Genomic DNA, 67,824 nt, shown 5'->3' with positions numbered 1-67,824 from the left:
GTCAGGTAATACCTCACCAAGTTGTATGGTGTATGAGGCTGTCGTTGTGGCACAAACTTGCAATGAAATCTTCGATCGGGAGGTAACGTCCCAGGTCTTCTTAGATTTGATGTGGTAATGTCCTTGATGTTTACCTTTCGGGAGCATTATCGTCCGTTTTCTATACATATTTTACAGTCTAACACATTCACGCATTAAGTCAGCTGCTCTTCCCACCTTTCTTATCAACAGAAGGTCCATGCTCCGTGCTCAGACGTCAGTAGTCACTCCATTCATTGTCCTATGTATTCATGGGTAACGTCCTTGTCTTTTTCGCCAAGCAAGGCACAAAAGATAACGTCTTTGTTCACTTTTTGAAAGAACAATTGCAACACTGTTTTGGCCAGTTTACAGTTGATATATGTGTTCTAAAATCTCTCAAGCGTTGAATTGCTTCTAGGGGTACTACAATTAAGTGTTTCCTCAAGTCTACTAACGTGTTTTGGGGTGTTTTCGCATTTCATCATGAAGCCAACAGTTCAAAGGGTGGCATTCAAACTGAATACCCCTTCCCCTACAATACACAATAGCATGAGTATTTCTCTGTTATGAATTCGTTGTTCCTTGTTTCAGCTGATGGACTTCAGGTGTTATCACTGTGAAGCTAAATTTGACTCACTCCGCGCCACTAAAGAGCACCTTGAGTCAACGCATTCTGACAAACCACTCAAGTTCCGTCAGTTAACAATTGATCATGCTACAGGAAAACAAGTGCTAGTAAGCAAGTTATTCAAACATGAAACCGCAGGACCCAGAGAAAAAGAAGAAGAAGAAAAAGAAGAAGAAGAAGAAGAAGAAGACGAAGAAGAAAAAAAACAATTTCGAAAAAAAAACAAGGTCTGTTGTCACACTGGATCACCCTTCACGAAATTATTGCAAATGGCATATTGCCAATGGATAATATTGCGCTCTTTCTAGATGTTGTGACTTTCTATTCTACAAAGGAAACATGTGCAATGAGATACGCAAGTCAGACCAAAACGTTTTGGCAAACAGCTTACAAGCTTTTTGGTGGGAAGCTTCTCACATTTATGGGTGGCCCAAAAGGATTAGGTCAAGTTGTTGAAGGGTCTGCTGAATCTTCAGGTAGATGCCTCTCATCTGAGGCAAAGGTAAATTTCATTGTACCGTCACTTAAATGCTTGAAAAAATGATAAAACTATAACGAAAATAAGTTACACTAATCAGTTTAGCACCCAGTAACATTAAAATTAACTTCAAGCAACAAACAACATGAACATAAGTTTCTTAAAACCAATCTATCAGATGCCGTTGTAATAACTACACAACAGGAAAATGAAATAAAGAACAACTGAAAAACTTATAGGTGTATTGGCAAAACACTACATTACTTCAAGCAGCAAACAAAAGACAAAAGAAAACGAAATGATTTTGGCGTTTAAAAGGTGAACAGTATCTCTGAGCTTTACATCCAGGCGTGAAAGGAATTAGGTTACATGCCGGGACACGACTTCGAGTGACGGAACAGGCCCGACCGATACTTGTAGTGTTTTGGGCAAGTAAGACAGCGGAACATGCCCTTTGCGTCGTGGATGTGCCTGTGCTGTGCAAGCAAATCCTTGGTGGCAAAGGTTTTGTCACAGTCGACGCACATAAAGGAGGGTGGAACGTTTGCCCCTTTGCAAGACTTCTGGTGCCTTCTCATGCAATGTAGGCTTTGGAAAACCCTCTCGCAAGTTTGACAGTTGTGTGGTGCTTTATTGTCATGCCAATTGAGATGGGAATCCAGGTAAGTCTTTGCCATAAACCCCTTGCCACACACCTTGCAGAGGTATCTTGCACCTTTTCCAGCGCTGTGTACCAGTCTGGCGTGCTCATGCATGTGACTGGATGTTTTGAAGGTTTTGCCACAGGTGACACACAGCCGCGGGAGCTTTTTGTGAGGGGTGGAAGTGTGGGTCGGGTTTCCCGGATCCACAGGCGTCGGATCCACAGATGGACCAGGTGCAGTTGCTTCCACCACGACCTCCGAAACGTTTAAGACACTGCCATCTAGCGTTTCCACAGACAAATCCGCCATCTGAAACAAGCATCACCTCGCACACCATTAACATTTTGTTTGAATCAAACAAATGTAGGCTCAATCCCCCCTCCTAGTCTGCAAAAACAATGCACAACATTTTCATTGTTTTCTCTACTTTATCTTTTTTTTCAACTGACATCATGTGCATATCGCTGTTGGGAATTTAGAACAGATCAATCAACTGTAAACTGGCCAAAACAGTAATGCAATTGTTCTTGCCAAAAATGAACAAGGACGTTATCTTTTGTGCCTTGCTTGGCGAAAAAGACAAGGACGTTACCCATGAATACATAGGACAATGAATGGAGTGACTACTGACGTCTGAGCACGGAGCATGGACCTTCTGTTGATAAGAAAGGTGGGAAGAGCAGCTGACTTAATGCGTGAATGTGTTAGACTGTAAAATATGTATAGAAAACGGACGATAATGCTCCCGAAAGGTAAACATCAAGGACATTACCACATCAAATCTAAGAAGACCTGGGACGTTACCTTCCGATCGAAGATTTCATTGCAAGTTTGTGCCACAACGACAGCCTCAGACACCATACAACTTGGTGAGGTATTACCTGACATATGTCTACAACTGCATCGAAGGCTTACAGGGTGTAAAACAGAGTATACTTTGAGAAAAAAGCAGAAAACTTATCGCGTCGTGCCGCACCGGAAGTTTAGAAAAGGATCAAGGACCAGAACTCCAGTACCATAGCTAACAGGGTGTGATATAGCGCGTATTCCGTGGGTACAGTTCTAAGCGCTTGTCGAAGAGTTGTCAACACAGGACTAACAAAGAAACTAACATCTTCAGACGGACACGAACCCTATCACACACTAGCAAACCCTGGTAAACATACAACAAACAACTGTTTAACAACAATGTACACATCAATAGCTAGGTCCAAACAAAATAATATTAAGCACAAAGAAAACACCTCTCACAGAGCACAGCACAAGAATGTCTTTTGGGGCACAACACATCACGTCGAGCATGAAAGTCGCAGCCAGCTACGGGAAGAACTGAGTCTTCAACCTACTCTTGAACGCGTCAAGAGAGGAGCTCTGGCGAAGCTCAAGCGGCAGGGAGTTCCAGACGGAGGGGCCCGCGGAGGGAAATGCACGCTGACCAGCAGATGCGAGTTTCGAGCGAGGGATGTGGAGGCGGAGAGGGTCAGCAGCAGAACGAAGGGGACGGTCGGAGGGCTGGGTGTACAGGTCCAGGGAGGATTGAAGGTACTCGGGAGCAGAGTCGTTGAGACACTTGTAGACCAGAGTGGACAGTTTGTAGGAGATTCGGGTTTTGACAGGGAGCCAGTGCAAGGAGCAAAGTAGGGGGGTGATGTGGTCTCGCTTCGTCTTCCTCAACGTCAGCCTGGCAGCGGCGTTCTGGACTCGTTGTAGGCCATGAATGGATGAGGCGGGGAGGTCAGCCAGAAGGGAGTTGCAGTAATCCAGACGACTGAAGATGAGGGAGACAACCAGCTTGACACAGGCGTCGTGTGTGAGGTAGCGACGGATGGAGGCGATGCGTCGTAGGTGGAAAAAGCAGGTCTTGATGATGAAGGAGATGTGTGTCTGCATGGAGAGAGTGGAGTCGAGAAAGACGCCAAGGCTCTTGACAGCAGGGGAGAATGGAACAGTCGCGTCATCCAGCTGGAGGTCGGTCACTTGTGATCGCTTACCTGTTCTCTCTGTTGCTACGAAATGACGTCCCCTGTCTGCTAAACTAATATCGACAGAAAAGAGTAGCATGATTAAACAAATTCAAACAACCGGGTTTCAGTGCCCATGCCCTAAACAGACTATTGTTTTTGCCTAACGGATCCAATGCTCAATGAACAAAAGCACTGTCAGAACCCCTGAGCATTGATTTTAGTCTGTTTCTAGCCTCCAATTATCAATATTTAGTTATGCCAACTAAATGTTTCGATGTTTAGTAAGAAATAAAATAATTACCTGTTTAAAAACAATATTCACTGATGAGACCCAAAAGAAACAACGCGTGTAGTTTGCAGGAACTTCGCGCACTGCAATGCTCATCAATGATCCGTTTCAGTTCCGTTTCCGTCGTTGTCTCGGTTATGATAAGTTAGTAGAGACTGTGTTAATTTTTGTTCATAAGCTTTAGAGGAATTAGAAAGAAAGTCTGGAATGTGGACAGGGAGAAGGTTGGCGCCTATTACGCCTTCAGACGGGTCTATGTAGTCGGCTAGACGTTAAACAATTAAAAGAAACCCTCTATTATAGGCAAAATAGACACGAATCGAAGCTGAGGTGTGTCGCCGAGTTAGCATTAAAATGGCTGAGGTGCGTCGCCTAGCGCGGCTGAGGTGTGCAGCCGAAAAATCTTCGAGTGTCCCCACAGATTAAAGAAATATGACGCTCCTGCTATATTTTAAATCATATAATTTGACCCAGATGTCAAGGAATGACCACTGATTACATTAAAAGTGTGTTCATCTCTTGTCAGGTGCTTGAATTTCTATAGTAACTACGGAAAGTCATAATTTACTCAGAATACGCTTCAATAGGTGTAAATATTTGAAGTACAACGTTCACAAACACACTGAAAACATGAAACGGGTCGATCAGCAGATAAACTTACCCCTCAGGCGAAAGTGCAAACAATTTTTATGTTAAGATATGTCGTGTGTGTGAAATTATGGGTGTTTTTGTGGAGTAACTTACAGCGCTGGGTGAGAAAATTTGCTGAGGTGCGCATCCGAAAATTGGCTGAGGTGATTTCACAGTGCAGCCGGGTATACGGTGTGAAGTGTGAGGCTGTCGCTGTGTGGGATGTGGTCTCGCCATTTTACTCCCAGGATTCGCCGTGGGCAGCGCATTTGGAAGGTGTGGAGGCGGCGTTCATTGTGAATATATATATAAAGATCACTTGAGGTAAGCTTACCTATAGGCCTATGTACTTGATTTTTCGTATCTGCTTTCCAACACTTTCGTTCAAAGGCTTGTCTTTGTTTCACGAATTACATGTTTTTATTTGCGGACCATGACCTAATTCTTTTCAAATGAAGTAATTTTTTGTGAATGCATATTCATTTAGTCATTATAATATAAAGACTACTACATTTTATAGCCAAACCTTCCCTCTATCAAGCCTCACGCTGTACTGGGTGAAATTCAGCGGACACCTGTCGTTAGCAGTTGGAATGCGCTGGAAAGGTTTGGACTGTACAATAAAAAGCGATACATCTTGAACACACGGCCAGTACTGAAAGTGATACAGCTGGCTGTGGGACCTTGCGAGTGTATCTCTGCTGTTTGTTAGTTGTCATCATGAAGAAACCATTAGCAAGCCCCCAAAATTATTTCAATCGCAAAATCAGTGTTCTGACTTTGTTCTTTGTTCAATCTATTTCTAATAAGAACAAGAGGCGAAACCTTCAAGGCTCACGGAAGAAATCGACAAACAGTAACACAAACTCAACCACTCCGTCACACATACACACACACACACACACACAGTAAGCATTGGTGACACTGTGCAAGAAAGAGAGACACTAGATCTAGATCTGTCTGTCTCCATGTAGCCTACTTACAGACACGACTGCCAAATAGTCTCGGCCCGCTCAAACTAACAATGACCGAGACATTCCTTCGCGTGACGTCTAACCCTCTTACGCCATAATGTGACGTCTTCAAATGACGAAATGTTAAAGTTTCTACCACAGACATACACACGCACGCACGCACATACGCACATACGCACATACGCACGCACGCACAGACAGACAAAGTTACGATCGCATAGGCTACACTTCGTGAGCCAAAAAACACACAGTAAACACCAAGTTCCAAAAGACGTTCGGGCCACGCCCTTCTTCAGTGAAATGAATGTAAGCAAACAATGACGTAAAATTATTGATTAAAAAAAGACAAAATCGTCATGTAAAACGTCACAGCCAAACGTCATAAGTTTCGTTCTCTCTCTCTCTCTCTCTCTCTCTCTCTCTCTCTCTCTCTCTCTCTCTCTCTCTCTCTCTCTCTCTCTCTCTCTCTCTCTCTCTCTCTCCTCTCTCTCTCTCTCTCTCTCTCTCTCTCTCTCCCTTTCTCTCTCTCTCTCTCTATTTCGTTATCTCTCTCTCTCTATTTATCTCTCTCTCTCTCTCTCTATCTCTCTCTATCTATCACACACACACACACACACACACACACACACACACACACACACACACACACACACACACACACACACACACATATGCATTTTCATTTTTCATTTTCATTTTCATTTCAGGAAACAAACTGCATTTTTAGCACTTCCAAAAAGGGAAAGGTAGACATCCAAAGGCACAGGTAAGTGCCTATTGAATAATATATTTATTCAATCTATTTCGAGTGAACACAGAGCAATACCTGCGCCATTTTGGAATCAAAGGGGAACCTTCAAGTAAATGTACCAGAGGGTCTCAAATCATCTTCAAGTTGTTCATGCTTCACTGCCACTGAGCGAGTTTTAGCGTCAACTAAGGTGACTCGAGTCGAACCGGAGGTCGCAAAAACTCGGTCCGGTACGACTGGAGTGACGTCACCGGTTAACCAACTTTCAACCTTGCTTCCTGCGTAGGGTCTCTCCAGTTCCAAGATGGCTGCCAAGGCGAGGTGAGAAACTTCTGCAAATATTTTTTGACAAAGTTACGGATTGTGAGAAGACATTTGTTGTAAATCACTTAGCCTTTCAAAAATTAAGGATACTGGGTTGGATACTGTCTTGGTTTTAATGCATTTTATTTTAGCAGTGATGTTTATTTTGGGAAGAAATGAGGTCAACAGGAGTTTGGGTGCGATTTCGGCTCAAATGTACTTTAGCGCCCTGAACTTTTACCCGGCTGTTTTGCGCTCGATTTTCACGCTCACTTCTTCATTGACGTTCGAATCGATAGTTCGATGTTTTGGCATTACATTCACATCAACAATAAAACAGTACTGCTTGTTCATCATCGTCGTCCATCAACTCTCCACAACAGTAAATCCGTAACGCGCTTGTCGCCATCTTGTTGCAAGGGACGCGACTGGACACAACCCAACAGCGTTTCCGCGAAGAAAAAAACCAGACATGCGCAGTGACCCTACCGTAGCTCAACCCTGTTCCTCGCGAAAACTCGCTCATAGAGGAGCGTGCTCAGGACACACGCCTGGTTGACACGTGCCGGGGTGACGTTTTCATCTTTCGCCGTGTTGATATTACGCTTCTCGGCCTCGTTGATCTAGTATAAACTCTACACTGAACAAAAAAAACACCCTTCGATAGTACTGATGAGCGACCTTGTGTACCTTACATTCATGGGGCCAAATTTTTCCAACCAATTTGTTTTATTTTACTTAGAAATTTGATTCATCCTAAAATGTTTTGCCTCTTACTCAAGGGACGTAACCACTCAGTACACGTTTTCGAAGAATTCGATTTTGGGGGTGAAATCTGTTAAATGTTACCACCAATTTTCTTCACATGCAAGAAACTGACATGCTTTTCGTCCATGAATAATTTCACCTCTTAATTTTACCAGGAAACAACATTTCAGTCTTGAGTATATGTCGAGGGGGAAATATGTACACAGGCGAAAGATGAAATCGTGACACCGGGGCTGAGGCGCATGGGAAAGTTTTTTTTTTAAAACACACACAAAAGTTACTCAATGACACATGTCATTTATGCATTTACGGTTTTGAGATCTGAAAAACAAAGAGAAGAAATACAACAGATCTCTGAAAGACTACTGTACAGTATATCGAATGAGCTATCGCGGATCCAGCGCAGCATGTTCACATTTTTCGCGGGAATGTAGGTCAAGCATTAAAAATGCGAGCATGCGCACAAGATCTAGTTTAGCCATGCGCATGCGCTAAGACGTTGGTCGTCTGCAACTTCTGCCGTGGGGAAGCAAAATGCGACAAGAGTTCTTGCTGACCAAAAGCATCAAGTAAGGGTAAGTTTGTGTCTTTTATGCATTCTGTTTGATTGAAATAGTTTTATGAAAACGGTTGCCACCTGATTCAGCATTGATAGGCATCTGGCATGGCGCCGTTTAAATAGAAATTGGTAAGATCTCTGCGTTTTTCTGCGGACAGTTAGTCACATTTTGATGATCGATTCTGGAAAATCTCTAGAATGAAAATAATACATCAACTGTGATGTTTAGTTCCGTTGACTAGAAGGATGTGATTTTACTGCAGAATTCTTTCACAAAAACAAGCTTGCAAGCGAACTGCTCTGCCCTGATCTGTATGTTGCTTCAAACGTCGACATCGTAACTGAGTCTAACGACACAGAAATGTCGCGAAGTTTTTGTTGTCAGAGAATGAAAGTGTAGACAGAGACGGGAAAAACGCAGAAACAAGTCAGAATTTAGGAGTCATTGTCTGGAATGAGAGGTATTTCCGTGTTCATTTGGAATCGTTTGCAGTTACCTTGTCTGGGTCTCCCTCTCAAGATCATTGTCCCGTTAGGCCAAAAAAAAAGTTGTATGTTTCTGGTAACATGGCTACAAAAAATAGGGTAGGTAGGTAAGCTTAGGGATTTTTTTTTTGTTTTGTTTTTTTGTTGTCAGGGTAGAAAATAACTATACTAATACAGTGACGCAAAGAGACTGGACTTACTATACAAAGAGAAAGAAAACACATTAAAAAACAAATGAGACAAAAGGGATGCGGGGTTATCCCCCTTGTGTCGTCTGCCGTCTGTTACTTTCGTTTTGACGCTTTTTTTTTTATATTTAGTCAAGTTTTGACTAAATATTTTAACATCGAGGGGGAATCGAAACGAGGGTCGTGGTGTATGTGCGTGTGTGCGTGCGTGTGTGCGTGCGTGTGTGCGTGCGTGTGTGTGTGTGTGTGTGTGTGTGTAGAGCGATTCAGACTAAACTACTGGACCGATCTTTATGAAATTTGACATGAGAGTTCCTGGGTATGAAATCCCCGAACGTTTTTTTCATTTTTTGGATAAATGTCTTTGATGACGTCATATCCGGCTTTTCGTGAAAGTTGAGGCGGCACTGTCACGCCCTCATTTTTCAACCAAATTGGTTGAAATTTTGGTCAAGTAATCTTCGACGAAGCCCGGACTTCGGTATTGCATTTCAGCTTGGTGGCTTAAAAATTAATTAATGACTTTGGTCATTAAAAATCTGAAAATTGTAAAAAAAAAAAAAAAATTTATAAAACGATCCAAATTTACGTTTATCTTATTCTCCATCATTTGCTGATTCCAAAAACATATAAATATGTTATATTCGGATTAAAAACAAGCTCTGAAAATTAAATATATAAAAATTATTATCAAAATTTTGTTTTCGAAATCAATTTAAAAACACTTTCATCTTATTCCTTGTCGGTTCCTGATTCCAAAAATATATAGATATGATATGTTTGGATTAAAAACACGCTCAGAAAGTTAAAACGAAGAGAGGTACAGAAAAGCGTGCTATCCTTCTCAGCGCAACGAATACCCCGCTCTTCTTGTCAATTCCACGGGCACTGCCTTTGCCACGGGCGGTGGAGTGACGATGCTACGAGTATACGGTCTTGCTGCGTTGCGTTGCGTTCAGTTTCATTCTGTGAGTTCGACAGCTACTTGACTAAATATTGTGTTTTCGCCTTACGCGACTTGTTTCTTCTTTTGTTTTACAAATGCAATAAAAAAAAAGTCTAAGGTCGGCGGGAAAAAAAAGGTGGGATCGGGTGACCAGAAACATACAACTTTTTTTGTTTTTGTTGCCTTTATTCCTTCTCCACTCGTATCGAGTTGAACCGACGTATTGCTTTGTTTTATGTAGGAACTCAAGCATAAACCACATTCCAGTTTGAGGAAATACGACACCATAAGAATAATTTACAATGAATCCACTACACTTTGTGAGTATCAAAATCATTTTATTTGTGTTCTCTCTCTCTCTCTCTCTCTCTCTCTCTCTCTCTCTCTCTCTCTCTCTCTCTCTCTCTCTCTCTCTCTCTCTCTCTCTCTCTCTCTCTCTCTCTATCGCACACACACACACACACACACACACACACACACACACACACGCACACACACACACACACACTCACATATATGAATACTACATGGCTTGCTGTGTCGTACCAGATTTACACCGGCTAAAGCCGTCGTGAAACATCTACAGTCTCGTGTGCAAGAAAACTCTCTGTCACACGACTAGCTCGTAATAGCGGGTAATATATATATATTTACTTGAAATAGAAAAAATAGATTCAAGATTGAGTGCATCAAGTTGTATATTATTATCGAATTATTCCCTGAATTAAAAAATGTAACACAAATGTTGTGTTCAATCTGAAAAATACGCTCAATCATAACGAAACCCCTTGTGTTAAAATCCGGAACAGAATGTGTAACCTTCTAAAGGTGATCAAGATTTGAGGTACCAAGTGTGAAAAGGCATGAGCTTGTTATAACTTTCTTTATTTTACTGAGGTAGACCTAACTTACAATTGTTTTAAACCCTGACAGTGACACGACCATGAGGAAGTCGTAGGAAAGAAACTTGCATCAGGCCTGCATATTCTAACAGGTTGAGGGTCGTTAAAACCAACAACCAACCATTGTATTCAAAACACGAATTGGAATAGAAATGTACAGTGACGTGAATGTTGTCTCTATCTTTGTTTTATGAAGAAAAAAGAAGATTACGACAAGCTCAATCTACCAGAGTCTATTGAAGAGTTCTTCTCAAAGGAGCAGTATGAGACCATGTGTGATTTGGAGAAACTACGCTTCAAAAACATGAGGCTGAATTACCAGATGATGCTACGCTATGGTGAGTTATCTCTAGTGCAGCGATCTATTTTTCATTGATCTGAAGCAGCGATCTATTTTTCATTGATGTGAAGCGGCGATCTATTTTTCATTGATCTGAAGCAGCGATCTATTTTTCATTGATCTGAAGCAGCGATTTATTTTTCATTGATCTGAAGCAGCGATCTATTTTTCATTGATCTGAAGCAGCGATCTATTTTTCATTGATCTGAAGCAGCGATCTATTTTTCATTGATCTGAAGCAGCGATCTATTTTTCATTGGTCTGAAACAGCGATCTATTTTTCATTGATCTGAAGCAGCGATCTATTTTTGACTCACATGCGAAGCAAAAGTGAGTCTATGTACTCACCCGAGTCGTCCGTCCGTCCGTCCGTCCGTCCGTCCGGACGTCCGTCCGTCCGTCCGGACGTCCGTCCGGCCGTCCGGAAAACTTTAACGTTGGATATTTCTTGGACACTATTCAGTCTATTAGTACCAAATTTGGCAAGATGGTGTATGATGACAAGGCCCCAAAAAACATACATAGCATCTTGACCTTGCTTCAAGGTCAAGGTCGCAGGGGCCATAAATGTTGTCTAAAAAACAGCTATTTTTCACATTTTTCACATTTTCTCTGAAGTTTTTGAGATTGAATACCTCACCTATATATGATATATAGGGCAAAGTAAGCCCCATCTTTTGATACCAGTTTGGTTTACCTTGCTTCAAGGTCAAGGTCACAGGAGCTCTTCAAAGTTGGATTGTATACATATTTTGAAGTGACCTTGACCCTGAACTATGGAAGATAACTGTTTCAAACTTAAAAATTATGTGGGGCACATGTTATGCTTTCATCATGAGACAAATTTGGTCACATATGATCAAGGTCAAGGTCTCTTTGACCCTTATGAAATGTGACCAAAATAAGGTAGTGAACCACTAAAAGTGACCATATCTCATGGTAGAAAGAGCCAATAAGCACCATTGTACTTCCTATGTCTTGAATTAACAGCTTTGTGTTGCATGACCTTGGATGACCTTGACCTTGGGTCAAGGTCACATGTATTTTGGTAGGAAAAATGTGTAAAGCAGTTCTTAGTGTATGATGTCATTGCTAGGTTTAGGTCAAGCATGTGAGTCGTATGGGCTTTGCCCTTCTTGTTCATTGATCTGAAGCAGCGATCTATTTTTCATTGATCTGAAGCAGCGATCTATTTTTCATTGATCTGAAGCAGCGATCTATTTTTCATTGATCTGAAACAGCGATCTATTTTACATTGGTCTGAAGCAGCGATCTATTTTTCATTGATCTGAAGCAGCGATCTATTTTTCATTGATCTGAAGCAGCGATCTATTTTTACATTTAGTCAAGTTTTGACTAAAATAATGTTTTAACGTAGAGGGGGGAATCGAGACGAGGGTCGTGGTGTGTGTGTGTGTGTGAGTGTGTGTGTGTGTGTGTGTGTGTGTGTGTGTGTGTGTGTGTGTGTGTGTGTGTGTGTGTGTGTGTGTGTGTGTGTGGAGCGATTCAGACTAAACTACTGGACCGATCTTATGAAATTTTACATGAGAGTTCCTGGGTATGATATCCCCAGACGTTTTTTTTCTTCATATTTTTGATAAATGTCTTTAATGACGTCATATCCGGCTTTTCGTGAAAGTTGAGGCGGCACTGTCACGCTATCATTTTTCATCCAAATTGGTTGAAATTTTGGTCAAGTAATCTCCGACGAACCCGAACTTCGGTATTGCATTTCAGCTTGGTGGCTTAAAAATTAATTAATAACTTTGGTCATTAAAAATCTGACAATTGTAAAAAAAATATATTTCTTTTATAAAACGATCCAAATTTACGTTCATCTTATTCTCCATCATTTTCTGATTCCAAAAACATATAAATATGTTATATTTGGATTAAAAACAAGCTCTGAAAATTAAAAATATAAAAATTATCATCAAAATAAAATTTTCGAAATCAATTCAAAAACACTGTCATCTTATTCCTTATCGGTTCCTGATTCCAAAAAAACATATAGATATGATATGTTTGGATTAAAAACACGCTCAGAAAGTTAAAACGAAGAGAGGTACAGAAAAGCGTGCTATCATTCTGAGCGCAACTACTACCCCGCTCTTCTTGTCAATTTCACTGCCTTTGCCATGAGCGGTGGACTGACGATGCAACGAGTATACGGTCTTGCTGAAAAATTGCATTGCGTTCAGTTTCATTCTGTGAGTTCGACAGCTACTTGACTAAATGTTGTATTTTCGCCTTACGCGACTTGTTTATTGTTCTGAAGCAGCGATCTATTTTTCATTGATCCGAAGCAGCGAGTTACCGACAGCTAGTTGATATTCAAATGAAAATAACTGATACATTATCAGCTCAAGTTTAATGTCATTTGAAGAATTGTGGCAGTTTACAACTAACAGCTATCTATGAATCAAGACTCATAACGGTTTTTAATTTGTACAACACATTAACATTTACCGTTGTGCTTCAGGCTTGCCAGCGCAGAAACCTGACTTCATGAAACCTAACTGGGGAATAAGCAAAAGAGCGGTGAAGTCATCTGATTCTGAGTCTGACGACGATTGGCGTCCACGTGCTAAACGTAAGCCTGCTCACTGGATTTGCCATTGAGTTGTCCGAATTGTCACGCTTTGTTTAGTAATAGCTACAAGTAGTATCACTTTATCAGTTTCAAAGGGATGAAGGGTAAAGGTGGTTTAAACGCTTTCCATGGCTTGGGAGCGACACTGTGTTAGAGTACACAACTTCTCACTGGGACGGCCGTGTGAGAGCAATGCCCACCTTTATGTTTCTATCGTCCCCATCACACTGTCCACCTTTATGTTTCTATCGTCCCCATCGCACTGTTTTAGTTTGCTAAACTCCTTAGGTGCAGGTGAGTGGACGAAGGAACGCTGTTGAAAATCTGGTATTTGAAAAGGGGGTCTTAAAGGGAGGTCGAGTCTTCTATCGGGTAGGGTTGTTCAGGGAGGGGGGATAGGAGGTGGGGGGATAAGAAGGGAGGAAGTCCTCAATTGGGGGGTCTTATAAGGGAGGGTTCAATTGTAATGGGACGTAACGAAGGTGAGTTGTGTAAGCATTTTCTTTTCATGTATTTATTTTTATTATTGACAGGAACAAAACCGCAGTGTCCTCCTTTTCGTCCACCAAAACCAGCAGTGCAGACACCAGTGCCCAACGGAGACCCACTGCTATGCCAAACTCAGAAGGTACTGAATACAGATTCACGCATTAACATTCCGTAATGATGATACCAGCCTGATAGTAAAAAAAAGGTCAGTTGGACCTGGATTGAAAATGTATTTGGGTTCAAAACTAATACCCTGGCTTTATCCGCTTGGTAAGAAATCTGATAGTCAGAAGATGTCCTACATGTCAAACCTATGTGGTGGTGGCAAAGAGCCACGGGTGAGACCAATGCGTCAGATCAAAAATGAAAGCGCCAATGACCGAAGAACGGGGCCTGGGAAAAACACTGCTTAGTTCACATGCTGTAAAATTGTGTAACATCATAAGCCTTTTCAAAATAATCAAAGAATCGGTGTATTCTATCTAAGATTCCCGAATCATCTTTTGCACATGATTTTGGCTACCACCACGCCTACCCGCCCCCCCCCCCCCTTCCCCCCTCCACCCCCTTCCCCCCTCGACCCCCTTACTGTGGAGCCTCCGTGTGTGTGTGACGGGGGGTGGGGGGGCATAAGAAAGAGCGTTAAACTTTAGGCTACTAGAGAAAGGCCCCTTATAAGTTATGTGCATTTGGAACTTAGATAGATAGATGTAGTTATATCTGCCTTGTGATACTTTTGTATTATTTTGTCAGTTGTAAGTGGGATTGACGGGCGAAGTGGTCTGGTGGATAAGACTTCGGCCTCATAAACTGAAGGTCGAGTTCAAATCCCGGCCGCGGCCGCCTGGTGGGTCAAGGGTTGAGATTTGTCTGATCTCCCAGGTCAACTTCTGTGCAGACCTGCTAGTGCCTTATCTCCCTTCGTGTGTACACGCAAGCACAAGACCAAGTGCGCACGGAAAATATTCTGTAATCCATGTCAGAGTTTGGTGGGTTATAGAAACACGCATGCTACCCCCGAAATCGACGTATGCTGCCTGAATAGCGGGGTAAAAACGGCCATACACGTAAAAATCCACCCGTGCAAATAGATGTGTGAACGTGGGAGTTTTTGTCATGAACAAAGAAGAAGATGAAGTAAGTGTGGTTGTTGTTTTAGGAGACGGCCAGCGAGGAGAAGAAAACCAAAGGACAGAAAAGTGAAAAACCAAAAGAGGAGCCACATTGCTACAGCTTGAGGACAAGGAAAGAGACCAACTACATGAAGTTGGAAGTGCCGAATGACGATGAGTTCCTCTGTGAGTATGTCTCCGTAGTTTCTACAGCCATAGTCTGGTTATTAGTGCACATGGTTTTGTAAGGAAACTAAGGTCAGCAAACACATATAGCGTTTCTGATTTAGCTGATGACTTGGGATTATGCTGAGTTCACATAATGTATATCAAAACAGAATCTGTGATCTGCTCATATAACAAACGCTTTCGGTCAAACAAAGGTGTCAACCAAGCAGGAATTCTGCTGCGAGCGGCAGTGCGGCTTAATTCTCGGCGTTTCATTTGTTCAGTTTTTCTTAATTACCTGCATGGTCACCTTTCAACAATATATATATGAGGAACCAGAGAGCTGCGTTTAAACGGGTGTGCAAAAGAACGGTCCGACAAAAAATAACGTAGCAAGGGCAGATTTGAAATAGATCGTTTATATGTGTAGCACACTAGATGTCAGACACAGACTTGGTATTCATGCCAACAATTGACTTAGGTTGTTTCTGTTGTGACTCTTATCTAGCTAGACATGCCTCGTTAAAGTTTGAACTACTAATAGTAGCGGGCATTCGTTTGGGTAGCAGAGAGAAAACAATATAGTGACTTCTTCATACTGCGTGCATTTTTAGTGCTTGCAGCTGTAAATCTTATTTTTCTCCATAACTTAAAGGCACAGTAAGCCTCCGGTAAACCATCACAGATACTGTCAGGCTTTTACACACAGTACAAACACCCTTCCATTTGAACGCTCACCAAACGGGAACATCCTTGGTGCCCTACGTAAAGAGCGAGCAATTTTCAAAGAATTTATTTTTGCGTGGTTTATCTTACCCCTGAGCCATCGTGAACCCGTGTGATCCAGTTTCCCTTTTTCACAATGCAGTCGTCAGTTTGCAATTTGAATGCGGCCCGCTGTGAGCTTATCTGCAATAGCACGTTATTATGTACCTCTGACTTGTCATGAAACAAACGAATGTGGTTCATAAGAACTCGAGCGATGGCTTTTGACTGCCTATAAACCGTCGTCAGCTGCGAAAACCACGACCTTGCGTGACCCTGCTTATCCGGGCTTTTCTTTTTTCAAACTTTCAAAACTTCGAATTGTACTGATCTTGTCTTGATGAAAAAATTATTCTTTTATGATTTAAGAATGTTTGTGTAACAAGCTGTCAATTTATTATTTAGATTTTAAAAGTTAGGTCTAGCGCCAAAACCCACAACGGCTATTGCCAGTTGAAGGGAAGTAACTCATTTTTGACCTGAGTTCAGGATGGGTCCGATTGAGATGGTCTCAATCCGAAAAATTAATTCTTTGAAAATTGCTCGCTCTTTACGTAGGGCACCTAGGCTGTTCCCGTTCGGTGAGTGTTCAAATGGAAGGGTGTTTGTACTGTGTGTAAAAGCCTGACAGTATCTGTGATGGTTTACGGGAGGCGTACTGTGCCTTTAAGTTATGGAGAACAATAAGATTTACAGCTGCAAGCACTAAAAATGCACGCAGTATGAAGAAGTCACTATATTGTTTTCTCTCTGCTACCCAAACGAATGCCCGCTACTATTAGTAGTTCAAACTTTAACGAGGCATGTCTAGCTAGATAAGAGTCACAACAGAAACAACCTAAGTCAATTGTTGGCATGAATACCAAGGCACAGTACGCCTCCCGTAAACCATCACAGATACTGTCAGGCTTTTACACACAGTACAAACACCCTTCCATTTGAACGCTCACCAAACGGGAACATCCTAGGTACTAAAGAGCGAGCAATTTTTAAAGAATTAATTTTGCGGATTGTCTCAGAGACAATCGGACCGTGGTGCGTTTTGGCGCTAAACCTAACTTTTAAAATCTAAATAATAAATTGACAGCTTGTTACACAAACATTCTTAAATCATAAAAGAATTCTATTTTCATCAAGACAAGATCAGTACAATTCGAAGTTTTGAAAGTTTGAAAAAAAGAAAAGCCCGGAAGCAGGGTCACGCAAGATCGTGGTTCTCGTAGCAGACGACGGTTTATCGCCAGTTCCTCTGAACAGTCAAAAGCCATCGCTAGAGTTCTTCTGAACCACAGCCGTTTGTTTCGTGCATAGTCAGAGGTACATAATAACGTGCTATTACAGATAAGCTCACATCAAGTCGCATTCAAATTACTAACTGACGACTACATTGTGAAAAAGGGAAACTGGATCACACGGGTTCAAGATGGCTCAGGGGTAAGATAAACCACGCAAGAATTCTTTGAAAATTGCTCGCTCTTTACTGAGGGCACCGAGGATGTTCTCAAGCGGTGAGTGTTTAAATGAAAGGGTGTTTGTACTGTGTGTAAAAGCCAGACAGTATCTGTGATGGTTTACGGGAGGCTTACTGTGCCTTTAAGAGATCAGAAATGTTTTTAGAACAGCACAAAAATTGCAAAAGAATGTGGTCCTGAAATAATCTCCTAATCATTTTTCGTGCAGACTGTGAGGAATGCAACCAGGAACACGAAGGAGACTGTCCAGTACATGGACCTCTTCTCCACGTGGAAGACACACAAGTCAGTGTTCAGTTTATCGTTAAATTAAAGTTATTTCTTGATATACTCGCAGATATGAAAATCGTGTCATCGTCCGACAAACCTGTTCACACACTCGTTTGGAAGATCTGATGAATTCACCTTATCAAAAGTATGGATCACAACACAGAAAAGAACTGACTTAACATTAATGATGTGTCAATTACAGAAGAGAGCCTGTTAACACATTTGTTTGGAAGATGTGACGAATTCACCTGGCAGTTTCCAATCTCTGGAGTTTGCCAGTAAGGCTTCCTAGTATTTTCCCTACTGAGAGACCGCTCTTAAAGGAAAAGTCCAAGGTTTTTAAATATCCCCCAAAACTTGAAAATCGAATGCCAAATGTTACAAACATCTCTGGAAAAATATTTTAAAAATTGAAAAAAAATTGTTGTTGTTGTAGTTGCAGATTTAGTGTTGCGGGGCTAACCAAGACAAGTCGCCTGGGGTCAAGTAGTGGTCACGTGATTTTTGGTACACTGTGACGTTGGTACACTGTGACGTCACAAGTTATTGTGTTGATTCTACCACTAGTACCAGCTTGATTTTCACACAGAAAAGTCACCACTGTATGCCCGAAAAGAATGCCTCGGTGGAGGGCAGCCGCAAACAGCAACAACTCGTCAATGTTCCCAGGCATTTCATAGCACACTTTCCCTCACAAAACTCTGAGTCTCTTGTGGAAATGGAAGAGATGTGTGCAGCACAAGCGTGCAGATTTCAAAGTGTCGGGCACTTTCTGGACACAGATTTCGCAATTTTTCTGCAGCACAAAAGTTGGCGTTTCATCCCTGAAACAAATGTTTTGACCACTGGCAGTGTCTTCCCTTCATAAAAGTCCGGAAAGGGGAGTATTACGCGAGGCTGGTACAGTCGACGAGCCATCGAAACTCCGAGGCGACATACGAACAGCGGATTATCTCACAAGAAGGAATGCGTTGAAGGTCAGAGTACATGCTTCTATTTTCATGCATACACGTAAACATTGTTTTGCTGCGCAGCGAATACGAATTGGTGCAGAACAGTGTGTCTGGGTCCAGCTGATATTCGCTGGAGTACAGATGCGCCACAGGCTAGATCTACAAAGTTACAGAACGCATGGTCTGAGCTGAGCTAAGAGCAAGAGTAACAAGAAGAGCAAACGCTCGATCGAGTCACTTTCGCAGTTCTGAATATTATATGAGGCAGAATAATCCTATAAAGTTTGAATCAAATCCGATGAATAGTTTCAGAGATATGATATTTCAATTTTTTTCCTTCAAGACATACCTGTGACCTTGAAAAAGGTCAAAGGTCACCAAAGCAGACGTCAAAGTGTAGAGGTCACTGGGAGTCACGTTCACATAAAATTTGAGCCCGGTCACTTTTATAGTTTCCGAGAAAAGCCCAACGTTAAGTTGTGTGTTGCCGAACAGAAAAGGCTAGTTATCTCCCTTGTTTTTCTGATAACGTTCGTAAAAGGCTACAGATGTAAATACTTTGATGTAAAGAATAATCCTACAAAGTTTCAATCACATCCGATGAACTTTGTCAAAGATATAAAATGTCTAATTCTTCCTTTGACGCTGACCTGTGACCTTGAAAAAGGTCAAAGGTCAACGAAACCATCGTTAAAGTGTAGAGGTCATTGGAGGTCACGACTAAACAAAATATGAGCCCGATCGCTTTGATAGTTTCCGAGAAAAGTCCAACGTTAAGGTGGTGTCTACGGACGGCCGGCCAGACGGCCGGCCGGCCGGACAGACTAACACTGACCGATTACATAGAGTCACTTTTTCTCAAGTGACTCAAAAAGTAGTCAGGGTTGTGGACACGTAAGACAATGCGTGTGTCACGTTATCTATTCTATTCAGTCGCAAACTATCCCCTGATATCAATTCATAAAATTGGCAGCGTTTGCTGGAATCATGGCTTAATGCTATTTTTACCAGATCTAAACTTTTGGTGGATGTGCAACCGGTAAGATAAACAGACACCTGCATGCTAGAGACAAGAAGATTACGAATTGTGCAGGGAATTAATCTTTCTGCATTGACTGAGAGACGCAAAACCAGTCTAATTGCTACAACATGGATACACATCCAGACGACTTCCAGAGGGTGTCTAAATGTTCAATGTACTATATAGATCAGAAGCATACTTTCGAATTGATTTATACTCACACTCATTTTCTCTCTTCTTTTACTTCCAGACCTTTCATCATCATTCACGGCCACTGGTCAGAACAGGTCACTAGACACTGACACCGTGACCATTCGGCATTCCAGATTTCCCGGTTCTCCGTGATCACAACGCAACTGTTGACCAGTCCTGTTCCTACCGTCCAGAATCACCACAGGAGAAAACCAACGTGCCATTCATCGTAAGATTTTTGTTTTGTTTTGAAAATTAGTGCCTTATTCTAGCTTTGCAAAAAACGAGAAAGTGTCTTTGACAGATACCATCCAAATAATACATTATGAAAACAAGTACAAGTTCATTTCTACTCATGTTAATCGTTTATGCTTTCTGTGCTGAGCGACATATGGATTGAATTTCTTTTGTAACTCACCTCCCGTCAACCTGCAAAACTATATCTGTCGAAGTAGTTTCAAATAAAGTCAGTATGCTTCCGAATAAAAAATATAACAAGAAGGGCAAAGCCCATACGACTCCCATGCTTGACCTTGACCTTGACATGACCTTGACCTTCAAAAATAACTAAACCTAGCAATGACATCATACACTAAGAACTGCTTTACACATTTTTCCTACCAAAATACATGTGACCTTGACCCAAGGTCAAGGTCATCCAAGGTCATGCAACACAAAGCTGTTAATTCAAGACATAGGAAGTACAATGGTGCTTATTGGCTCTTTCTACCATGAGATATGGTCACTTTTAGTGGTTCACTACCTTATTTTGGTCACATTTCATAAGGGTCAAAGTGACCTTGACCTTGATCATATGTGACCAAATGTGTCTCATGATGAAAGCATAACATGTGCCCCACATAATTTTTAAGTTTGAAACAGTTATCTTCAATAGTTCAGGGTCAAGGTCACTTCAAAATATGTATACAATCCAACTTTGAAGAGCTCCTGTGACCTTGACCTTAAAGCAAGGTAAACCAAACTGGTATCAAAAGATGGGGCTTACTTTGCCCTATATATCATATATAGGTGAGGTATTCAATCTCAAAAACTTCAGAGAAAATAAGAAAAATGTGAAAAATAGCTGTTTTTTAGACAACATTTATGGCCCCTGCGACCTTGACCTTGAAGCAAGGTCAAGATGCTATGTATGTTTTTTGAGTCACTTGAGAAAAAGTGACTCTATGTAATCGGTCAGTGTTAGTCTGTCCGGCCGGCCGGCCGGCCGGCCGTCCGTCCGGCCGGCCGTCCGGCCGGCCGTCCGTAGACACCACCTTAACGTTGGACTTTTCTCGGAAACTATCAAAGCGATCCGGCTCATATTTTGTTTAGTCGTGACCTCCAATGACCTCTACACTTTAACGATGGTTTCATTGACCTTTGACCTTTTTCAAGGTCACAGGTCAGCGTCAAAGGAAAAATTAGACATTTTATATCTTTGACAAAGTTCATCGGATGTGATTGAAACTTTGTAGGATTATTCTTTACATCAAAGTATTTACATCTGTAGCCTTTTACGAACGTTATCAGAAAAACAAGGGAGATAACTAGCCTTTTCTGTTCGGCAACACTCAACTTAACGTTGGGCTTTTCTCGGAAACTATAAAAGTGACCGGGCTCAAATTTTATGTGAACGTGACTCCCAGTGACCTCTACACTTTGACGTCTGCTTTGGTGACCTTTGACCTTTTTCAAGGTCACAGGTATGTCTTGAAGGAAAAAATTGAAATATCATATCTCTGAAACTATTCATCGGATTTGATTCAAACTTTATAGGATTATTCTTTACATCAAATTATTTACATCTGTATTGTGTTGTGAATAGCAATTTCTTCCTGTCCATCTGATGCCTCATATAATATTCAGAACTGCGAAAGTGACTCGATCGAGCGTTTGCTCTTCTTGTTGGGGCCTTGTCATCATACACCATCTTGCCAAATTTGGTACTGATAGACTGAATAGTGTCCAAGAAATATCCAATGTTAAAGTTTTCCGGACGGCCGGACGGCCGGACGGACAGACGGACGGACGACTCGGGTGAGTACATAGACTCACTTTTGCTTCGCATGTGAGTCAAAAAAGGGTATTTTCTGAAATGTTTAATTATAGACCAAAACAAAACATTCACGAGTATGTTGTTGACCTGATGGTCTTTATGGTAGACAGCAAGAGTTGCATGTTCAAGAAGTTTAAGCAGTACATTTGAAAGAGCAAGGTAATTTAAGGTGGTATAATTTTAATGGTAGGTTCCACTGTGAGGCGACATGGAGGGTATCTTTGACGGACTCATTCAACATTCATACCCATGCACATCACCTCAAACACATAAGCTTTGTTCTTGAGTCAAATTTATTGGCTTCATAAATTTATATTGTGAATTTTTGTCCGTTTGCAGATTGGCTTATCTATGAATTTTTTTCGAAAATATCTTGCGATCTACGTACGCATAATGTAACACATGAAGAAGAACATAAACAGTTCGTCAAAAGGAATCTAATTTGCATTTCAACCCATGTGCCTTCCTTATTGTTAATTTTTTCTTCATATAGACTACTTGAAATAAACAAAATGTTTAACCATTTCAAGGCCTCTGAACACGTTTAAAAAAAATGCAGGTCTTTGCTCACTATATCAGATCTGCCAAGGCTCAGTTTACACAGGTAAAATCATCTGTCGACTTGAACACATACCAATAATCAACAGCCTCACTGCTTCTTGGAGCTGGATTTTGTGTGTGGAATGAATCACACATGTGGCGTTTTAGAATATAATTCATAGAAGATGTACATTCTTGCAGAAAGGCTTTAAGTTAATAATTCGGTCTTCGTGATGTTCTCTTAAAATAACTAACATGTGTTCCCTTTGCCGGACCTCTGAACCAGTTTTGTGAATATGCAGGTTAAACTCGTGCTTTTTCTGTGTTATCAGTGTATTTCTCATCCAGGCATGGATGCCTCCTCTTAAATGGACAGCCCTTCGACAGCCCTTCCCGTGTAAACGATTGGGTTCAAAATCTCAAATCTTACCAGGCTTTTACATGGGATGTGGCCATCCTTCCGTTTTGAAAAATACCAGAACTCAACACTCTGTAACAGTATGAGTACTCTCTTTGCGAATGTAGAATTTTATGAATTAATTTCTTAAACGCCACACGTGTAAAACATTCCCTAAAAAATCCAGCTCCAAAAACCAGTCAGGATGTTTATTCCTGGTATATGTTCAAGTCAAGAGATTTTTTTCTCCATGTAAAAGTCTTCGCAGATCTGTGTAGTGAGCAATCCTGTTTTGGAAAAGGACGTGCCGTTATGCCTGTATAGACGGTTTGATTGTTGAGATACCTGGTGGCAATGACCGCACGGGTGGCAAGAGGTAGTAATGCACAGATGACAAAAAAACCGACCTGCATTTAAAAAAAAGTTAGGAGGCCTTGATAGGGGGAAACATTTTGTTAATTTCCAGAATCTTTATGAAGAAATAATGAACGAAAAGAAAGTCTGGTCTTGAAGTAAATGCAAATTAAACTATGTATACTTTTGACAAACTTTTCTGTTCTTATTCACATGTTAAAATGTGTGCAGAGATCGTTAGTTACTTCCCCAAAACCATGTTTCAGGCAACAGGCAAACGGAAAATACTGGACACAAGCTATGCTGACCGGCTCATGGACTGACTACCTGATGCTGGAGTACACCAACAGTGGAAAAAGTCTGGAACAAAATGTTGCAGAATGTGAACCATGTACTGGACCACGTGACAACTCAGTATCTTCCAACCACGCAGGAATCTGTTCAACCAAAGATACTAGTTCAACACAGTCACACGATTTGTAAAAGTATATTTCAGCCTTCTGTAGCTCAGGGAGTTTGAACCCCACTCTTCATCCGTTTGGGAAAGTATTTCTGATTGTTTTGACTGCACAGGTTGGTAATGGTACTCTGATGCTTCTGCCGAGAAACCCCACTCGCTAGCGCACCAGCTGCCTGTCATGGGTAAGCGACGTGCCTGTATTTCCTGCAAAGCAAGACAGAATAAAACAGCAGCTTAGTTTGAGCTTTTAAGACATTCGTACCCGAGAAAACGTGTACGTGTTTGTTTGGAGAGGGTGGATAGAATCATAAGACACGCTGTGTCTATGTGACGTAGAGCAGGTTTTCAAATTCATGCTGAAGCACTGTGTGATCGCTATTTTTTTGGCATATCTTACCTTGATTTCAGATAGACTGGGAACCGAAATGAGGATGTTTACATGAATAAACTATGCTGATATGTATGTGTTTAGAAATAAAGAATAGTTTTAATGATATATGTTGGTGTGTTTTTTTTTTTTTAACCCAATGTGATATTTTCGTATTTGAAAACAAATTGTACACTCTGTTGTCAATTTTACTTTCAGATAAATAAATCTATCATAATGGAAATCATCTGTTTGTGTTGTGTTACTTACCCATTTTGATCAATGTTGAGTCGTCCATATTCCTGTGTGTACGCATAGTATGCAGTTTGAAGGTAGTATATGTCCGAGCAAACATAGGAGGATGTGCTGTTAGCCTGTCTATCTCCTCATCCAGGTTTTCCAGATATTTGAATTTCGTTCCCTCTTGGAGTTTCTGCACTGACACCTGATAAGCAAAATACACGTATCACTCTGTGATCATGGCAAAATGAATCATCTCGGTATGCCCCGTTCAAAAATTACCTTGAGATTCTAAGTATACACATAAATTGCAGTGGATCACAAAAACAACACGAACAGTAGTACATGTAGCCTATATACAGTATTCAGTTTAAAAATTCATGCAATGAGAGTCAATAACCCGATTTAACCCCAGGTAGATTCAGGGTCCCACTGACTGAATCTCATATGGTTGCTTTTCGGCACACACCACACATTTTTAATGGGACTGTGAGGTTTTGTTAATACAGTAAAATATATAGTAGCAACGTACTGTCTGTTCAGTGTTCGTGACGTTTGAGAATACCGATCTATGCACTAACTTGTCTTTTTGTAGTGTGACTGTCCGATATTGCGTACTCCTAAAAATCAATAATCAAAAAGTTTGAACTGCTGTAATCGTGTTTCAGCATATGTCTGACACTGACAGTGCTTATTTGCTTCCAAAACGGCTTGCGATATCACGCCATCAGCGTTTCGCCACTGCTCAGAAAATCTTATGATTTCAGATCTAGTTTGAGATCGGAAATCACGTGTGCTCGTTTAAAAAAACTAAATTCATTTATTACTTCCCTTTGACCGTTTCGCAAGAAAAATGTCAGGATCACTATTAGATCTAGTATTAGCACATGAAAGCAGCCCACCGCCATTTCAAAAAAGTGTCACTGTTTAGTGGTGTCGATGTCATGTAGTGTCTTACTGTCGCAAATAAAAATACCAGGATAATTGCAGTTTTGTCCGCAAGAAACAGGCTTTGCGCAATGTTAACTTGCTGTCTACATGTTTCGTTGTGTGACTAAAGAATTACTCAGAAAGAGAAAATAAGGATAGTCGCGTGTGAACATCACTGTGGAAGCATTTATTCTAAACTGGGCAGTTCAAGGACTAGTGTTTCAACATCACAACAAAGAGAATCACATACCATTTCGTATTGCCGCTTATGCTGGCTCTGTTTCAAGCAGTTCCTTGTGGCCTCGCCAGCATTTTGACGACGAAGAGGCTCAAACGGGCACGCTAAAACTTCAGGCTGGCTGAAAACCGGTCCGTATTCCACTTGTCTTCCTCACAGCTTGAGCCGGCCATATTTGTTGTTCAAGGCTCGTGACGTAGCACACGTATGTGCACAAGGTCATGAGCCAAGACTGCGCGCGCGATGGAACGATTCAGAACAACCAAAAACTAGTCAAAGTATACTTTTTTGATTTCTGTGTTCATTTTTACACACGCATTTGTGGTTGATGAATTAAGAGGGTCAACGTATCAAAAGTGACCCTAAACCTTGGACTTTTCCTTTAAAGAGTTGTGTGCATTTTCATGTGCAGGTACCCGTCAAGAAACGGAGAGACCCTAATCGAGCCTTGAAGACGCTCCCCCCAGGCCTGGAGGTGAAAGAGTCAGGGATCCCTAACGCGGGACTGGGTGTGTTCGCCACCAAGTTCTTCCCTCTGCGATCCAGGTTCGGTCCGTACGAAGGTCGCAGTGTCTCCGACCCGGACATAGCGCATTCCTCGGGGTACTGCTGGCAGGTAAAGCTTACACTGACTCGTCACTTCGTCATTATCTACAGTTTGAAATGATTTGATGCGAGTTGGGTTTCACAACATTATCATTCAAAGATCCGTTTTTCGTCTGCTTAAACCGAGTAGTCTTTGGTATGATGTCACAGTTTCAAAACCTTTGAAGAGAAACAATATACCAGCACACATCCCACCCTGCGTCGATACTAGCCAGTTCCACGAACTGAGAATGAGATACAACGATTTTCATTTGTTAGCTGGACTGTTATTCTTAAGAATCATCTTGTGATTATTTCTTTGTTTTGTAAACAATCTAAAATATCGATCAAAGGTGTTAACGTTTTGACGTTTCTAAAAGAATCATAACGTGAAAAACATGATTTTTGAGGGTACGTGTGGTCTCGGAACTGTGAAGTTACACTCACATTTTGCTTAAAAACAAACGAATCCACTTTTGAGTAGAGGAAAAAAGCTTATAATTAAATGCACCTGTTATTGGCGAAAAACATTGCTATAACCCCTGTGACAAGAATGCGTTGTAGTATCGAGTGCTGGCTTTTCAATGAAAACAACACTGTCTACAGCTCTCCAGTGACGACAGGTCGAGTCACTTCAGTATGTTGTAAATAATGATTGTAGTATTGAGTGCTGGCTTTTCAATGAAAACAATACTGTATACAGCTCTCCAGTGACGACAGGTCAAGTCACTTCGGTATGTTGTAATGATTGTAGTATCGAGTGCTGGCTTTTCAATGAAAACAATACTGTCTACAGCTCAGCTCTCCAGTGACGACAGGTCGAGTCACTTCAGTATGTTGTAATGATTGTAGTATCGAGTGCTGGCTTTTCAATGAAAACAATACTGTCTACAGCTCTCCAGTGACGACAGGTCGAGTCACTTCAGTATGTTGTAATGATTGTAGTACATGTATCGAGTGCTGGCTTTTCAATGGAAACAATACTGTCTACAGCTCTCCAGTGACGACAGGTCGAGTCACTTCGTGGACGCCAAAGACTGCAAGACAGCCAACTGGATGAGATACGTCAACTGTGCCTGTAGCACACCCGAACAGAACGTGACGGCTTACCAGCATTGTGGGGAAATCTACTACAGGGCTCATACTGAAATACTGGTACGCGTGTTGGTGTGTGTGTGAGTGTGTGTGCGAACGTTCAGTAGCATGGGCTTGTTGATGTGCATTTCGTACATGTCTGCGTTAGTGGTTCAGATGCATCCCTGTTCGACACTAGATAGAGACTTGTAACCAAACACTGTTCTTCGTGTACCAGGTGAAAGATCAATGCAGGAACGGTCGCCTGATCAGCTTCCCAGACATACACGTGACATTTAGTGCCCGCGGCGCGGTTTCTGCTTGTCATTCGTCATAATTATGAAACTCCAGTCTCTAGGGTGAAGGTGGCAGTGCGCTGCAGGTCCTCCAGACTGTCGTGGAGCTTGGCGGCCTCTGGGATGGGGTCTGGACAGCTCTTCTCCCTGGGTTTGTCGTAGAGCCGACAGGACTGCAGCAGGTGTTCTGTTGTCTGGTTGCCCATAGTCTCGCAGGGGCACTGCTCCGTTTTGCCGTACAGGACCGTGTTGTTGAAAGCGATTGTGTCCTGTCCTGATCCTGAATATCGAGGCATGGACGGGGTCGGATTGGTTGAAACTGAGGTGTGTGTGTGTGTGTGTGCGTGTGTGTGTGTGTGTGTGTGTGTGTGTGTGTGTGTGATTTCAACCAATCCAGCTGCGCGGCTGGCTCCCGTTGGGGGGTTGACTTTCTCGTGCACCTCAGCCCTGCTCCAGTCGGGGCATTCGGGTCAGCAGACAGTAAGGGTCTATCTATCATGGTGTAGGGGCAGCAGACAGTAAGGGTCTATCTATCATGGTGTAGGGTCAGCAGACAGTAAGGGTCTATCTATCATGGTGTAGGGGCAGCAGACAGTAAGGATCTATCTATCATGGTGTAGGGTCAGCAGACAGTAAGGGTCTATCATGGTGTAGGGTCAGCAGACAGTAAGGGTCTATCATGGTGTAGGGTCAGCAGACAGTAAGGGTCTATCATGGTGTAGGGTCAGCAGACAGTAAGGGTCTATCATGGTGTAGGGTCAGCAGACAGTAAGGGTCTTTCATGGTGTAGGGTCAGCAGACAGTAAGGGTCTATCATGGTGTATAGGGTCAGCAGACAGTAAGGGTCTATCATGGTGTAGGGTCAGCAGACAGTAAGGGTCTATCATGGTGTAGGGTCAGCAGACAGTAAGGGTCTATCATGGTGTAGGGTCAGCAGACAGTAAGGGTCTATCATGGTGTAGGGTCAGCAGACAGTAAGGGTCTATCATGGTGTAGGGTCAGCAGACAGTAAGGGTCTATCATGGTGTAGGGTCCGCAAACAGTAAGGGTCTATCATGGTGTAGGGTCAGCAGACTGAGGGTCTATCATGGTGTAGGGTCAGCAGACAGTAAGGGTCTATCATGGTGTAGGGTCAGCAGACAGTAAGGGTCTATCATGGTGTAGGGTCAGCAGACAGTAAAGGTCTATCATGGTGTAGGGTCAGCAGACAGTAAGGGTCTATCATGGTGTAGGGTCAGCAGACAGTAAGGGTCTATCATGGTGTAGTAGTGTGCATTGTGTTGTTTTGCTGCTTGGCCTTCATGGTGGTCTTGACTTCAGGATATATAGCTCGTAGACCTATCCACCTATTTTGTTGTTGTGAGTCTAAAGAGTCTGCAGTCTCATTGCCGAACACGTTGTAGTGGGAGGAAATTCATTGCAGAACGTCCACCTGTTCTTTTGTTGTAACTTCTTTTGCCAAGGAGTGTGCAGTTTCGTTGACAAGCACGTTGCAGTGGGAGAGAATCCATTGCAGAACGGCCGTGTGGCTACTGTAGAGGGTGGCATAAACGGACATGACGATGTGGGACGTGCGCTTGCTCACCTTAATGTTTGCTGCTGCCGTGTCAGGGCTTCTGGGGAGCTACCTTGATGACAAGATCTGGTCATCAACGGTTTGGGCTTATCTGGTCATCTCTGACACCTCGCACCATAATGGGAACTTTTCCTGATACACATGTATGATGAATCTATCTAAAGTATGAAACAAGTCGCGTAAGGCGAAAATACAACATTTAGTCAAGTAGCTGTCGAACTCACAGAATGAAACTGAACGCAATGGAATTTTTCAGCAAGACCGTATACTCGTAGCATCGTCAGTCCACCGCTCATGGCAAAGGCAGTGAAATTGACAAGAGCAGGGTAGTACCGGTAGTTGCGCTGAGAAGGATAGCACGCTTTTCTGTACCTCTCTTCGTTTTAACTTTCTGAGCGTGTTTTTAATCCAAACATATCATATCTATATATGTTTTTGGAATCAGGAACCGACAAGGAATAAGATGAAAGTGTTTCGAAAATTTAATTTTGATAATAATTTTTGAGTCACTTGAGAAAAAGTGTGTCACGTTTCAATATATCACTTAAGGTGATTATGAACCGGTTAATTACTACTAATTAACTAACCACACCACGATCCACTCTCGCAGTCATACAATTAAATAGAGTCAACAAAAGTATAAGTTTCAGACGCCTGTTTATGTATAAACTCGCCACCTCCCTCGAGCCTTCACTCAAAATATGTTCCTTTTACGTTCTCAACACGTAAAAAACCAGTGTTCACTGACAAAATGCCAGTAGTATATAGAAAATTATAGTAACACGCTGAACCCGTGTAAATACAGTCAAAATGAGAATGTTCTGTTCAAAAGCTCTAGTTCATGCAGGTGTCACACACACCACGTTGTCACTACTCCAATGAAATCATAGATACGAAAAGACAACGGTGGTCAACGGGGTGCGTACGACATGGTGCACTTAGCTTTATCTCTGCTGCTGCTGCTTAGCCGGTATGCTGGTTAGTCGGTTCGCTGGTTAGCCGGTCCGCTGGTTAGCCGGTTCGCTGGTTAGCCGGTCCGCTGGTTAGCCGGTCTCCTGGTTAGCCGGTCTCCTGGTTAGCGTAGCTTCAACAGTTCCCGCCAGAGTCAGCCGTGCAGATGTTACAGGAACGTAACGAAGCGAGGCGAACGAACGAAGGCTGCAAACAGAAAGCATCGGTGCACTAAACATGTCAGCTACCCCTCACCCACCACCTTAAAACATGTCATCTTTAAATATCTCATCGAGCACGTGGGCCTGCACAAAACGGACTTTTTACAACAACAAAACAGCCATTTTCCGTCCTTCTCTCCCTATCTGCAAAAACCATATACAGATTAGTATTTTAGCGTCACAGAGAGTAAATTATGCGCTAACCTGGAAAGAACAACAGAGAGTATTTCATTTCACAACACAGACTCATCAACAGCGTTAAATAATGATTTATTACCTCAAAAGCCTATGGTTGTAACACTCTCGTGGAAGCAAAGTCCGCTTCCTCCCTGGAACAGTCTCTGTTCGTCAACAGTGACCAAAAACGTCCAGAACCCCTTGTCGAATCCTTATGCGAAAGCCATCGCCGACGAAGGAAAGTTGACGACTTGTCCTCAGCAAAACATGTGGCAGTGGAAGTTCCCCTAGAGTGCCGAATATAATATTCGGTGAAAAACCATCATACTCTAGAAACCGTATATTAGATCCTTCCCCTTCTGCCGCTGGGTGTCAAGTGCCCCGTACTCGTGTCTCTGTCAGACAACCTAGCCAAATACACGTGACTGACCTTGTCACAAAACCAGTCCAGCTATACACAATTCTGCCTCCCCAAGCAGAAAAAAGACACGAGAAACTCAATCCGTGAAAATCCCGTGCGCGCTGTCAGCGAAAAACCGTCAGCCCTATGATAGCAGAAACCCGCACTGTAAAACTCGTGCGATACAAAACATCCGTGTTCATTAAGCACTGTCAGCAAACTCTGCTGTAGCCCAATATCACGCACAGGCGCTTTCTATCATAATCGACCAAGAACAGGCACTCCACTGAGTGACACTTTCTTGGTCTCTGTCACCCGATCGTGACACACCTCCCCTCTTCAAGACGAAACCTCGGTTTCGCTCACAGTCATGTTCTCCTCTCCAGCCCGAGAGAGAAAGTCAGCTCCAACATTGTTGGCGCCCGGTATGACGCGTACCGTGAATTGGTACGGTTGGAGACTCAACGCCCAGCGCATAAGTCTGGCGTTTGCCAACCTTGCAACCTGAAGATATTGCAGAGGTTGATGGTCCGTCTCCAGACAGAAAGGTCGTCCGTACAGGTACGCTTCGAACTTCTGGATGCCCCAGACAATGGCGAGACACTCGCGTTCAACCGTTGCATACGCTGCCTCGGCCGAGGTCAGCTTACGGCTGGCGAAGCAAACAGGGTGCAAAAACCCCTCTGTCTCCTGAAGCAACACTGCCCCAAGTCCCTTCCCTGAAGCGTCTGTCCTCAGCACGAAGTCCTTGTTCAGGTCTGGTAGTCGGAGAATAGGCTGACTGGTGAGTCGCCTCTTCAGGGTGTTGAATGCGGAGCTGCATTCCTCAGTCCACACTACAACGGTCGGTTGTAGTTTCTTGGTAAGGTTGGTCAGTGGTAGTGCGATTTCGGCAAAGTGCGGGATGAAGCGTCTGTAGAAGCTGGCTAGGCCCAGGAAAGACCTGACTTCTTTCTTCGTGCGCGGTGGCTCCGCCTCCCGAATCTTCTGGATCTTGTCGTCCTCTGGAACGAGCAATCCCTCGCCGACAACATGACCCAGGAAAGACAATTCCCGAAATCCCAAGTAGCACTTGGACGGTTTAGCTCCCAGATTTCCGTCCTTCAACCTTCCGAACACGTCGCGCAGGGCGTCGAGATGTTCAGTCCATGTCTCTGTCGCGATCAGCACATCGTCGATGAAACTGCTGATGTCCTCGCGCTTCAATGGTTCCAAAAGTTTCCTCATCATGCGAGTGAAGACGGCACCTGCATTCTGTAGTCCAAAAGGCATGACTGTCCACTGGAACTGGCCGAATGGAGTGGTAAATGCAGTCTTTGGGCGATCTTCCTCGGCCACTGGAATTTGCCAGTATCCCTTGGTGAGGTCCAGTTTGGAAAAGTACTTGGCCTTGGCCAAGTGACTGAAGAGGTAGTCCACATCAGGCATGGGTTCCGCGTCAAACGCCGTAATCTTGTTCAGCTTCCGGTAGTCGACACAGAACCTGACGCGTCCATCCTTCTTCTTCACAAGCACAATTGGTGAACTGTAGGGAGAGTTCGCTGGCTCGATGACGCCCAACTTCGTCATGTCGGCGATTTCCTTCCTGACCACCTCCTTCTGGGCATGAGGCATGGGATACTGCTTCGTCCTCACTGGCTGTTTCTCCAGCAAGTCGAAGGTAAACTCCTCTAGATGTGTCTGAAGTGGTATGTCTGTAAGGACCCGTGCTGCATCCTTGAGGATCTCTTGCAGGTCCGCCTGCTGGTCGTCCCCAAGATCAGGTGAGATGTGCACGTCCGTGTGATCCTCACTAGCCTCCAGCGGACAAACTGGTACACGTCTTCCTCCCTGTTCTTCCGTTGTCTCGTCCATCACGACAGCAACTGCTTCTGTCACTTTGTCCTTTTCCCCGTAGGCAGTCCTCTCTATGTAGGCGCGCAGCAGGTTGGCATGGTACAGGCGTGCTTTCCCGTTCATGACGATCCTGTAGTCGTTCTGGCCCACTTTCGCTGTCACCTCAAAAGGTCCTTGCCACTGCAGTTGTAGCTTGTTGTGTTTGACAGGTAGAAGTAGCAACACCCGTTCTCCAATCTTGAAGCTGCGCGGCCGTGCCTTGCGGTCGAATCCTCGCGCGTAACGCTGTGCTGCTCTTCCCAGGTTCTCTTGAGCCAGTTTGCAGGTCTCTTCAATCCTGTTCCTGAGTTCTACGATGTAGGTCGCTGTCGTCTGCACCTCCTCGTCAGCTTCTTCGTCCGTCCAAGCCTGACGCAGGATAGCCATGGGACCGCGTACCTGTCTGCCGTACAACAGCTCGAATGGGGAAAAGCCCAAGCTCTCCTGAGGAACCTCGCGGTATGCAAAAAGCAATGCTGGGATGTATCTGTCCCACGTGCGTGGTTTCTCCTGAGCTAGTTTCCTCAGCATGGTCTTCAAGGTGCCATTGAACCTTTCCACCAGTCCGTTGCACTGAGCATGGTAAGGAGTGGTGAAATGCTGCTCCAGTGATAGCAGTCGTGCTGCCTCCGCCATCACTCCTCCCGTGAACTGCGTGCCTCTGTCGGTGAGTACCTCTGATGGAATTCCCAGCCGGGACCACATAGTAACCAGAGCCTCAGCTACTCGCGTGGCTTCAATCGATTTCAGAGGGATCGCCTCTGGGTATCGAGTAGCGTAGTCCACCATGGTCAAAATGTATCTGTTTCCGTCCTCAGACGCAGGCAAGATGGGCCCGATGATGTCCACTGCCACCCGACGAAAGGGTTCGTCGATGAGCGGCATCTTCTCTAAGGGGACCTTCCTCACCCTTCCTTTGGCAACCACCTTCTGGCACTTATCGCAGGACGCACAGAAACGTCGGACATCCGTGCAGATGCCTGGCCAGTAAAAGTGGCGCCAGACACGATCCGTGGTCTTCTTGGTGCCAAGATGACCTCCCAGAATCGAGTCGTGTGCCGTTGCCATGACACCCTCGCGAAACTCGCGAGGCACGACAACCTGTTTGAATGCACCTTCCTTGTTGCTGAACTCACGGTAGAGCAACTTCTTGTCCCTGAGGAACCTTGACCTCCCATGCTTCCCGCTCAGCTTCACCTTCCCCGACTTCGCGTGCTCCCGAGGAGTAGCTAAGGTCGGGTCAGAATCCTGAGCCTTCGCGAGAAGCGCGGGGGTCACGTTCCCCAGGGCAGCTCGTGCAGCAGGTAGGGGTTTGAGAGGTTTGTCCTCTCGCTCCTCCTGTGCCCGCGTGAGCACTGAAATGACGTCGGGAGACCGATAAACGGGAACCTCCCTGGTGACGCCGTCTACAAACTGAACCCGGTTTCCAATGAGCAGGTCGCATGGAGGATCGTCCATGACGACGGCCACAATGGTCCCCGTAAACAACGGTGTTACGACCTTGATCACTGCCGTGTTCAAGTCGTACGCGTGAGATGCCTCGGCCATTCTCACTCTGATGCTGTCTCCTGTGTAGGCCATAGCTGGAACTAGACTCGCCCGAACCACTATCATGTCTGCCCCTGTGTCCCGCAGACCTTCGCCCTTCACTCCGTTAACGTAGACGTTGCAGTGGGGCTGGAAATGTTTCCTGGAGCACGGAACGCAGAGTTGTGGAATGGTGCATGAGCTCGTGACGTCCCTTAACTCCTCGCTGCCAACAAAGTGAACGCCTTTCTGGTCAGCCTGTCTCTTGTGGCAGTCCTTCTTCACGTGGCCCCGCTTGTTGCAGTAATAACACTGGATGTCAGTTCTGGAACTTGATCCCTTGTGTCCCTGATCGTCCTTCCCGTCCTTGGGTCCTGAAGAACCCGAATTTCCCGATTTTCCCGGCCGTGAGCCTGAAGATTTGCCGGAGATCGCCTGGGCGTCCTCGTGTACTCTGATCCAGTCGGCTGCCTCCTGAGTAGTCTTTGGCTGGTGTTCCTGCACGAAGGTCACCACCTCAGGTCGCAGGCTGGACATCAGTTGCTCCATGACAATGAGGTCGGCAAGGTCGTTGACGGTCCAGTCCTTTTCGGCCATCTCCACCCAGCGCCGCAGGTAGAGATTAAGGCGTGCCACAAACTGATGACTCAGCTCGCCGCTCAGTCTCTTGCTGTTACGCAGACGTCGTCTGTAGGCTTCCGCAGTCAGGTTGAAGCGCTGGAGTAACGCCTTCTTTAGTGCCTGATAGTCTCTCGCCTCGTCGTCATCCAAAGCGTTGTAGAGCTGCAATGCGCGTCCTTTCAAGCAGGTGCTAAGGCGGCTAGCCCACGTGGCCTCTTCCCACTTCTGGTCAGATGCAATGCGCTCAAACCGGCGTAAAAAATCGTCGAGCTCGTCCTTGTCATCGTCGAACGTCGGCAGTCTCGTACGGTCGGCAACAAACGTCGGCGCGCTAGCCTGAGTAAGCGTACCCTTCTCGGCCTGTAGCCTAGCTAGTTCTAGCTGGAGATCGCGATCCGCCTGCTCTTTCTCTTTCCGTTCCTGTCTGTCACGTTCGGCCTGTCGTTCTTGTCTGTCAAGTTCGGCCTGTCGTTCCCTTTCTTGTCTTGCAAGTTCGTCTTTCTTTTCCTGTCTGTCACGTTCTCTTTCTTGTCTGTCACGTTCTCTTTCTTGTCTGTCAAGTTCGTCTTTCTCTTTCTTGTCCTGTCTGTCACGTTCGTCTTTCCTTTCCTGTCTGTCTCGTTCTGCCTGTCGTTCCCTTTCTTGTCTGTCAAGTTCGTCCTTCTTTTCCTGTCGGTCACGTTCTTCTTTTCTTGTCAGTCGCTCAAATTCTTCCTTCCGTTCTACTTCTAAGCGTTTTAGAACGCTTCGAGCTCTAACGCGTGCGTCTCGCTCAGTCGGTTGCTCGCTCCCAGGAGTCTCGAAAGTTATTCTCCTCGTAGGAGATCCCCCTGTAGCCATGGTTAGTTTTAGCAAAGCTTTATTACAAAAGTAAGTCTAACGCAGCTATAGCTAGAACACGCGGTGATGAAAGCGATGGATACAAAAATCCAGCAACCGGAAAATGCAGAAGAAAAATCCAAACGGTGTAGAACAAAACGCGTAGCCTACTTTATGGCTGCTTTTTGCGGTGAAACAAAATGTTTCCCACAGCCGTGGCCTACTTTATCGGCTGCTTTTTGCGGTGAAACAGAGTGTCTCCCACAGCCTTGGTTAGGACAGAAGTCCTCGGACCCTTCCCCCCCAAAATTCCAACAAAGTCAAAATATGGAGAAAAATCCAAGTAAAACAAGACGGTAGAAATGTAACCTGTTACAGAATGCGAAACAACAATGTAGAGAAAACTGAGTAAAACGAATAACAAATCCGCTAACCCCGCTCAGCTCTCTGCAACGGAAAACTCTGAACGTACAACAACAAAGATTCACAAACAAAGGAAAGGGAAGTAATCACAGTTAGCGCATACAATAACTCACAAATTACAATTTACATTTCCTGCAAGATGTGAATCGCTTAAGGTGTGGTATATGATCAAAACTATACAAAAAAGGGTAGCACCAAGCAGAAAATAAGTCGAGCACTGACGAGATTATCTGCTCTTAGTTATCCTTAATTGGTGGGTCTTTATCAGTTGGAAATTAACTGAGTAAATCCCGGTGTAATGAATGGCGGTTATGGTGTTTATAGTTGAAGGGATATAACTAGTGCTTTTTTGTAATACAAAGAGGTTGTCAGGAGTTGTTTAACTTTGAGAGCGGAAACTTTTAACAGTTCAGTAAAATTCCATGGTTAGCTACGGACGGTCAAACTGGGTTCGCGGCACGTGAATTTACAACTGTGCGAGTTGTTCACGTTATAATCGCAACCGCCTGATTTTGTGAGTTGTGATTGTGAACTGCCTGACAATTGAAAGTCATTCGACCTGGGCTCTCGGATGAGAAAACCTGCTCTTGGTTTTGATGTCAACTTTGCAAGAAAACATTTGATCTTGATGTCAACCTTGGAACCGGGAAACATTGCCGGGATGACTTGGACTTTTGTATGGGTGCCGCCATATTGGAAGATGAGGCCGCCCCAGTCTGACTTGTGCGGGGTGGTGCCAGAGTGGCGAGGGTGCGATGGAGGCCGTAAGGTTGAAGGCTAGCTACATCGTCACCTCTACATAACGTAAAAGTTATGTTTTGTTTATTTGCTTTCTTGTCCTTGTAAATATGTTATGACGTTGACAATGAATGAGTGAGTTTCACAAGATCGTGGACAATGAATGAATGAGTTTCAAAAGGTCATGAATTGATTATTGTAAGCAAGAAAGTATTTGAGAATTTGAGGAATGAGTTGATATTTGCCATGTCAGAAACAAACCAATTTGTATGTTCTAATTAAACCATTGGCTATTGTTTGGAAAGAATGAGTTGGTGAAAGACTACAAATTCTTCTAATCTTCTCTCTGCTTTCCTAAACTTCTGAGCGGGAGTCAGATGATTGACTGTGTGTGTGTGTGTGCACATATAAAGAATCTGGAAGGAGATTAATAAGGATAAATACGGATCTTCTTTATTTCAAATCTCTTACATTGGCGAGCTTGCGGTTGTATTAATTGGAAAATTTTTGAAGATTAATTATTTTTTTTTTGGTGCGTTCCCTTGAGTGCAGTTAGGCTTATTTCATATTATTGACTTGTAGAGCTGAAGTGTTGTTTGGTTTTGCGCAGATGCTGATGCATGCAGTCTGGAGGATGGACATCCTTGTCATCTGCCTGTGAAGGGAGCTCCTTGGTCTGTGGACGGATGCATCCTGTGCCTGACTGAACGACATATTTTGGACAGGAGTGAGTCATTTGCTTATCTGACACTCAAGTTAACATTCTATATATTTTTGAGGGTAATTTGTCTAGAGCTCTGAGTGTTGGTTCTTGCTTGTGAGTAGGTTATTTTTTTCCCCCTACTTTACATGAAGCGCCCTGTAGGTTAGTTTTACCTACAAGTGAATAATACATGACACATCATTTTTCCCTTTTACGTGTACACAGTTTGTAAATAGTTGTGGGTCAGCAATGCCTTGATTCATAAGTGTATGGGAATGGGGGTATGTCTAGTTCCTAGGCCAAGTTTTTGAGCGGAGCCTAGTTTCAAATGTATTGATTGTTGCCCCTTGTAGTTCGGTTGATCGGTTTCCTAGACTGTGTCACTTTAGTACTGCACTTGAGGAAGTCAGGTAAATTCTAAAGTTTAGTGGACTATTGTGTTCACGTTAGTCAAAGCTAAGTCTTGGTGTTGCCCTCTAGCATTCTATGTAGAGGATAGTCATAGTTTGCTTAAGTGATAGCGGTTTGTTCACGATGGCATCTCAAGAAGAGGTTCAAGCTTTGATAACGCAGTTTAAGGTGGAGGGTGAAGCCTTAGGAAAAGATGGTGAATCACTGAACAAGTATGTGGAGGATAGTTTGCGTGAGGAAAGAGCAGCAAGAAGAGAAGCTTTGTTGAAAGAAAAAGAACTCGCTGCTGCACGTGAGCTTAAAGAGAGAGAGTTAGCTGAACAAGCTAAAATTGAAAATCGTCGTCTCGATATTGAAGAAGAAAAGGCGAATAGGGAGGCAAAGTTGCGAGCAGACGAGTTGGTTGAAAAAGCAAGCAAGAATAAATTGGCCAATCGTCCCAAGATTCCCTATTTTGATGATAAATCAGATGACATTGAGAGTTATCTGTATCGCTTCGATAAGCACGCAGCTAGCTTGAAGTGGTCAAAGGATGAGAAGGCTTTGATTTTGCCTACTCTACTCAGAGGTCGTGCTCTGAATTATTTTCAAGAGTTACCAGTAGAAGATACTAATGACTATGCCAAACTGTCAGCGCATTTGTTGAAGAGATTCAAATGTACTGAAGAAGGTTTCAGAACGCAGTTTCGCTCATGCAAACCTGAATCTGGTGAAACCATGCATGTCTTTTTCTCCCGCATGAGAAGATTTTTTACTAGATGGACAGATATGGCTGGAGTTGGCACAGATTTCGCTTTGCTCTGTGACTTGGTGCTCAGAGAGCAGATTCTGTCTAGTTGTGCGTCGTCTCTGGTTACTTTTCTGAAAGAAGACAAGCATACTACCGCTCAAACCATGATAGACGCAGCTGAAAGATACAGGGAAGCACATCCTAGTCAAAACCTAGCAGCAAAAGGTTCCAGTGATCCTCTGTTGGCTAATGTCGGTCTTCCAAGTGGGAGGGGAGGTCATTCAGGTGGTCGAGGTGGTCACAGGTTTTCTAAGAAGAATAGTCAGGCTGACACAAACCCACCGACAGAACAAAGCTCTCCTGATAATAAGGGTGGCAGAGGTGCTAGTCAAGCTGGTAGAGGTAGAGGTGGTCAGAACTATCAGAGGAAGTGTTGGTGGTGTCAAGATACTTCGCACAAGTTGGCAGATTGTCCCAAAAAAATGCATACTGCTTCAGTATCCGTTGTCACTGTTGAAGAGTCCAGCTGTAGTGAAGACGAGCAGTCTGTGGCGTCGGTAGGATTTTCAGGTAGTGATGAACTTCCCGAGTCTATTCAGACATGTGAAGGTACCTTAAATGGTAGTGAGGTCACGGTCATGTTGGATAGTGGGTGTTCCACGGTTGGGGTCAGGAAGTCCCTAGTGAGAGATGATCAGTTTACGGGGAAGGTACAGGTGTGTAGACAGTTCAGTGGGGATTTAGTTCGGTTACCCATTGCGATTGTGAGTCTGGATACACCATACTTTTCTGGAAGTGTTGAGGCATGTGTGATCGACAATCCAGTATGTGACGTCATTTTGGGTAGAATACAGGGATGTACATTTGGATGTGTCGAGGTTACTAGCGCAGTCCAGACAAGAGGTCAAAAAGCTAGAGAAGAACGTCCTTTTAGACCGCTGTTGACCGCTAAAGTTCCCCAACTTGATATCAATGCTGAGAAACTGTCCAAAATGCAAAGGGATGACAAAACGTTGCATGATCTGTTCGAGAAAGTTGGCCAAGGAAAATCGGAAGAGTCGTCTGGTTGTGTGGTGTCGTTTGTTGTGAGGGACCAGTTGTTATATCGAAAGTACTACTCCAAGGTCAACGATGAAGTGGTTTGGCAGCTAGTTGTTCCTGAACGCTTGCGCGAGTCTGTTTTGATCACTGCCCATGACGGTTTGTTTGGTGGTCATTTAGGCGCGAACAGTACGTTCAAAAGGGTGTCCGCATTCTTCTTTTGGCCCGGTTATCGGCAGTCGATCAAGGATTACTGCAGATCATGTGATATCTGTCAGAAAACCTTTCCCAAAGGTAGAGTTCCTTCGGCACCTTTGCAACCACTGCCTGTGATAGAAGTCCCATTTTCCCGAGTTTGCATTGATCTGATTGGTCCGATTAAACCAGTGTCAGCTCGTGGTCATCAGTACGCTTTGGTGTTGGTGGATGTTGCGACACGCTATCCGGAAGCAGTACCCTTGAAATCAACGACCACAGAAGCAGTAGCGGAAGCTTTGTTGGGAATTTTCACCCGGACTGGTTTACCAGATGAGGTTCTCTCAGATCTAGGTACACAATTCACATCTGATGTCATGCGAGAGGTGATGAGATTGATATCGGTATCGCAGTTGCACACGACTCCTTATCATCCCCAGACGAATGGTCTCTGTGAAAGGTTCAATGGAACTTTGAAATCCATGGTGAAGAAGTTGATGGCAGATAGACCTAAGGATTGGGATAGATATTTGCCTTTTGCGTTGTTCGCATACAGAGAAATCCCACAGGAGTCTACAGGGTACTCACCTTTTGAACTTCTGTACGGTAGAAACCCAAAAGGACCGTCGGAACTGCTGTATCATGCGTGGACCGATAGCAGTCGGGAGAATCAGCAGGTTCCAGTGTCACAGTATGTGCAGGATTTGAAAGAGGTCTTGGCTGACAGTGTTAGTAGAGCACAGAAGGCTGTTCAGAATGTATCAAAGAAGAACAGATCATACAGATCTCAGAAGCCAAGAATGATACTCGCTGGAAAGAAAGTCTTAGTCTTACTTCCAACTGAGAAGAACAAAATGATACTACGCTGGCGAGGTCCATTTCAGGTGATCAAAAGACTGAATCAATGTGATTACGTTGTAGAAATTTCACCTGGGATCGAGAAAGTGTACCATGTCAACTTGCTCAGGGAGTATGTGTCTAGGAATGAAGATGTTGGTCAGAACCCAGTTGTTGCCTCATTGGGAGTGATCAGTGGGTCCAGTGCAGTAGAGGAGGTAGACATTCAGAAAGTCAAACTACAGTCAGTTCCCACAGTTCAGACTGAGAATGTAGATGATGTGGTCTATAGTCCAGACTTGTCTATGCAGGCAAAACAAAAAGTGCAGGCGGTGTTTCAGAAGCATCAGGACAAAATGACGGATTTGCCTGGTACTTGTGACCTGGTGCAGCATATGGTGAGGATTCCTGAAGGTGCTGTGGTCAATGTGAAACAGTATCCGTTACCATTTGAGTCTCAGAAAGTGGTTGAAGAAGAAGTGAAGAAGATGTTAGATCTAGACGTAATAGAGCCGTCTATTTCTCCGTTCTCGTCTCCTATTGTTCTAGTCAAGAAGAAGGACGGAAGTACTCGTTTTTGCATCGATTTCAGACACCTCAATAAGATTACGGAGTTTGACGCTGAGCCAATACCGGATCCGGAAGTTCTGTTTGCTTCATTGCAGGGCAGGCAGCATTTCACGAAGATTGATCTGGCTAAGGGCTATTGGCAAATTCCGATGGCAGAGTCTGATCGAGCAAAAACGGCTTTTCGTACCCCTCAAGGTCTATATCAGTTCAAGAAGATGCCGTTCGGAATGAGTACAGCACCAAGTACTTTCGCGAGGATGATGAAGATGTTGGATCTTGATAGGTTCAAATCTGTTCATTTCTTTGATGACGTACTTGTAGCCACAGAAGACTGGTGTGGGCATCTGGAGGCACTTGACGGACTGTTGACAGAACTGGGAAAACATGGGTTGACTGTGAGACCGTCGAAAGTAGAGGCAGGGTTTGACTCTATTGAGTTTTTGGGTCACATAGTTGGGGAGGGTAGCATGCGTCCAGTTCCCTCCAAAGTGTCCAAAATCTTGAATGTCTCTGTCCCAACCACAAAGAAACAAGTCCGGTCATTGGTAGGGCTCATCAGTTTCTATAGGCGCTATGTCCCAAGCTTCGCGTCTATTGTGTCCCCCCTGGTAGAACTCACAAAGAAGAACCAACCAAACAAAGTTCGTTGGTCAAAAGAGTGTCAGATGGCTTTTGACAGGGTCAAAGAAATTTTGTCGTCTGAACCACTGGTGAGATTGCCAGACTTTTCCAGGCCGTTCACAGTGCGGTCGGATGCATCCTCCACGGGGATTGGAGCAGCCCTGATGCAGCCTGATGATGACGACGTCCTTCATCCAGTTCTGTATGCCAGCAGGAAACTGCTGGAAAGAGAAACCAGATACTCTACTGTGGAGAGAGAGTGCCTAGCGTTGGTGTGGGCAGTTGACAAATTCCATCGCTACTTGTTTGGCTCACATTTCTTTGTTGAGACTGATCACAGACCGTTGACGTACTTACGACAGTCCAAAACTGCCAACGGACGACTGTTGCGATGGGCTCTGTCTCTCCAAGAGTATTCATTCACAGTAGTGCCAATTCCTGGAGTCAGGAATTTTGAAGCTGATGTGTTGTCACGCTTGACGAAGTGAATGGAACATGATGGTTGAAAGGACAGTGAAAAAAACTTTCTGCGATCCACAAGGACAATACTTTTTGTGCTGTGAGTGTTGATATGCTGTGTATGTGTTAAGAACTAATTTAATTTTGTTCTTGGTTTTTTTTCACATTGTGATTATTTTTTTAATCTGGCTGGAAAAATTTATTTGGATATTTTTGATGCTAGTACCATTTTGTGTTGTAGTCGAGGTTTACTGTATTGAGTTTAGCGGGGGCTACTCAAACTTTATTGGCGATCTTTGGTACCAAGAACGTCAATGTTATTGCATTCAGTAATAGGCGAAAATTGCTGAATGTCCATGAGTATAACTATTGTGGATTAACACAGTTGGTGCCAAGATGACCTCCCAGAATCGAGTCGTGTGCCGTTGCCATGACACCCTCGCGAAACTCGCGAGGCACGACAACCTGTTTGAATGCACCTTCCTTGTTGCTGAGCTCACGGTAGAGCAACTTCTTGTCCCTGAGGAACCTTGACCTCCCATGCTTCCCGCTCAGCTTCACCTTCCCCGACTTCGCGTGCTCCCGAGGAGTAGCTAAGGTCGGGTCAGAATCCTGAGCCTTCGCGAGAAGCGCGGGGGTCACGTTCCCCAGGGCAGCTCGTGCAGCAGGTAGGGGTTTGAGAGGTTTGTCCTCTCGCTCCTCCTGTGCCCGCGTGAGCACTGAAATGACGTCGGGAGACCGATAAACGGGAACCTCCCTGGTGACGCCGTCTACAAACTGAACCCGGTTTCCAATGAGCAGGTCGCATGGAGGATCGTCCATGACGACGGCCACAATGGTCCCCGTAAACAACGGTGTTACGACCTTGATCACTGCCGTGTTCAAGTCGTACGCGTGAGATGCCTCGGCCATTCTCACTCTGATGCTGTCTCCTGTGTAGGCCATAGCTGGAACTAGACTCGCCCGAACCACTATCATGTCTGCCCCTGTGTCCCGCAGACCTTCGCCCTTCACTCCGTTAACGTAGACGTTGCAGTGGGGCTGGAAATGTTTCCTGGAGCACGGAACGCAGAGTTGTGGAATGGTGCATGAGCTCGTGACGTCCCTTAACTCCTCGCTGCCAACAAAGTGAACGCCTTTCTGGTCAGCCTGTCTCTTGTGGCAGTCCTTCTTCACGTGGCCCCGCTTGTTGCAGTAATAACACTGGATGTCAGTTCTGGAACTTGATCCCTTGTGTCCCTGATCGTCCTTCCCGTCCTTGGGTCCTGAAGAACCCGAATTTCCCGATTTTCCCGGCCGTGAGCCTGAAGATTTGCCGGAGATCGCCTGGGCGTCCTCGTGTACTCTGATCCAGTCGGCTGCCTCCTGAGTAGTCTTTGGCTGGTGTTCCTGCACGAAGGTCACCACCTCAGGTCGCAGGCTGGACATCAGTTGCTCCATGACAATGAGGTCGGCAAGGTCGTTGACGGTCCAGTCCTTTTCGGCCATCTCCACCCAGCGCCGCAGGTAGAGATTAAGGCGTGCCACAAACTGATGACTCAGCTCGCCGCTCAGTCTCTTGCTGTTACGCAGACGTCGTCTGTAGGCTTCCGCAGTCAGGTTGAAGCGCTGGAGTAACGCCTTCTTTAGTGCCTGATAGTCTCTCGCCTCGTCGTCATCCAAAGCGTTGTAGAGCTGCAATGCGCGTCCTTTCAAGCAGGTGCTAAGGCGGCTAGCCCACGTGGCCTCTTCCCACTTCTGGTCAGATGCAATGCGCTCAAACCGGCGTAAAAAATCGTCGAGCTCGTCCTTGTCATCGTCGAACGTCGGCAGTCTCGTACGGTCGGCAACAAACGTCGGCGCGCTAGCCTGAGTAAGCGTACCCTTCTCGGCCTGTAGCCTAGCTAGTTCTAGCTGGAGATCGCGATCCGCCTGCTCTTTCTCTTTCCGTTCCTGTCTGTCACGTTCGGCCTGTCGTTCTTGTCTGTCAAGTTCGGCCTGTCGTTCCCTTTCTTGTCTTGCAAGTTCGTCTTTCTTTTCCTGTCTGTCACGTTCTCTTTCTTGTCTGTCACGTTCTCTTTCTTGTCTGTCAAGTTCGTCTTTCTCTTTCTTGTCCTGTCTGTCACGTTCGTCTTTCCTTTCCTGTCTGTCTCGTTCTGCCTGTCGTTCCCTTTCTTGTCTGTCAAGTTCGTCCTTCTTTTCCTGTCGGTCACGTTCTTCTTTTCTTGTCAGTCGCTCAAATTCTTCCTTCCGTTCTACTTCTAAGCGTTTTAGAACGCTTCGAGCTCTAACGCGTGCGTCTCGCTCAGTCGGTTGCTCGCTCCCAGGAGTCTCGAAAGTTATTCTCCTCGTAGGAGATCCCCCTGTAGCCATGGTTAGTTTTAGCAAAGCTTTATTACAAAAGTAAGTCTAACGCAGCTATAGCTAGAACACGCGGTGATGAAAGCGATGGATACAAAAATCCAGCAACCGGAAAATGCAGAAGAAAAATCCAAACGGTGTAGAACAAAACGCGTAGCCTACTTTATGGCTGCTTTTTGCGGTGAAACAAAATGTTTCCCACAGCCGTGGCCTACTTTATCGGCTGCTTTTTGCGGTGAAACAGAGTGTCTCCCACAGCCTTGGTTAGGACAGAAGTCCTCGGACCCTTCCCCCCCAAAATTCCAACAAAGTCAAAATATGGAGAAAAATCCAAGTAAAACAAGACGGTAGAAATGTAACCTGTTACAGAATGCGAAACAACAATGTAGAGAAAACTGAGTAAAACGAATAACAAATCCGCTAACCCCGCTCAGCTCTCTGCAACGGAAAACTCTGAACGTACAACAACAAAGATTCACAAACAAAGGAAAGGGAAGTAATCACAGTTAGCGCATACAATAACTCACAAATTACAATTTACATTTCCTGCAAGATGTGAATCGCTTAAGGTGTGGTATATGATCAAAACTATACAAAAAAGGGTAGCACCAAGCAGAAAATAAGTCGAGCACTGACGAGATTATCTGCTCTTAGTTATCCTTAATTGGTGGGTCTTTATCAGTTGGAAATTAACTGAGTAAATCCCGGTGTAATGAATGGCGGTTATGGTGTTTATAGTTGAAGGGATATAACTAGTGCTTTTTTGTAATACAAAGAGGTTGTCAGGAGTTGTTTAACTTTGAGAGCGGAAACTTTTAACAGTTCAGTAAAATTCCATGGTTAGCTACGGACGGTCAAACTGGGTTCGCGGCACGTGAATTTACAACTGTGCGAGTTGTTCACGTTATAATCGCAACCGCCTGATTTTGTGAGTTGTGATTGTGAACTGCCTGACAATTGAAAGTCATTCGACCTGGGCTCTCGGATGAGAAAACCTGCTCTTGGTTTTGATGTCAACTTTGCAAGAAAACATTTGATCTTGATGTCAACCTTGGAACCGGGAAACATTGCCGGGATGACTTGGACTTTTGTATGGGTGCCGCCATATTGGAAGATGAGGCCGCCCCAGTCTGACTTGTGCGGGGTGGTGCCAGAGTGGCGAGGGTGCGATGGAGGCCGTAAGGTTGAAGGCTAGCTACATCGTCACCTCTACATAACGTAAAAGTTATGTTTTGTTTATTTGCTTTCTTGTCCTTGTAAATATGTTATGACGTTGACAATGAATGAGTGAGTTTCACAAGATCGTGGACAATGAATGAATGAGTTTCAAAAGGTCATGAATTGATTATTGTAAGCAAGAAAGTATTTGAGAATTTGAGGAATGAGTTGATATTTGCCATGTCAGAAACAAACCAATTTGTATGTTCTAATTAAACCATTGGCTATTGTTTGGAAAGAATGAGTTGGTGAAAGACTACAAATTCTTCTAATCTTCTCTCTGCTTTCCTAAACTTCTGAGCGGGAGTCAGATGATTGACTGTGTGTGTGTGTGTGCACATATAAAGAATCTGGAAGGAGATTAATAAGGATAAATACGGATCTTCTTTATTTCAAATCTCTTACACCCGGCTTGGCCCCCATGTGTCACGTTTCAATATATCACTTAAGGTGATTATGAACCGGTTAATTACTACTAATTAACTAACCACACCACGATCCACTCTCGCAGTCATACAATTAAATAGAGTCAACAAAAGTATAAGTTTCAGACGCCTGTTTATGTATAAACTCGCCACCTCCCTCGAGCCTTCACTCAAAATATGTTCCTTTTACGTTCTCAACACGTAACAAGAAGGGCAAAGCCCATACGACTCACATGCTTGACCTAAACCTAGCAATGACATCATACACTAAGAACTGCTTTACACATTTTTCCTACCAAAATACATGTGACCTTGACCCAAGGTCAAGGTCATCCAAGGTCATGCAACACAAAGCTGTTAATTCAAGACATAGGAAGTACAATGGTGCTTATTGGCTCTTTCTACCATGAGATATGGTCACTTTTAGTGGTTCACTACCTTATTTTGGTCACATTTCATAAGGGTCAAAGAGACCTTGACCTTGATCATATGTGACCAAATGTGTCTCATGATGAAAGCATAACATGTGCCCCACATAATTTTTAAGTTTGAAACAGTTGTCTTCCATAGTTCAGGGTCAAGGTCACTTCAAAATATGTATACAATCCAACTTTGAAGAGCCCCTGTGACCTTGACCTTGAAGCAAGGTAAACCAAACTGGTATCAAAAGATGGGGTTTACTTTGCCCTATATATCATATATAGGTGAGGTATTCAATCTCAAAAACTTCAGAGAAAATGTGAAAAATAGCTGTTTTTTAGACAACATTTATGGCCCCTGCGACCTTGACCTTGAAGCAAGGTCAAGATGCTATGTATGTTTTTTGGGGCCTTGTCATCATACACCATCTTGCCAAATTTGGTACTAATAGACTGAATAGTGTCCAAGAAATATCCAACGTTAAAGTTTTCCGGACGGCCGGACGGACGTCCGGACGGACGTCCGGACGTCCGGACGGACGGACGGACGGACGGACGACTCGGGTGAGTACATAGACTCACTTTTGCTTCGCATGTGAGTCAAAAAACCAGTGTTCACTGACAAAATGCCAGTAGTATATAGAAAATTATAGTAACACGCTGAACCCGTGTAAATACAGTCAAAATGAGAATGTTCTGTTCAAAAGCTCTAGTTCATGCAGGTGTCACACACCCCACGTTGTCACTACTCCAATGAAATCATAGATACGAAAAGACAACGGTGGTCAACGGGGTGCGTACGACATGGTGCACTTAGCTTTATCTCTGCTGCTGCTGCTTAGCCGGTATGCTGGTTAGTCGGTTCGCTGGTTAGCCGGTCCGCTGGTTAGCCGGTTCGCTGGTTAGCCGGTCCGCTGGTTAGCCGGTCTCCTGGTTAGCCGGTCTCCTGGTTAGCGTAGCTTCAACAGTTCCCGCCAGAGTCAGCCGTGCAGATGTTACAGGAACGTAACGAAGCGAGGCGAACGAACGAAGGCTGCAAACAGAAAGCATCGGTGCACTAAACATGTCAGCTACCCCTCACCCACCACCTTAAAACATGTCATCTTTAAATATCTCATCGAGCACGTGGGCCTGCACAAAACGGACTTTTTACAACAACAAAACAGCCATTTTCCGTCCTTCTCTCCCTATCTGCAAAAACCATATACAGATTAGTATTTTAGCGTCACAGAGAGTAAATTATGCGCTAACCTGGAAAGAACAACAGAGAGTATTTCATTCCACAACACAGACTCATCAACAGCGTTAAATAATGATTTATTACCTCAAAAGCCTATGGTTGTAACACTCTCGTGGAAGCAAAGTCCGCTTCCTCCCTGGAACAGTCTCTGTTCGTCAACAGTGACCAAAAACGTCCAGAACCCCTTGTCGAATCCTTATGCGAAAGCCATCGCCGACGAAGGAAAGTTGACGACTTGTCCTCAGCAAAACATGTGGCAGTGGAAGTTCCCCTAGAGTGCCGAATATAATATTCGGTGAAAAACCATCATACTCTAGAAACCGTATATTAGATCCTTCCCCTTCTGCCGCTGGGTGTCAAGTGCCCCGTACTCGTGTCTCTGTCAGACAACCTAGCCAAATACACGTGACTGACCTTGTCACAAAACCAGTCCAGCTATACACAATTCTGCCTCCCCAAGCAGAAAAAAGACACGAGAAACTCAATCCGTGAAAATCCCGTGCGCGCTGTCAGCGAAAAACCGTCAGCCCTATGATAGCAGAAACCCGCACTGTAAAACTCGTGCGATACAAAACATCCGTGTTCATTAAGCACTGTCAGCAAACTCTGCTGTAGCCCAATATCACGCACAGGCGCTTTCTATCATAATCGACCAAGAACAGGCACTCCACTGAGTGACACTTTCTTGGTCTCTGTCACCCGATCGTGACAAAGTGACTCATGTAATCGGTCAGTGTTAGTCTGTCCGGCCGGCCGGCCGTCCGTAGACACCACCTTAACGTTGGACTTTTCTCGGAAACTATCAAAGCGATCGGGCTCATATTTTGTTTAGTCGTGACCTCCAATGACCTCTACACTTTAACGATGGTTTCGTTGACCTTTGACCTTTTTCAAGGTCACAGGTCAGCGTCAAAGGAAAAATTAGACATTTTATATCTTTGACAAAGTTCATCGGATGTGATTGAAACTTTGTAGGATTATTCTTTACATCAAAGTATTTACATCTGTAGCCTTTTACGAACGTTATCAGAAAAACAAGGGAGATAACTAGCCTTTTCTGTTCGGCAACACACAACTTAACGTTGGGCTTTTCTCGGAAACTATAAAAGTGACCGGGCTCAAATTTTATGTGAACGTGACTCCCAGTGACCTCTACACTTTGACGTCTGCTTTGGTGACCTTTGACCTTTTTTAAGGTCACAGGTATGTCTTGAAGGAAAAAAATTGAAATATCATATCTCTGAAACTATTCATCGGATTTGATTCAAACTTTATAGGATTATTCTTTACATCAAATTATTTACATCTGTAGCTTTTTACAAACGTTATCGGAAACACAGGGGAGATAACTAGCCTTTCCTGTTCGTCAACACACAACTTAACGTTGGGCTTTTCTCGTAAACTATAAAAGTGACACAGCTCTAAGAGTAACAAATGTTAGTGTGTCTACTGTTAATATGATTGCTTCGAAAAAAAATTAATGATGCTAGTTTATGTGAATTAAGTTATTGATGGGGTTTGTTTATGTGAGATTAATGAGAGTATTTTTAATGCCAAGGTAAATATTTTGTTGCTCGATCCATGCAATCTCATTCTTCAGGTATGCATTGTGTTGTGAATAGCAATTTCTTCCTGTCCATCTGATGCCTCATATAATATTCAGAACTGCGAAAGTGACTCGATCGAGCGTTTGCTCTTCTTGTTATATTTTTAATTTTCAGAGCTTGTTTTTAATTCAAATATAACATATTTATATGTTTTTGGAATCAGAAAATGATGGAGAATAAGATGAACGTAAATTTGGATCGTTTTATATGTATATATTTTTTTTTTTACAATTTTCAGATTTTTAATGACCAAAGTCATTAATTAATTTTTAAGCCACCAAGCTGAAATGCAATACCAAAGTCCGGGCTTCGTCGAAGACTACTTCGTACTTGACCAAAATTTCAATTAATTTGGTTGAAATATGAGAGCGTGACAGTGCCGCCTCAACTTTCACGAAAAGCCGGATATGACGTCACCAAAGCCATTTATCAAAAGAATGAAAAAATGTCTGGGGATATCATACCCAGGAACTCTCATGTCAAATTTCATAACGATCGGTCCAGTAGTTTAGTCTGAATCGCTCTACACACACACACACACACACACACACACACACACACACACACACACACACACACACACACACACACACACACACACACGCACATACACCACGACCCTCGTCTCGATTCCCCCCTCTACGTTAAAACCTTTAGTCAAAACTTGACTAAAATAATGTAAAAACGATACAACGTTTAAAAACAGATTTACGCAATACAGATGCGTTTCTTAATATTGTAAACTTGCATAATTACTTGCATGATGAAAGTAAATATCGCGCTGTTTTCATGTTGTACTTGTATGTGACGCTCGCTGTGTCCACAGCCTGGTACAGAGATCCTGGTGTGGTACGGCAGAGAGTACGCCAAGGAACTGGGCATCATACGAGAGGACGAGGACAAGCCTAAAGGACAACCACCTGTCGTTCAGTCCGGTTAGTATTCGTGTATTATATTATCGCGCCAAGACCACTGTGGCACTGATGGGGGGGGGGGAGGGGGGCGGGGTCACGGTTAAAGTGTAAACGGTCCTGTGCAGTGTCCACAATAGCGGCTAGTTTATTGTTAAGTCTGGGGGGGGGGGGGGGTCACTGTTAAAGTTTAAACGGTCCTGTGCAGTGTCCACAATGGTGGCTAGTTTATTGTTAAGTCTCTGAGCTTCTTGCATTTGGCTTCGGTGAGTGATAATGGTTATAAGTTGGGAAAATTACCAACGACTTCACAACATTTTAAATACATCAGTCACTTTTGTATATTCAGCTCACAAATCTAACAACCAACTCACCCTTCAACCTTCCGATACTAAACGGGTTTGTCACACCAGCTGCAAGCTCTAGATGTTCTTGGCATTATCAGTATCACATTGTCTGTTCCAGTACCAGTTTGCAAAGACAAACTCCGGTGCTAGTACTCGTTCTTAGATCGTACCCGCTTCAGTTGAGAAGTAAAGAAGGATCAAGACTGCCCATTTGCATTTAATTTCATTTGAAATTGAACTGTATGGGTCACCTTCCTTTGTGATGTATGATTCATTCATATCTGTTACTTTACAGCAGAGCCCAAACAAGAACAGTCCGCATTCGACAGTCTGACGTTCTCCGACATTGCTACCAGCGACATCGGATTTACTGACTCCGATGACAAGAAGAGCAGTGGGAAGAAGCGGAAGAAAGTGAAAAAGGTATTACATGACTACCAGATGTGTCATGGTATGCCGTTGTTTTACATCTTACGGAATGTTATACCACTCAGTACTGGGCCTTTAAATGTTACGTAAAAAAAAAAGGCTTACACTCATTTGAACAGACAAGCTAAAACAGACAAAATACCTGATAGACAAAGGGAAGTAAGCGCATACGACATGTGTAAGAGAGTAAGTTTTAGTTATTCAAAACCATTCTCCTGACACCTGAGAGAATAACAAGCATTGGAATGAACAAGCGGCCATCCTCAAACAATAATACTATATAAATAAGGATATAATTATTTTATTTCTCAATCGAATACATTTTGAGTTCTGAATGGAATCAAACATTTCCTTGAAACTCGCAGGCTGCAGTGCATTTTGTAAACCTGTATTTTTCACAATTACCTATCCTGGCTTTTGGAATGAACGGTCGATCTCCCACGGACATTTGTCAAACTAAGTTTTGAGAAACAAAGGCACGTACGCGATCTAGATGCATAGATCATGTGCAACAAGAGTATGTTGGAGCTATGCGGAGAAAAACTCTGGTCAAAGAAGGGGCGAATGAAAGCTCCTACATTCCGTTCGTTGTAGGCTCCAGAGTTAGATCCGTAGCAGACGACAGATTGTGTACGTTGTGATGTCTGACATATATCAAAGAGAAAATTGCCTTTAGCAAAGATTTGTCTTTTTGTCGCACATAAGATTATAAACAGTCAAAATATCTACACACCTATCCCATAGATTACTGCACATGCCTAAAGTGTTGCCATAATGCAGCCAAACGAAACTCAATGCGGTTTGTCAGTTCGCATCTTCCGCCAAAATGTAATTATCATTTCCCGTGATCACGTTCTGGTGCTAAATGCTGTGCGCAGTATGCCAAATACCATGTTTGAACATTTTCTCACGTAATCAAACACTATACGTTAATTGGATCTGTGATCCAAACATGGCTTTTGGTCAATCGAGATGGCAGTTTATTCCACGAGCCCGTAGGGCGAGTGGAATAAACTGCCATCGAGATTGACCAAAAGCCATGTTTGGATCACAGATCCAATTAACATATATATCTCGACATTCACTGGTCTTAGGGTTTGTGTTTTCAAAGAAGAAAGAAACTTGCTTGAACACGGGCCACTTCTCCAAGCAAAATCAACAAACCTAATCACTCGCATTCCATTCGACGTCACAGACATACGCTTGAAAAAGTAGGACCAATTGTATCGTGTTTGAAATTATAGAATTCAATTTTTCTTGGGTTTCAACAAAAAAAGTAATGGTCTGGAAGAAAGCGAATACAATTCTGAAACGGCAATGAACGGTAATGAACAACAATAAATGAAATGAAAATACGCAAGTTCTCCCAACATCACAGCGACCTTTCCGACTTAGGCCTACGTGGGTCGACCGATTTCATTTTGAGAGGCGGGTAATGTGCGTAAGGTTTGTCAATCAAGGGTTTATTTATTGATAATGTTGATGGTGAGGGATTTGATCTGGCAGTTGGTGAAAGGAATGTTGTTTGGAAGGAGGTTTGCAAGATCGATCTGCTCCGCCCGGGTCATTGCGACTCATTTTCGTCGGAGAAGATGTTGATCAGTTCTTCTTTTGTGAAATCCCCCCTTTAGAATAATGGGCTCGCCCACTCTGTGCATCAGCCGACACATTGCCCTGAAGTGTGTTGGAGCCGCTCGGTTTGCACGAGATTCTTTTTATTCTTCGACAGTTCATCCTCCGATACTGTAGCAGAACGTTTCATCTTTTTTTCACTTTCGAGTATGCGGACGACTGAACTTGACCGCTAAAAAGTAGTCCTTTCGGAATCATTACGCCGAGTCTGAACATGAGGTCCGAACATTGTTTTTAGGCAGGACCTAGGTGAAAGCGAGGCTGTTCTTATCTCTGTGTACAGTCGAGAGAGAGAGAGAAATACAAGTCGAGACATAATGTTTTGTTGTAGGCTGCCCAAAATATAAAGAATTCTCCCTCATCGAGACTAATAGATTTCTATATGGGCTTTAGACGGAACTAATTCAAGTCCGGGACCTGATGTGAATCTGATCAAGGCTAACGATATTCTGCCTGGAAATTCATAAAATCAAATCGTAAAAAATATTGCAGTGTTCGACGCCTTACAAGCAGGTCAATGAAACTTGGTATTATTTCAAATAGATAGATGCCTGCATGAGGCTTGACTGAAAGCCCGGGGGGCTTCGTGCACCCACGAAGTGAGAAGCACAGTAACTGTAATGGGTCATGGGATCTCTAGAAGCGTCATCATATTTATTGAGCCTGTCTCGACGAGATACCATGGAAGAACGGAGGTGTAACTCTCAATTATTCATACAATAAAAGCAATCAATATATTTCCCTGTTACATCAGAGCTCATCTATTAGTCAAACTTAGTCGAAGAACTGAGTGCTTCCGTTATAAGTGTTGTTGAAAAGTGCCCGGTACGGCTGGCTGTTTATTCATTTCAGACGCCTGCCCTAACCAAGAAAGAACCACCGGGACATCAGGCGACCCCAAGCAGTTCGTCAGACAGACAGAAAGCTGCTGCATCGTCCTCGCTGTTATCACAGGACAGACCCCACGTGTGTCAGCGCTGCAATGCTGCCTTTGTTCAGTTCAGTAGTCTGAGAATTCACATGGCTTCTGCACACGGCGAGAAACTGATGTATGTACCTCGCGAGTCCTGCAGGCCTGACGGTACTGTTGGTAACCATGGTGACAGGAAAGGCGCACACAGCAAAGTCAAAGACATGGGCAGGCAGCATGTGTGTGACGTGTGCAATAAGGCTTTTACTCAGGCTGGTGACTTGAAGAGACACAAGAGGATCCACACCGGTGAGAAACCTTTTGTGTGTGACGTGTGCAGGAAGGCTTTCAATCAGGCTGGTCACTTGGAGACACACAAGGTGATCCACACCGGTGAGAAACCTTTTGTGTGTGACGTGTGCAGGAAGGCTTTCCATCAGGCTGGTGACTTGAAGAAACACAAGAGGATCCACACCGGTGAGAAACCTTACAAGTGTCCACACTGTGACGCTGCGTTTGATCAGTCAAGTAACTTACAGTCACACATCAGGAGGGTCCATGCACGTGACAAGCCCCACGTCTGTGATGTCTGTGGCGCTGCTTTCTCTGTGACTTGTAACTTACAGTCACACATCAGGTCAGTCCATGTACGTGACAAGCCCCACGTCTGTGATGTCTGTGGCGCTGCTTTCTCTGTGACTGGTAACTTACAAAGACACAAGAGGATCCACACCGGTGAGAAACCCTACGTGTGTAGCGACTGTGGAAAATCGTTTGCCGACTCCGGCGACTTGATAAAGCATCGTCGGACCCACACAGGAGAGAAACCGTACAAGTGTCCGCACTGTCCCTCTGCTTTCACAGGGTCAGGCAGTTTGAAGAAACACGTACAGAGACTCCACCAGTAACACCGTCACACTGCGTGATACTCGCCCATCTTTCACTTACACGTTTAGTGTGGGCATCGTAGTCTGGGAAGGATACTTGAGGAAGGTGTTTGGGTGCGAGCGTGAGCGTGTGCGTGAAACTACCTCTCATGATAACGTGAAGTGCAACTACGTTTTATTCTTTCAAGAAAAAATACGGTAAGCTTATAAGTACAGGGCAGTTTTCACGTCTGTTTCGTCGAGTTCAGGGCATGACGTCATCATCTAACTGACGTCATCATTACATTTACGTCATTTCAAAGGCTCATCGCGATCCATTGTCTGTCTTGTGCTGTGATGGAGAGGAATTTTGTTTGTTTTCCCAGAGATAGTACAGATCACAGGAGCTTGTATCCAATCGCCGGTCGATCATTATTTACTCCTTATTCCATATATTTACTCCTTATTCCATATATTTACTCCTTATTCCATACAGTCTACTACTACTATTTACTAATAAATAGTAGTAGTAAGGGTAAGCATGCAGCAGTACATAATTAGCATGCAGGAGTAAATAATTATCAACCGTTGGTTGGATACAAGCTCTTGTGCTACAGATCTCTGGTTTTCCATCGAGAGAGATTTTAACTTTCGTGTCACTGTGAGAGAAAGATAGGGAGAAAGAGCGCGCGCTTCAGAATGGTTTACCATGTCCCTCATGGAGAGAGAGTGAGCTTCAGAATGGTTTTCCAGGTCCATGAGAGAGAGAGCGAGAACTAAACTTAAACTGAACTGAACTGAGATAAAACCACAGGCGGGAAGGTAGGCCTATCGTTCACTGGACCACTACTTTCATAGAAAGACTAGACCCTAGTGGTCCAGTGAACGATACCTTCCTCCTGTGATAAAACTTCAAAATGGGTGTCCATGTCCCTAAGAGGGGGAGAGAGAACTTCAGAATGGTTTTTTCAGGTCCGTGAGAGAGAGAGAGAGAGAGAGAGAGAGAGATAGCGCGTCAGAATGGTTTTCCATGTCCCTGAGAGAGAGCGCTTCATAATAGTGTTTCCTGTCCCAGAGGGAGAGCTTCAGAATGGGTTTCCATGTCCCCGAGAGGGAGAGAGAGAGAGAGAGAGAGAGAGAGAGAGAGAGAGAGAGAGAGAGAGAGAGAGAGAGAGAGAGAGAGCGAGCTTCAGAATGGTTTTCCATGTTCCTGAGAGAGAGAGAGAGAGAGAGAGCTTCGGAATGGTTTTCATATCCCTTAGTTAGAGAGAGAGAAAAAAAAAAGAGAGCTTCACAATTGGTTTTCATAATCTAGTATAAAGAGAGAGAGACAGAGAGAGAGACAGAGACAGAGAGAGAGAGAGCGAGCTTTAGATTGATTCTAGATCTGAATGGAATGTTCTTATATATGTTCTGCGCGTTCTTAGAATCCGGTTTCATTCTAGAATGGACCGGGTCCAGGTTGGAATTCTAACCCTGCGCAAGTACAGGGGTGTCATTCTAGAATGAAACCCTTGTTGCTGGTCCATTCTGAGGAAAGTTGACATGCGTGAAGCATCGCGAGAGTGAATAAAGGGGGCCGTAATGTTTGTAGGTAAGACAGAGTTGTCTTCCCTTGAATTATCCCCACCTGCACCTTCCCTTTGATCATGAAAATGGGGCTAATTTGTCTACCCCTGAAAAAAATCCTTTGGCGATCTTGCGATGTCATGTCATGTCAAGAAAGTTGACACTAGGCTGAGTACGCAATAAACAAAGGCAGACCATAGCAAGGGGGACTACCAGGGCGGTAATGTTTGCATTGCAGTTGTTTTTGTGATGAGAGCCTGTTGCGGCCGCTTGCAATGTCAGCGCTGTCTCCCTCTCGGAAATGTCCGGTTTTTTGACAATTTTTTTGACAGACAGACAGACGGTCAGAACGACCAACCGACAGACAGACCAACAGAAGGACAGAGTGAGTTATAGAGCTGTTGTCACAGGTTTAAAAAAAGGTTGACATTAACAAAAACAGAAATCAACAACAACTTTTGTCTGGTTTTATAATATTATGGGAAAACATTGAAAGCAATTCATAGTAGTAGTACTACCACAACAAATACTCTCAAAGGGGAATCAGGTTCCATGCCTAAAAGTTTGACAGCCTTTTATTTAATCTATCAGAATCCCTACCTTCCAAACTGTGATATGCCCACGTTTCAAACTCTTCATGTATATGAATAAGATTAAAAGTTACAAGCGAGATCGGCAAAACACTGTCAGTCCGGAAATTTCCGTTTGTAGCGATCAGTGCTGAGTGTCTCTCAAAATCGTAATCACTTTCAGAACATCACAATCCCAATTCACGATGTCTTTGAGTAAAGTGTAAAAAACCCGAGAAAAAAAAACAACCAAACACACAAAAAACAAAAACAAACAGAAAATCCACATTTGTGGCTTTGGCTGTGTGATAGTCTAACTGAAATGACTATTCCAACTTGGACCCAAATTCCAACCTTGCGCAGGGCCGATTCTAGAATGGACCAGCAACAAGGGTTTCATTCTAGAATGGCACCCCTGTACTTGCGCAGGGTTAGAATTCCAACCTGGACCCGGTCCATTCTGTTCTGCGCGTTCTTAGAATCCGGTTTCATTCTAGAATGGACCGGGTCCAGGTTGGAATTCTAACCCTGCGCAAGTACAGGGGTGCCATTCTAGAATGAAACCCTTGTTGCTGGTCCATTCTGAGGAAAGTTGACATGCGTGAAGCATCGCGAGAGTGAATAAAGGGGGCCGTAATGTTTGTAGGTAAGACAGAGTTGTCTTCCCTTGAATTATCTCCACCTGCACCTTCCCTTTGATAAAATGGGGCTAATTTGTCTACCCCTGAAAAAATCCTTTGGCGATCTTGCGATGTCATGTCATGTCAAGAAAGTTGACACTCCTGAGTACGCAATAAACAAAGGCAGACCATAGCAAGGGGGACTACCAGGGCGGTAATGTTTGCATTGCAGTTGTTTTTGTGATGAGAGCCTGTTGCGGCCGCTTGCAATGTCAGCGCTGTCTCCCTCTCGGAAATGTCCGGTTTTTTGACAATTTTTTTGACAGACAGACAGACAGACGGTCAGACCGACTAACCGACAGACAGACCAACAGAAGGACAGAGTGAGTTATAGAGCTGTTGTCACAGGTTTAAAAAAAAGATGACATTGAAAAAAACAGAAATCAACAACAACTTTTGTCTGGTTTTATAATATTATGGGAAAACATTGAAAGCAATTCATAGTAGTAGTACTACCACAACAAATACTCTCAAAGGGGAATTCCATGCCTAAAAGTTTGACAGTTTTTATTTAATCTATCAGAATCCCTACCTTCCAAACTGTGATATGCCCACGTTTCAAACTCTTCATGTATATGAATAAGATTAAAAGTTACAAGCGAGATCGGCAAAACACTGTCAGTCCGGAAATTTCCGTTCGTAGCGATCAGTGCTGAGTGTCTCTCAAAATCGTAATCCCTTTCAGAACATCACAATCCCAATTCACGATGTCTTTGAGTAAAGTGTAAAAAACCCAAGAAAAAAACCCCAACCAAACACACACAAAAACAAAAACAAACAGAAAATCCAGTTACAAGCGAGATCGGCAAAACACTGTCAGTCCGGAAATTTCCGTTTGTAGCGATCAGTGCTGAGTGTCTCTCAAAATCGTAATCACTTTCAGAACATCACAATCCCAATTCACGATGTCTTTGAGTAAAGTGTAAAAAAACCGAGAAAAAAAACCCAACCAAACACACAAAAAACAAAAACAAACAGAAAATCCACATTTGTGGCTTTGGCTGTGTGATAGTCTAACTGAAATGACTATTCCAACTTGGACCCAAATTCCAACCTTGCGCACGGCCGATTCTAGAATGGACCAGCAACAAGGGTTTCATTCTAGAATGGCACCCCTGTACTTGCGCAGGGTTAGAATTCCAACCTGGACCCGGTCCATTCTAGAATGAAACCGGATTCTAAGAACGCGCAGAACATATATACATGTGTAACATTTCTAGAATTCAAGGAAAGAAACACGCTCTTTGTGTTATGATTTTGCGGTCTGTTATTCTTTTACCAGTTTTGTTGATAGTGTGATCTTGTTGAAGTTCTGTGATTATCTTCCACTTTTTCAGTTTCAGTGTGGTGAATGTGTTAGTTTTTCTGCAAGTTGACTGTTCAAGGTTTAAGTGCTGGGTTACACCATGTCACTCTATTGTTCTTTTGATAACTGACATTGAATGTTTCTGGTTTTGTTGATGTTGCTTTTTACGCTACATTTACATAGATTCAATAAACTTGCTGAAAAACAAGAAAACGTACTTGACTTGAAACCTCTTTCAATATTTGAAGCGAACGCACGGTGACTGATAGCCTACATAAAGAATCTTTTGGTGGTAGATGTTGGATGTAAATATATCGAATGTATTCCAACGTTATTAGATGACATACTTCGTATTATGATTTTCACAGTTTCTGGTTTTTCGATACCACGCCGTAGACGGTGGCTGCATTGGGGAAAAAGCCTCCGCACTAACTTTCACCGATGAAGAGCAACACGCCGGGTGAGTTTCTGCACAAAATCGTCTCTGTTTTCTCCAAAATGACATATCATCACAATACTGGCGTTTGTACTTTGACCTAAGGTGTTATAGCATCCCATCATCGATTTTATTCTTTTCTTCGATGCATTTGTTAACGTTGAGCTTCGATTATTTATGCTTTTCTTGCAAAGTTTGCGTAAAGTCTGACTTCCCAGTTATTACGGAAAATCAAGGTTATCAATCAAACTGCAGTCTATTGGAATATCATTATTGTTTATTAGTTGACATGTGGTCCAAGTTGTGTCATCCAAAGTCACGCGGTTGGAGCGTAATTCTTGCACGACTGATCGATTTTGCGGCTGCCCACCTACGCAATGCTCCCATGGGGTCGCCTTCACGCGGCGGGAGTGTTTCAACCGAGCTACCCCACCCCTTTACTTCTCTTCTTTTGTCTTATTTCTGCCTTACCAGTCCTTTCACCTATATTTCCTTCCAAGAAAACTCTCCCTACTATTCCCTGCAGTTTTCCAATTCTTTTCTTGTTGTCTTATTTCTACCTGACTGGATCCATCACCTTTATTTCACTTACCAAAAGTCTTCTTTTCCACGTCCTTATTTCTCTGCACCCCGCATGTCGTAAGAGGCGACTAACGGATTCTGTTTCTCCTTTTACCCTTGTTAAGTGGTTCTTGTATAGAATATAGTCAATGTTTGTAAAGATTTTAGTCAAGCAGTATGTAAGAAATGGTTAGTCCTTTGTACTGGAAACTTGCATTCTCCCAGTAAGGTCATATATTGTACTACGTTGCAAGCCCCTGGAGCAATTTTTTGATTAGTGCTTTTGTGAACAAGAAACACTTAACAAGTGGCTCTATCCCATCTCCCCCCTTTCCCCGTCGCGATATAACCTTGAATGGTTGAAAACGACGTTAAACACCAAATAAAGAAATAAAGAAACCTACGCAGTGTATCTTTGCTTACGGCTGCAAGCCTACGCACTTTCTGGCTGCCCACCTATGCGAGTACTACAGATAATAAAATGGTATATTATAGTTAGGGCTCTGTTCGTGACTGTTGCCTGCCTGTGTAAACATAAGACAAGACAGCGTTTATGACTGTAACCTTTTTTTTTTATCCCAAGTAATACATAAATAAAGAAATCCGCGGAAATCCGTCCATATTCTCATCTTCGGAAATTTTTTGGGAAAGGTGGGTATTATGGATTAGTTTTTCCAGCTGACTTTAGTTGGTCTGTCTGTCTGTCAGCTTGTCCTGTATCACACACGAGACGAATAAGCCTCAGCAGTGTAGTGCCTGTGATATTTTTCTACCGGACCACTTTTGACAGGTGTGCAACGAATTTGTGGCTTTTATTTGTTTTCCGGCGAACCTTCTTTGACAGTTCTGCTACGCCCCTGAGGTCATGTGGAACAGGCATAAATTGCCATATATTTCCCGCACAGTAAAACTAATTCTATAATCATAAGAAGCAAAAAATATTCGTTTCCCAATCCCCAAAACATACAAATACAAGCATTATTAACTATTATATTATTATATTAGTTATTACTGGATGCGCTGTTCACAGTATCATTTGCGCAAATAGTGCATTGGTATGCAGCCACCCTTTGCGTAGTGGGCCGCCGCAAAATCGATCAGTCGTGGTACAGATTCAAGAATTACGCTCCAACCGCGTGACTTTGGATGACACAACTTGGACCACATGTCAACTAATAAACAATAATGATTCTATTCCAATAGACTGCAGTTTGATTGATAACCTTGATTTTCCGTAATAACTGGGAATCAGACTTTACGCAAACTTTGCAAGAAAAGCATAAATAATCGAAGCTCAACGTTAACAAATGCATCGAAGAAAAGAATAAAATCGATGATGGGATGCTATAACACCTTAGGTCAAAGTACAAACGCCAGTATTGTGATGATATGTCATTTTGGAGAAAACAGAGACGATTTTGTCGTGCAGAAACTCACCCGGCGTGTTGCTCTTCATCGGTGAAAGTTAGTGCGTAGGCTTTTTCCCCAATGCAGCCACCGTCTACGGCGTGGATACCGCATTGGTACCGTAACTGCCGTACCCTTTGATTTAACTTACTGTACTGTAAGGGTCTGTCAGTCGAGACGTGAACGAAAACAAGAGTACAGGATTCAAATATGTCCTTTGCGCGTTCACACTTCAGTTAATTCATACACAGACACCCACATTCACACGCACGTTCGCTCGCACGCACACGCATTCCAATACATACACGCACGCATACACGTACACGTGTACATATAAACACACGTAAGCACAAACAAAGGCACACACAGACATATACACTTATTCCCCCCTCTGCTTCTTTGCCTCTGTAAACTTGTAGAGCTAGTTATTTTTCGATAATGACCCAGCAACCAAACAAATAACGAGCCAGCAACAGCCTGAATCCTCGATAGTGCAATGGGTTGAGAAGCTGTTCTGTTTCGGTACTACTTTTGTGACTGAAAAGTTCCGAACGCTCCAATGTACGAAGTATACATTTCTGGAGCAAACGATACAAACATACCGCATTTAAATTAACAACTACAGGCCTGAACACATGAATCTCCATATAAAATCCATGAGTTCGGTTGTTTTCTGAATCTAGATCTGCTGTGCACAAACCGTTCATCACAAGCAAATTCCCAAGGCAAGTAACTCATACTCTAGCGACAAGAGTAGTTCCCCTTCTTTCAACGCAGTTTCTTCGACAACACTGACTGCAATCCGACGGTCAGTTTTTAACAATATTTCATTTTATAAACAGATCACACGCAACCAAATGCACACATCTCATCAATTTAAACAAAATAAAGCGGTTTCATACACTATTTTCCCCAGAAAACTGAACTTCATACAGTAATTAACGTTGGAACACGGGTGCAAATGTTCGTCTGCTAGTCCCATTTGACGAAAGTACATTATCTTAAGCGATACTAAAACATAAAAAGAACACACAATATCTGCCTTTACCGCCACAGCAGAATAACAGCATATCTATGTACTTGATTTTAGTCCAAAACAGGGAAACCGACAAGAAGTGTAAACAGAATGGAATGATTTGCACGGAACTATACAACCGCGCATTAGTCGATCGCCTGCGCAGGTTGACTGGTTGAGTGATTCGGATTCGATCAAACTTTCGCACAAAAACTCCTGTTTTCTTTGAATAACTGAAGAAAGGAGGAATAAAGAGGTTACACACCTCGTCTCAGTGATTATTAAAAATAATGGTCTCAGTTCGCGGTCATGAAAAAGCTCGCTGAAGCTCGCATTTTTCATGATCCGCTAACTTCGACCATTATTTTTAATAATCACTGAGACTCGGCATGTAACCTCTACAAACACAGGCATACACGCATGCATACATACATACATACATACATACATACATACATACATACATACATACATACATACATACACACACACATACACTAACACACACAAACATACACACAAACACATAAACACACACAAACAAACACGCATACACACACAAACACACGTGGGTATTGAATGGACACCGCTTTGCTGAATAGAAAGGTTTTACCAGGAAGACACCCGCCAATTCTGCACAATTAGTGAAAGAGGTAACCAAAGTCATGTAGATAGTATTACATATAAACATGGCAATCGTGCACGGTCACTCTAATATCATATTCAACAACAGACCAACAAACATAATTATCTTACGAAACTTTGGTAGTTTTCCTACTGAAACTATAATAACCTGCGAATGGTGGAACGCGCGGTGTGTGTGTGTGTGTGTGTGTGAGCATGTGTGTGTGTGTGTGTGTGTGTGTGTGTGTGTGTGAGCATGTGTGTGTGTGTGTGTGTGTGTGTGTGTGTGTGTGTGTGTGCGTGTTAGTAATTACTGATTCTACAAAACGTTGGTAGCTTTCCTAGTGCAACTATAACTGGCGAATGATAGAATATACCTCGCGCGCGGTGTATGTGTGTGTGTGTTTGTGTGTGCCGGTTTTTGTGTGTTTTTATGGGTTTGTATGTGTTTATTGGTGAGAGTGCTTGTATGTGTGTGTGTGTGTGTTTTTGTGTGTGTGTGTGTGTGAGTGAGAGAGAGAGAGAGAGAGAGAGTAATTGGATGAGCATTTATTTCTTTGTTGTGTTTGAATTGGTCGATTTTCGTTCCTGTAAAGCATTTTTCTTTGTGTAGACAAGACATCCGTTTGTTGTCATACATTATTTAGTTTTCATAGATATCCAATCTTCAAAGCAGATTAAAACCGTTGGATTGAAAAAGTCAAACCTATGGTCTGGCAATCCTATGCACATTCCGTGCCATACAGGGCTAAAAGCGCCTCGCAATTATTCACAAACACCATTTCCTGTTGGAGAATTTTACCGTCTGAAAAAACTACCAAACACAGCATTTAGATTTGAAAAAAACCACACCCGCTCAAGCACTTATTCTAAGCTCTTCCTCGTGTGCGTTGACATCTATTCAACACAATAAACGAACACTGTCGCTCTCGGCTCAATTTCAAATCTGTATATTTACGAAAACTCAGGGGCGAAAGGTAGGACGAAAACTATGAATGGCAAAAAGAGGCGTCACAATGAGAATTACCTTCAGTGTGGAATGCCCACTCAAAACACAGCCGTTTTTTATTTGAATAACTGAGTGCTCAAACGTGATTTTTTAAGACGTGCCTGGTGTTTGGTCACATAATTTCAACTCCCAACCTGAAATGTATATCTCTTGGGGCGATGAGAGACATTTTGGGGGGCGAGATTATATCACTTTAAAATCAGTGTAACATTTAATAAAACGGACCATTCACAAGCACCTCGACCTACAGATCATAGTCTTTTACATTAAAACTCGCCAAATAACATGTACACATCTTGCAATATCATTTCAACATCAAGTTGTCAAATCATTCATCAGTAACATCAAACTGTGCAACCGAAGTACCTTTTCACCAAGTTTATACTTGGCCAAACAAAAATATATGTTGGTATAAGGACAGGTCCCGGGGTAACGTGACCAAAAAAGATCGGTAGGTCGGCTTTGCTTTATTTGTTATTTGTTTTTGTGCCGTGTGTTAATTTAGTCGATTTTAAAGGAGTTTACTTCCCTTAGTCTCGGTAGGGCCTATGGTTCGCAAAATGTGCCCAAAGTTGGTTTTGTTTTGAGAAATAAACAAGTCGCGTAAGGCGAAATTACTACATTTAGTCAAGCTGTGGAACTCACAGAATGAAACTGAACGTAGTCCGCCGCTAGTGCAAAAGGCAGTGAAAGTGACGAGCCTGTTTGGCGCGGTAGCGATTGCGCTGTGCTTCATAGCACGCTTTACTGTACCTCTCTTCGTTTTAGCTTTCTGAGCGTGTTTTTAATCCAAACATATCATATCTATATGTTTTTGGAATCAGGAACCGACAAGGAATAAGATGAAATAAGTTTTAAAACGATTTCGGAAATTTAATTTTGATCATAATGTTTATATTTTTAATTTTCAGAGCTTGTTTTTAATCCAAATATAACATATGTATATGTTTTTTGAATCAGAAAATGACGAAGAATAAGATGAAATTGTTTTTGGATCGTTTAATAAAAAAATAATTTTAATTACAAGTTTCCGATTTTTAATGACCAAACTCACTCATTAGTTTTTAAGCCACCAAGCTGAAATGCAATACCAAACCCCGGCTTTCGTCGAAGATTGCTTTGCCAAAATTTCAATCAATTTAATGGAAAAATGAGGGTGTGACAGTGCCGCCTCAACTTTTACAAAAAGCCGGATATGACGTCATCAAAGGTATTTATCGAAAAAAAGAAAAAAAACGTCCGGGGATATCATACCCAGGAACTCTCATGTCAAATTTCATAAAGATCGGCCCAGTAGTTTAGTCTGAATCGCTCTACACACACACACAGACAGACAGACACACACACACACATGTACACACACACCCACACACACACACACACACACACACACACACACACACACACACACACACATACACCACGACCCTCGTCTCGATTCCCCCCTCTATGTTAAAACATTTAGTCAAAACTTGACTAAATGTAAAAACAAGTTTTTGGGTCGGCGGGAAAAAATAGGGTCGGTCGCCCGGGGTTACCCTAAACCAACATATATTTTTGTTTGGCCCTATATCTTACCCGGACATCTTACGTTCTCTATCAGTGAACCACACTTTTCCATCCATTGTTTAATTGTATGGACAATACATTATCTAAGTCTTATGTCTATGATGAAAACCGTCGTTGACTTGGACTAGCCTTTTCAGTTGAGCTTCTCAACCAAGCCCAAGCCTATATTCTGAATTGTATTGACTTTCTTTTCGTTCACTCACATTTTTCTGGCTGTTGTTGTTGTTGTTGTTGTTGTTGTTGTTGTTGTTGTTGTTGTTGTTGTTGCTTGTGGTGGTGGTGGTGGTGGTGGTGGTGGCGGTGGTGGTGGTGGTTTGCTTTGTTGGTTGGATTTTTATTTGTTAAGTTTTTTTTCTTGCTTTTGGGACGGGCTTCAGACGCGTCTGTCCATTTCGGTGGAAGACTATGACATCTTACACTCGTCAAAACACGCTATACATAATTAAAATGTTCACGTAAACATTACAATAATCACTGAGTGAAAAATGCTAATTTTCTTTTTCAGATCACGTTTAACTTTCAGTTTTGGCTCAAGTAATCCGTCTGGAAGTGAGCCAGAACTAAAATTTAGTAATGTTCACGTGAAATTTGATAATTTATCATTAATTAAGTGCATCATGCTTAATTCGGTTTCAGGGCCTACCATCATGGCTAATTATCAGGTGTTCATGTTTATTGATGGTTTTGGCGCAAGCATAGAGGTCCCTGGCGCAAGTATGCAGAGGACAAAAATGAAGAATAGTAATTAGCACTGCCGTTTAACATTTCGCTGGCTGTGACGTGACTGAACCGGATTAGAGAACACCGTGGGCGTCATACACACGAGTTTCACTTGGATTATGGTAACCGGGCCCTGCTAAAGTTTTCAGTTTGGCGCTGGTAGTCCGTATGATGGCCAAAACCACACGATTAAAATGTTTACCAGAACATTACAATTATCACTGACTGGAAGTTACTATTATACTAATTTTTGTCCCCAGCACACGATGCACGGTCAGTTTTGGCTCAACGGTAATCGGCCGTCAGGACTGACTCAATTAGTTGATTTGCTGCACTATAAATATCCCCCTTCTTTTCTCCCTGTACACGCACGTGTTAATGTTGACCAACCCTTCTAATTTCCAAAGAGATTCTAAAAATAAAACTGCCGTGGAAAAGGTGTTGACATATAGGTACACGTGTGTACTTCATTTTTGTGACACATGCACCACGCTCTGTTGAGTCAACACACTGACGTCACAAAATGACTATTAATATCTCTCACAACCACGTGATCAAACAGAGCACGAACAAGATGGCGACCATGCTAGCGATTCCGCTCAAAAAGACCTATGAAGTGGATTTAGTGAAGCCACTGAGAAATTTCATTCAGAATACTTTCACTCAAGCAAATCCTGATGACTACAACGGCGCTCTGACAGAATTCAACAAACTTCGAAATGCGATGATCACAAAGTCTGTCGATAAGCACGAATCAGCCCTTGAGGTCTTGTACCGGTGAGTCGAATTTCTCTTTCTTCGTCATTTTTTGGGGGTGTCTGCTTTAAGTCAATTATCAGACGACGAGGTTACGGCTTAGAATTTTCGAATCGATTATTTGTTTTGATTTTGAGCAAGAGGTGCAACGTTTTCACCAAAACGCAAACCAGAGCAAAACAGTGTTTGGTGAAGATTTGCAGTTGGGCTTACATCCGGAAATGAATCGGTTCTGTTGACGAAACTGATCCCTTGATTTTTCAAATTGAAACTTGCGACAGTAATATATGTTCTTTGAGTATTGATTTAAACGGCTTATGTTATACGCCAGACTTTTTCTTCGATGCGTGAATTCACATTGTAATGCTGCTGTCACAGAATGTTAGGCTGAAAATGCTGACTCATTATAATGTCAACAATGTGTGCACTTAATTACGACGTTACCTTTCACAATTGAAGAGTTGAATTGACATCTACCAATACCATTCAAAAACGAGTTTCACTTCTAATATTGTGTGACCAGTATATTGTGTGGGCTTTGCCCTGGCTGATTGTGATACCAGGAAGAAGGCAAGAATCACTATAGACTTGTACAAGTTGTAGTGGTATTGTTACTGTTAGTGTTAGTGTTATTGTGAAATGTTGTTAGAATTAACTTTGATAGTGCGTTATTGTTGTTAGTCTGAATTATTATCTTTCTGGCCAGCTTCCTGATCACCAACTGTGTGTCAGATGACTATCGACTAGCAGGCATGGTTGTACAGTGGAACCCCCCTTTTAAGACCAATGTTTTCTCAGACTTTTTGTTCATTACCTCAGTAAATTTACCTCTATTTATAGGCTTCCTCCTTGTCAAGACCTAATTTTCTCAGATTTGTGCGGGTCTTAGTAAGTTAGTCGCTCTTTGTTAGGGGGGGGGGG

The 67,824-nt window shown here is 43.3% G+C and overlaps 3 protein-coding genes and 2 long non-coding RNA genes across 6 annotated transcripts in view; 3 read left to right on the top strand and 2 right to left on the bottom strand.

The window, feature by feature from the left end:
• Positions 1-7,947: 7,947 nt before the first annotated feature.
• LOC138946801 (histone-lysine N-methyltransferase PRDM7-like) lies at positions 7,948-54,040 on the top strand (the record flags this gene model as incomplete). The annotated part of the gene is made up of 12 exons (XM_070318203.1): positions 7,948-8,025; positions 9,871-9,949; positions 10,728-10,869; positions 13,354-13,464; positions 13,998-14,092; positions 15,113-15,251; positions 17,679-17,755; positions 25,901-26,104; positions 27,067-27,228; positions 50,414-50,522; positions 51,141-51,268; positions 53,759-54,040. Coding segments are annotated over exons 2-12 (1,467 nt in total), but the record flags the coding sequence as incomplete, so codon positions are not given.
• Positions 22,237-25,651, bottom strand: LOC138946904 (uncharacterized). Its single transcript, XR_011449467.1, has 3 exons — positions 25,501-25,651; positions 24,351-24,525; positions 22,237-23,917 (listed from the first exon to the last, which is right to left on the bottom strand). It is a non-coding gene; the product is annotated as an uncharacterized lncRNA (long non-coding RNA).
• On the top strand, positions 54,040-56,044 carry LOC138946902 (zinc finger protein 70-like). The gene has a single exon (XM_070318300.1). The coding sequence runs from the start codon at positions 54,041-54,043 to the stop codon at positions 54,722-54,724; it is 684 nt and encodes a 227-aa protein (XP_070174401.1). The 5' UTR covers position 54,040; the 3' UTR covers positions 54,725-56,044.
• Positions 56,045-57,208: 1,164 nt separating this feature from the next.
• On the bottom strand, positions 57,209-58,706 carry LOC138946893 (uncharacterized). Its single transcript, XR_011449463.1, has 2 exons — positions 57,418-58,706; positions 57,209-57,385 (listed from the first exon to the last, which is right to left on the bottom strand). It is a non-coding gene; the product is annotated as an uncharacterized lncRNA (long non-coding RNA).
• Positions 58,707-66,703: 7,997 nt separating this feature from the next.
• The window catches only part of LOC138946892 (programmed cell death 6-interacting protein-like), a 32,942-nt gene continuing 31,821 nt past the window's right edge, over positions 66,704-67,824 (top strand). For both annotated transcript variants that reach the window (XM_070318287.1, XM_070318286.1), the window contains exon 1: positions 66,704-66,924. In XM_070318287.1, coding sequence (XP_070174388.1) covers positions 66,722-66,924 — 203 coding nt within the window. In that variant the 5' untranslated portion in view covers positions 66,704-66,721. The remainder of the gene's footprint in view (positions 66,925-67,824) is intronic.

Source organism: Littorina saxatilis, linkage group LG14 (assembly GCF_037325665.1).
Source record: "Littorina saxatilis isolate snail1 linkage group LG14, US_GU_Lsax_2.0, whole genome shotgun sequence".
Classification (NCBI taxonomy): domain Eukaryota; kingdom Metazoa; phylum Mollusca; class Gastropoda; order Littorinimorpha; family Littorinidae; genus Littorina; species Littorina saxatilis.
The sequence above is the reverse complement of the archived record's forward strand: the minus strand, read 5'-3'. Positions and strand labels throughout refer to the sequence as shown.

Coding starts and splice junctions, on each gene's coding strand:
- LOC138946902 (XM_070318300.1), top strand. CDS start 54,041: ATGGGCAGGCAGCATGTGTGTGACGTGTGCAATAAGGCTTTTACTCAG.